This window comes from Ruditapes philippinarum, unplaced genomic scaffold, assembly GCF_026571515.1.
Source record: "Ruditapes philippinarum isolate M1 unplaced genomic scaffold, ASM2657151v2 ctg2847_1_1_1_1, whole genome shotgun sequence".
Taxonomy (NCBI): domain Eukaryota; kingdom Metazoa; phylum Mollusca; class Bivalvia; order Venerida; family Veneridae; genus Ruditapes; species Ruditapes philippinarum.
Genome location: NW_026858899.1, coordinates 205728 through 277816, shown reverse-complemented (window position 1 = coordinate 277816; position 72089 = coordinate 205728). Strand labels below are relative to the sequence as shown.

At 33.3% G+C, this 72089-nt stretch overlaps 3 protein-coding genes across 3 annotated transcripts; 1 reads left to right on the top strand and 2 right to left on the bottom strand.

Annotated features, from left to right (window-relative positions):
• Positions 1-24808: 24808 nt before the first annotated feature.
• LOC132754621 (uncharacterized) lies at positions 24809-30832 on the bottom strand. Its single transcript, XM_060745282.1, has 4 exons — positions 30619-30832; positions 28740-28872; positions 27430-27514; positions 24809-26985 (listed from the first exon to the last, which is right to left on the bottom strand). The coding sequence occupies exons 2-4, from the start codon at positions 28848-28850 to the stop codon at positions 25217-25219; spliced, it is 1965 nt and encodes a 654-aa protein (XP_060601265.1). The 5' UTR covers positions 28851-28872; positions 30619-30832; the 3' UTR covers positions 24809-25216.
• A 3764-nt stretch (positions 30833-34596) lies between these two features.
• On the top strand, positions 34597-35549 carry LOC132754619 (protein GVQW3-like). Its single transcript, XM_060745281.1, has 2 exons — positions 34597-35130; positions 35445-35549. The coding sequence occupies exons 1-2, from the start codon at positions 34597-34599 to the stop codon at positions 35547-35549; spliced, it is 639 nt and encodes a 212-aa protein (XP_060601264.1).
• A 4457-nt stretch (positions 35550-40006) lies between these two features.
• LOC132754617 (uncharacterized) lies at positions 40007-62585 on the bottom strand. Its single transcript, XM_060745279.1, has 4 exons — positions 62141-62585; positions 60363-60425; positions 59210-59326; positions 40007-49851 (listed from the first exon to the last, which is right to left on the bottom strand). Exons 1-4 carry the CDS (start codon positions 62537-62539, stop codon positions 47272-47274), a joined length of 3159 nt encoding a protein of 1052 aa, XP_060601262.1. The 5' UTR covers positions 62540-62585; the 3' UTR covers positions 40007-47271.
• Positions 62586-72089: the final 9504 nt, after the last annotated feature.

The following is a 72089-nucleotide window of genomic DNA, read 5'->3' as shown; positions in this document are numbered from 1 at the left end:
TTCAATGTCAACATTGGCATTCAGTTAGTAAAGGTATTGGAAATAAAGTTCGACCTCCGTTCACTTTCCTCCCAGCTCTCGAAATACGGCTTCAATACCAAAAAATCGGTAAATTATTTCTACGTGAAAATGTCCCTCGAGCCGTCTTAACTTCACAGACAGATTAGAAAGTTCCTGCTTCATACATACATTTCTTGGCGTAACTTAACATTTTCACTTCTTAAGCACGTTAACTGTTTTATTTATATCATCAATTTTGCTGTTAATGTTCGATAAATCAGTCTTCATCCTCTAGATTTTTCATTTCACGTAAAAAAGCCATTACCTCAGAATCATTTGCCTTGTAAGCACGGGCTTACGGTGTTGTACTTTGACGGACGGGGGTGGTGGTGGCGTTTCTGTGGCGGATACTTCGGGCAAAAGATAATTATCCTTTTGTTCTGTGTTTGGGCGGTCCCAGTTCAGCTCAACATCCCCACCCTAGTAAGGTTAGCACAGAGAGAAAGATAAGCAAGTCTCAAACACACACTAACACTTTGCCGACTCACAAACAAAAACACGCAGTTTACATCCTTTCTTAATCGGCATAAAAAACAATCCAATTCGAATGCGGTAAAGTCCTATATCAATTCCCATTTTGAAAATATAAGAGCAGAAAAATACACGTGCGCCATGTTCTAAGGGAGACAACTACTTCCACCAGTCCATCAGACATCAGTCATGTAACGAGATTTTAAAGTATATTTGCTTTAAGGGACACCAATACAACTGCTTTTTCTGTATGTATTTTTAAATACACATTATTTTACTAAACTATATGTTTATTTGTAACTTTTTCAAACAAAGGTATTAATTATTTTAAATACATATCAAATACAACTACCATTTTTTATTAATGACTATCAAATAACAATGATATATTTCAATTTGCAATTGAAACTTCTTCTCAGGTATAAATACGTGTCATAAAACAATTGACCACTAGAGTGTTAACAAGGTTTTTCCATATTTTAACAATGTGACCTTTTTTTACCCAAGGTGATCCGTATTCAAACTTGATTTAGAAATCATCAACACAAACTTTCAGACAAATTTCCTGGACATTTTGATAAAAATGTAGCCAAAAGAGAGTTAACAACATTGTTTTAAAACTTACCTAGTTTTTCATCCTTGATGAGTCCAATGTTCGACATAATCTGAGCAATTAATTAAACAAGTATCCTGACCAAGTTTCAGGACAATTAAGTTTAAAACGTAACCACTAGACTGTTAATAAAATGTTGTCATATTTGGACGGCGTAGCCTAGTTTTAAACCACAGATAACCCATATTCAAACTTGACCTAGAAATCATTTAAACAAACTTTCTGACTAATTTAAAGGATATGTGTATCAAAACTGTAGCCGGTAGAGTGTTAACAATATTTTTCTATTTTTCGATCATGTGACCTAATTTATCATCCGAGATGACCCATGTTCGAAAACATCTGGACAATTACCTAGACAAGCATCCTGATAAAGTTTGATGATGATTGAGGCAAAAATGTGACCGCTAGAGTGTGAACTAACAAATTTGGACGGACATTCAACGATCCTAAAAGCTCACCCTGAGCTAGCTAAAAATCAAACATTACATTCATTGACATATTTAATTTTCATACCCCATCAATATACTGTAGGAGCATCTGTCAGAAAAAATGTCGTTTTCTAATTAGAACAAAAACTTTTAAAAACTAAGTTTATGTTACACAAAATCTTTTTTTTTCTAAAATGTCGAGAATAATATCGGAACTTACCAGGTACCCTAAGTTTACGATGTTCAATAAGTGTCTAATATATCATGTGGTTATTGGTGTGTTCAATTTATATATTAAGTTTTATATTTTTTATATATTTTTGTATATAAATCAAGTAATTATAATAAATAATAATTGCCTCCGACTGAGTAGATGTTGATGTTAAAAATTGAATTCATTTATCGAAACACGAGTGAGACAGATTGAACTGACGTATGTAGAATAAAAGCAAAAAATGATGCCTACGGAAAAAATGTTTATTTCATTGGTTACATTTCATTAAATATACTTTTTTCTGTATGTGACTTTGTGTAAATGATCACTAGACACAGTTAGCATTTTTACTAGACACCTTAACATGTCAAACAATTAATCATCAATGCAGTGAATGAAAAAGATTTGCATTTCGTAAAGGAATAGAAACGTATATATTGTCTGTCTTATATAAATACTTAATAATAGGTTTCTTGAATAGAATAATTACTGGAAAACAAAACAATTGCATACATATTATATCAGTATATTTACAACTTAAATTAAAATTTAAAATGGCTAAATAAGATAAAATCAACTTTAGTTGAATCAGAACGTAATGACTTTTGGATACATCAAAACCAGATTGAATCTAAAAATATCAAAACTATCATAAAACAAACTCTTCTAGACCAAAACATCCAAAATTGGCATGCATCTCTAAATAACTCTAGCAAAGGTAAGAACTATTCACTAATTAAAACCAATATAAATTTGGACAACCACCTTCTTAAACTTTACAAACAAGACTTCGTTACCTTAATAATATTTAGGACAGGCAACCATCATTTCCCTATAGAAACTGGAAGTAGGAATGGAATAGATTTACCAGACAGAAAGTGCTTGCACTGTGACCTAAATAACATAGGCGATGAATATCATTAATTGTTAAAATGCCCGTTCCTTGAGCAAAACAGGAAAAACTTAATCAAACAGTATTACTATAGAAGACCAAACATGCTAAAATTCAAAGAATTATTGACGAATACCTCCATAAATATGCTTAAAAGAACATGTTAATTAATAAGAATACTTTTAAATGAAATTTAGTAAATTAAAATTACATATAAAAATAATAAATATATAAACAAATAAATAAGTAGATATAAAAAAAGTAAAATATTTAAATAAATAAAAAATAACTTAGATACTGAGTACATTCCTAGTACAGTATGCCAATGTCTAATTTCTTATTTGTCTTAAGTTTGAATTAAGTCTAGGACTGACTTGACCGCAAGCTTATTTAAAGTGCAATTATAAATAGATTTATTAAAATCGTTTAAAGACATACATGTATAATATCTTAATCTTCATTATTGACAATATGTTATAATAGTGATTGCTTTAAAATATATGTATAAAGGTAGAACTATCGAGGTCTATCGAGTAATTGCTGGCTGGGGGCAGTAAGGTCAAATCTTACTATTAGGACTAGAGCCCACCTGGTCACATCTTAATTTGGAACATGTCGTTGTGGTCACAATAACTGTTGTTTTGTCCTTGTATGAATTAAACACGTAGTCTACATAAAAAATCTAAAATTTCAACAAAGTTCTATGATTTGACCTTGAGGGCCAAGATCATTTAAAGTTCAAATTCAAGATCAGTTCAACCATCAATGAAAACAAGGAATATTCTTGAAACTTGACCTTCAAGTGCATTTATGTATGAACTTCAATGTCTGTCTGGATATTACCTTGAGTTTATTATCTAACTACTGTCTTAATCAGAGTAATAATCGTAGTCTGAATCGTAGAAACATATGACACAACGATCGTCATCTGTCGATGAGCTGTCATCAAATTTCTGATAGTATGTATGACTACTTGATGTCATCTTGCAATGTGGGCAGTCGACGTGACAACGGAGTATTGATTTTGGCAGAGATATTTCAAAACAACACCTTTTTTTGATAGTGTCGCTTGAACGTAGCGCTGCTTCTTTCGGCAAAGGCAACTGCTTCCATGCTATAGATTCTTCAGTCTTCCGAGAGACCAATGATTGGAATGGAGTACATTCGAATATAAAATTTTCTCTAAAGTCTCTTTGATAATATCGATACATCATCTGCCTGCATATGAAATACTTAATTTCTATAAAATTATTTTGTTCGAATGGAATTTCTTCTACCTGATATGCGTGGAAATGAAACGCGCCCTTCATTCGTATATAGGTAATGCATCTCTTGTTATCGTAGATAACAAATCCACCTTTGATATGAGCAATTTCATCGCTGTTGTCGGTCGCTTGATTTTTCTTTTCTAAATGCCCATCAGTAAGATCATACAGTGCCACGCATTGTCGTGACTGAAAGATGATCGCAATAGCTTTGTCACCGAAGGCGAATTTATGTATTTTATCGTCTTTGAAAGTCAATAGTGGTGACATTTCCACATTGCTATCATAAATATGACCAATATACAGTGTTGAAGCAAACGATACATATCTATTTCCTAACTTTGATATGAGCTTACGATACTGCTTTTGTGCCAGTTCGCCGCTTTGGTACCTTTGGTCTATATATTGTTTTCTGTTGATTAGTTTTTTAACCGAAACAACACACACGTTTCCATCAATTTTAAAATTATCAAACTCAATTTTAAAACCCTCTGTCGTTCCCGTACAATGAAATTGTTTACATGCATCAATCGATAAATCAAGCATAACAAAATTCAAACCTTGATAGGAAATGCCTTCTGAACAGACTATTGAGTCGGTTGCGTTATCGTTCGAACATGTTCCAGACAGTTCATAAGTGCAATCGGGAAATTTTTCTTTCAACGAATTGGATTCAACTCGAAACCACTGATCTCTTTCAAAATCTAAACACCAAAATACATACCGAGGCTCGTAGTTAACTTCTTTCATAATGAGAACTCGATGATGATCATTCGATCTAGCAGACGCCATATGTTCTGATTGTATATGATGAGCAACATCTGGATTATTTGAGCAAGCCTGCAAACATTGATTGGAAATTGAATGGAAATCTATCTTCTTTAGTAATTCCTTCATGTAAATATTCCGAGTATTTGGATTTGCTGCCGACCATTTTAATATGAACAGAAGTTTATCGTCCATTGGTACGTACGATAACCGTTTATCTGAGAACAGCAAATATATTGAGTCTTTTGTAAGATTAAGCATTTGTGGGAGCATAAACATTTCTGGCAAATGCTCCTCAATGTATTTTGTACATTCTGGAATTTCAAAGTCGTAAATGCTAGACAGCTGTAAGAATTTCATGCAGTTTTCTCGTGTAATGGGAAATGATTTCAACCAGGCTATACATGCCGACTTTAAGTTTGGTATGAGAAAAAACTCGGCCATGTGTAGGATATTTTCTATATTTTCATCATTCAATTTTGGGTCCTTACCATACAGGAACATGATAGTTGTCTCAAGTGTACCAGGGGTACCTACTGATATTTCAATTTCACCTGAAACAAAAATTAAAAAAAAACTGTTACAAAAGTTAATAGAATATGAGTGGTAGCTCACTTCTACAACAAAGTGCTCTGAAAAATCACAATTTAACTGATTAAATATTATGTATTTTTTCTACTTAATGAAAAAGTAAGTTATTTTTCTAATGTAATTTTAACTCCTATTCATTTCAATTCTATCATTTGTTCTGTTTCAGTTTAGCTTCATAACAAAATGACTACCTGTCTGTCTTTCCAGAAAATTGGCGTTGAGAGCATGTTCGAAGAAAGGACTGATTACGAGAACACACCGATGGAACTTCTTCTTCTGTATCAATATCAAATGAAACAATTGGAATAGGATAAAGTAAAATGACATTTTGAATAAATGTTTGGCTCAAGGTCTTATCCCTGATTTTGTTTATTTCTTTTAGCAAGTTATAAATGTTAATACTTATTAAGAATATAATTCAAACAAACAATGTCAAAAATCAAAAGTACATTATTTTGCCAAAAATAATAGCGATAATTTAATGATTTTAGTAGGTGCGATATACATTTTACGTATTTCATTATTGAAACACGTAACATATTTCAAGACATGTACTTATTTATGATTTTAAAACAACGATAGCTAGAATTTGTCCATAGCACACAAGTGCTCTACTCACAACTTTCTGCGTATTTACAGGGCAATATAGCAAAGGACAGAGAAAATGAAATTCTACATGATCTCCTTCCCTTTGTGTTTGTGGCATCGATTTTTTCTAACGTTGACCCAACTGTAGATGCAAAACTACACCTGCTGACCAACAGTCCCGTCAACTTTCTTTACTTAATTTTGAATTTTTAATTTTGAAGTGTTGGGTTTCCTTTAGAAATTCTGTTTTTCTGTATTTTACATCAACTATTTTTGAGGTATGCATGACACAATGAAAATTGCAAAAAAACGAATTTATCCACATGCTAAACACAAGATGCACAACTAATTGTAAACAATCATATTACTAATATTTCCAATCGTAAAGTCCAAATTAATGAAAGAAAAACTCAAACTTTCAATTATGTATTGGATTCCTAAATTACATAAAAAACCTTACAAAGCCAGATTCTTTGCTAGTTCTAAATCTTGCACTACAAGTAAACTTCCTATTGTATTGACGTCTTGTTTGACTGCCATTAAAACACATGTAATTAGATATTGTGATAAAGTCTATGAAAACACAGGCAAACATCTCTTTTGGTCAATTAAAGATTCTGGTGAAATCTTGGATAAATTCAAAATTAAGAACTGTCAAGCTTCAACTGTCAGTACATACGATTTTTCTACTCTTAATACAAGTTTGCCACACAAATTAATCAATGATAAATTCAGAAAACTTTTGCACGTGAAAAAGCTACCTTGCTAGCATGTAATTCTAACAAAGCTTTTTTTACTAACGGTATTGTTAAACATTACACTATGTGGACATCATTTTTGGATCTTCATATTACTATCAACAACAATTCTATTCACACGAAAATCTATGATAAAAAAGATGACTTTGACTTTTGTATAGTTATTTATCCACATTTAAATAGAGACGTACCCCATGCAACATCTTACGGGGTTTATGTATCTCAGTTAATTATATTCGCTAGAGCTTGTAGCAACGAAAAGGATTTCAACAAGCTTCTAAAACAGGGCTACCGCTATCATAAATTACGGAAATATTTTACTAAATTTTACAATCGTAACTTTGATTTAATTTCTAAATTCAATAGTGATTTAAAAACTCTTCTGCGACAAGGGATTCGCCAGCATAAATTTATGGCGATGTGATTTACAAACTTCGTAAGATTTTGGGTCTTGGTAATTTTTCTGCTGTTTTTACTAAAATCATTAAACGTTTTATTAAAAGAGGTTATGACCCTTCTATTTTAAGACAAACTGCATGTTTCGTGTTCAACCCTTTTACAGTTGGACACTATGCTTTCCTCTTTTGATTACATCTGACGGACCAAGTGGGAGTCTCTATGATGAATAGTTCGTAAAGCCCTTTGGGACTGAATTGTCTTAATGTTCGTCTTCTGCCTTGCGTCGTCGGGCCCTTGTAGGTGATTTCCTTGTTGTTCTGTCTTCCTTTAGGACATTGAGTACTTTTGTTATGGTCATTGGGTTTACTTTTATATGTTTCTACATGATCATTTTAGTGTTTTACTTATTTAACCTTTTGTAACCATGACAACTGTTAGAATTTCACTTGGCGGGGTTTATTTTATTTACACTGTATCTTTTATAGGAACATGGTGGGGCTAAGAGCGAGGCTTGTTGCACCATTTACCGGTTTAGAACCCCCAGCAGTCATTAAAATGCTGCTGACCGTTCCAAGGCGCCGCCCCTCTGTGTTCCTCAGATGCATGTCTATGTTGTTTCATACTGTTTTAGTGACACTTTTGCTTGTTTCCCTAGTTGTTTCCTCGTATACGGTAAGTATCTTCCCGATTACTTCTAGTTTTTATTTCTTTGATTGCCCCCCCCCCTACCCCCGGTCTCCTGTCCCCTTCCCCTTTGTGGGCCTATTATTTTTTGCTTTGAATTCCTTATCAGTTACACATTATTTTTAACTCACTTGTCACAAAGTGACAGGGTGAGCTTTTGTGATCGCTTTTTGTCCGGCGTCCGTCCGTCGTCCGTCCGTCGTCCGTCCGTAAACTTTTACTTTAAATGACATCTCCTCATAAACCACTAAGCCAATATCATCCAAACTTCACAAGAATGTTCCTTTGGTGGTCACCTTTAAAAATTGTTCAAAGAATTTAATTCCATGCAGAATGAAAAAAACTTTAAATATCTTCTTTTAAAAAAACATAAGAGCTAGAGCTTAGATATTTGGCATGAAACATCTTCTAGTGAGTGTCTACCAAGTTTATACAAATAAAAGCCCTGGGGTCAAAATTGGCCCCGCCCCGGGGGGTCATTGATTTTCTCTATATGCATATAGTAAAAACTTAAAAAATCTTCTTTTAAAGAACCAAAAAAGCTAGAGCTAAGATATATAGCATGAAACATGTTCTAATTGGTGTCTACCAAGTTTGTTCAAATAAAAGCCATGTGGTTAAAATTGGCCCCGCCCCGGGGGTCATTGATTTTTCCTAAATGCATATAGTAAAAATTTAAAAAAACTTCTTTTAAAGAACTCAAAGAGCTATGGCTAAGATATTGATCATCAAACATGTTCTAATAGGTGTCTACCAAGTTTGTTCAAATAAAAGCCCTGGGGTCAAAATTGGCCCCGCCCCAGGGGGTCATTGATTTTCCCTATATGCATATAGTAAAAACTTAAAAAATCTTCTTTTAAAGAACCAAAAGAGTTAGTGCTAAGATATTTAGCATGAAACATGTTCTAATAAGTGTCTACCAAGTTTGTTCAAATAAAAGTCCTGGGGTCAAAATTGGCCCCGCCCCGGGGGTCATTGATTTTCCCTATATGCATATAGTAAAAACTTAGAACACTTCTTTTAAAGAACTCAAAGAGCTATGGCTAAGATATTGAGCATCAAACATGTTCTAATAGGTGTCTACCAAGTTTGTTCAAATAAAAGTCCTTGGGTCAAAATTGGCACCGCCCCGGGGGTCATTGATTTTCCTTATACAGCATGTTTATAGCAACAACTTAAAAAATCTTCTTTGATAAACTCAAATAGCTAGAGCTAAGATATTAAGCATGAAAAATCTTTTAGTGTGTGTCTACAAAGTTTGTTCAAATAAAAGCCCTGGGGTCAAAACTGGCCCGGCCCCAGGGGTGTCATTGTTTTTTACTATATGTGTATAGTAAAAACTTAAAAAATCTTCTTTTAAAAAGCCCAATGAGCTAGAGCTTAGATGTTTAGCATGAAACATCTTCTTATGGGTGTCAACCAAGTTTGTGCAAATAAAAGCCCTTGGGTTAAATTGGCCCTGCAACGTTGGGGGGTGGGTGGAGGTTGGGGCCTATATACAGGTGAGCGACCTCATGGCCCTCTTGTTCATTTAATTATCAACCGGTCCGTGCTCTGTCATTGTCCTGTCCTGTTTTTGTTCGGGGTCCGTCTGGGCTCCTTGCCACTGGTTCTTGTTGCTGGGTCATATGGGGGTTGCGTTCATTGAACGCCGCCTTTCCTTGTTGATCTCGTTTATCATATTTCCACATGCTGATCTATATTCCTTTAAAATTAGTTGATTGTAGCACAAGCACGTTAAATATTTGTATTAAATATACAAGAAACCCAATAGGTGCGCAACTACAAATGCTAGCAATTGTTTTTACAATAGTTCATAACCCTCAATACGAGAAACTTGCAATTTTTACACTATCAATGGAAAATACACTAACGTAACTGAATTAATCAAACAACAGGCGCACAACTTCAGACGCTGACCAACATTACAGTAATTTTTCATGACTCTAGGTCACATTTTGAGCTACGTTCGACAAGTTGAAAATTACAATATTTTATAAAATCCAACCTCGGTGTCGGCACTGCTCAAGTAGTTCAGTGTACTTGGCCTTCTTCCTCTCATAGGCTTCTTCACATCTCGTCTCCCAAGGTACTGTCAACTCGATGACAACGAGCTTCATCCATGTCTCGGACCACAGTACAATGTCTTGTCTCAAGTTGGTCTGGACGATACCCGGGAACACAAGCTTCTTTCCTAGATCGACTGACATATTCCATCCTGTGGCACTGTCAAGGATCGATTTCTTCTGTGAAGCTTCTGCCTTCGCAGTTTCACCCGGTCTCACAAAGTTGATGTGGCCTGCCTGTGAGTGACTTCTGCGTGGCTTCTTCTTCTCCCCTTCCAGCCAATCGGCAAGCTCTCTGAGGACGTTGTCGTGTCGCCAGCGATATCTGCCCTGCGTCAGTGCTGTGGAGCAGGAAAATAAAACATGTTCAAGAGTGCCTGGTTTCTTGCACAGACTGCATGTTGGGTTTGTGATAAGTCCCCATCGGCAGAGGTTAGCTGGAGATGGCAGGAGGTCATGAACTGACCTGAGGAGGAAGGATAGACGAAGTGGTTCATACTTCCAGATGTCTTCCCAGGTCAGCTTCCTTTCCATGGTTTCCCACGTTGTCCATGCACCCTGCGCACCCATTTCTACCGCTCTGGCCTGTCTCTTGTTCTCCTCTTCCTTCCGTACTTCTGACTGTATCAGGGCTCGCCTCTCAGTCTGGTTGGCTTGGCTCCATAGGAGTGTTTTGTTTGCACCAATACCTTGTCGTTCGACAGCCGTTACACCGACGATGTCCTTGTGCATGAGAGCTCTCCGCCTGGCTGACAGTCTCTGTCGCTGACCACTTTCTTCCAGTACGGGTAACGATCCCTGCTTCCCGGATCTGCTCATCTGGGGAGTCTCTTAGGTAAAGCACCAGTCTTGTCTTCGCCGTCTTGAATTCTTCTACCAGTGAAGATAGTGAGAGTTGCAGTTTGTTGGTTTTCCCATACAGTCCAACACTGGAGAAACTGGGTGGGATTCCAAGCCATTTGCAATGATGTCGGCTGGTGATTCTCTCTAAGGCTTCTATTGTTGAGCTGGGTACCTCGTACAGCATCATTGGCCAGATCAGCCTTGGTAGTAAGGCATGCTGGTACAGCCAGGCCTTGGACTTCCCAGGTAGGTTGCTCCGGTCTTTCTTCTTCAGCCCGTCTTCTACCTGGTTCTGTAGCTTCTTGACATTGTCCTTGTCTATTAGGCTGGCATCAAATCACTTCCAAAGGCACTTGATTGGGTTCTTCGTGATGGATGGGATCTCCTCGTTCTGTACTCGGAGCACGAATCTGTCTGTCGTCTTGCCTTTCTTGATAATGAGGGACCTGGACTTTACGGCCTTGAATTTCATTCGGGCCCATGACGCGACGTCTGTCAGTGCTGTCAACATCCATCTAGCCTGGACGTGTGTTGGTGTCGTCAACGTGAGGTCATCCATGTAACATCGGCTTGATAGGAGGTAGATACCTGACTCTGTCTTTGGTCAGCGGGTCTCTCTAATGGCAGCATTGATGAGCAGATTCATCCCCATGACGAAGAGTACCACAAAAACAGTACATCCGGTGACTATACCTTTCTCCAACTTCTGCCACTTCGTCAGCTGGTCGCCAACAGAAAACCGAAGCTTGAAGCCGTAAAGGTAGCTGGGGATGATTTTCTGGACATGGTTGTCGACGTGGTTGTGCTGGAGGGCTGTGTAGATCAGCTGATGTGGAATAGATCCGTATGCGTTGGCAAGATCGAGCCAAACTACTGTCAAGTCTTTCTTCCCCGTCTTCGCCTCTTGGATTAGTTGGGTGATGGCACTGGTGTGCTCTACACAACCGGAGAAACCAGGTACTCCACCCTTCTGGACTGAAGTGTCGATGTACGCGTTGGTCGTCAGGAAAGAGGTAAGTCTTCTGGCCAGGATAGCGAAGAATATCTTCCCCTCGACATTTAGTAGCGAGATGGTCCGGAACTGATTGACTGTCTTGGAGTTCCTTTCCTTGGGCGTGAATATTCCCTCTGCTTCCTTCAAGGCTTCTGGTACTTCCCCTTTCCTCCAAACCACCTTGAGGAGTCTCCATAGCCTCTTCAGTAGGAGTGGGCACATCTTGTACACTTTGTACGGGATGGCGTTAGGACCAGGAGGAGAGGTAAAAGACGTCGTCAAGAAGGCTCGATGGGGCTCTACTCCTGGTCCTAACGCCATCCCGTACAAAGTGTACAAGATGTGCCCACTCCTACTGAAGAGGCTATGGAGACTCCTCAAGGTGGTTTGGAGGAAAGGGGAAGTACCAGAAGCCTTGAAGGAAGCAGAGGGAATATTCACGCCCAAGGAAAGGAACTCCAAGACAGTCAATCAGTTCCGGACCATCTCTAGAGGTAAGGCAGGATTTATCCGGTCACAGTCCCCTAGGGCGTCTTCTCTGTTGACATCTGAATGCGTATCATGCAGGTACTTCTCAACCTCTTCAAGTGGCGTCTCTAATGTTCTTGAACGCTCTTTGTCAAGCAGAGTCTTCGCAAATTTGTATGGGTTGGCTGTGAACGCAGCTCTCTTTCTTGTTCGCTCCCTCGCTTTTCTCCTCGTGTTCTCAGTTCGCCGCAGAGACTTCAACTGTGTGCGCAGTGTGTCAAGTAGTTGGGACAGGCCATGGCGCTGCACTGGTGAGCTGTCTCGGTACTGCTTCTTCAGCTGTCTGATTTCTTTCCTCAGGTTCTCTATGCGGTGTTGCCTCCGGTTCGGCTTTGGAGCCTCCTTGCGTTTCTTGGTTTCTTCAATCCCAAACCTCTCCTTTGCAACAGAGTATACAAGGGTGGAAAGGGTGTGTAACTTCCGGTGTACTGGACCTTGCATGGATGATTTGAGGATGATGTCTAGGTTCATCGTCAAACAGTTTCCATGGTGCCTTCTCAGATGCCTTGGGCCACTTGATCTTGGGTGTTCTTGTGGTAGGCATTGAGCGTGGTCGGTCAGGGACGGCCTCTTGCTCCTGTGGTTGGCTGCTAGTGTCCTGTAAGTAATTCAGTAGCTCTAGGAGGGGTCGTCTTCATCCATCATTGGATCCCGGGTGGCATCGTGCGCTGTATCTTGAGCGGAGAGTTCATCAGTACTGTGGGTAGTCTCCTGACTGGAGTACTCCCGCGTCTCACTAGCCATACTGGCTCACGAAGAATGCACGTCGGGATGCTACCCCTAGTGCCCCGGTTCCAGTCTGTTCCTGGGGTCAACTGTCTCTCCAGTGTCACCAATCTATTCCTGGTTGCCATCCAGTCTTTCCTAGAAGTCACTGGTAAACCAGATGATCAATGTGGATAATACAGTCTTAAACGCACCTTTTTGAGGTCTGGTTCTCGACTGCGGATCTTCCCTCATCGTCACCTTGGTGCCCGCCAGATGTTTCGGCCCTTATCCAAGTACATCTGTAATGGCGGGTGGGCCCACCGTCTTACGGTGTGGAGGTTGATCGCATCCAGCTTGTCTCCTCGCGTCGTAGCCACAGCCAGCTAGACGCCCGCTCTGCAGCCTGGCTCAGCTTCTGGATTGCCCGGCGCCTGTCTCTGCCAGTGGTGCCAACAGCTGTCATCAATCTACATACAGATTGCGCACAGAACCCTCTAGCGCCTACTTCGATGGGGAATAGCCAAGTCCGCCAACCTGAGTTTATTGAGAATGAAGGTTTATGTATTTCCTACATTTTATTGAAATGAACAAATGGTTATGAGATATTATACATTATAAAGCAAAGTTGGTGTTGTTTAGTATCAAGTATCAAGCATTATTAAATAAAAGTTGATATTGTAAGCCTAGTGAGAGGATGTATTTTTTTTTATGTCAATATGTATTATGTTAGTTTGACCACAGGTGTTAGTGGCATTGATTTGACCTAAAATGTGTTTGACCTTGTTATTTATACAATAAAATATCGATATATTAAAAAAAAATTTTTTTTTTCACTGTTATATTATTATAGACAAGGTTTGCAACATTCAGGTACGAAAATTATGGGTACGCCGGTTATCTGTGTTAAAAATTTTCACCGGGCGGTAATATCGTCGGATTTATATATAACATTGAAGAAAAATTTTTTTTTTTAATATATCATTATTTTATTGTATTAATAACAAGGTCAAACACATTTTAGGTCAATTCAATGCCACTAGCACCTGTGAGTTTGACATTATTAATCCTTGACTTCATATTTCATATCTAGATGTAAAATATAATGCTATATATATATGTGTGTGTGTGTGTGTGCGTGCGTGCGTGCGTGTGTGTGTGCGTGTGTGTGTGTGTGTGTGTTCGTGTGTGTATGGGCCGGAGGCCTGATTATGCAAATATATTAACTTGTAAACTCGGAAGCATAAATCACAACAAAATTACATGGAAGTTACAGACTCTTTTGGATTGAGTCTGTAAATGACAAACAATTCTGAAAAATTTCATGACTCTTGGTAACAAAATACTTTATTAACTATGTGCGACACCAGTCAAAAATTTGTAATGTTTACTAAGTCAGGAGCAATAACCTCACAAATACTGAATAAATACATAAGCAAACTCCCCTGTGAAGTTTTACGATTCTTTTGCAAATGCTTTTCAGCAACGCATGACACAATGAAACTGCCGATTTTTACTAAACAATGAGCAATTACTCTAAAATAACTTACTTAATCCACTTGCGAATCACTTTGTGCACAAACTGCTAGGGGTAACTTACACTTACAAGTACCGTTCAGAAAAGGCTCCAATAAAACCGAGCCTGCAACTTTTACAATTTTGTTGCTTTAGGTACTCAGTTTTCCCCTATTCACATGCTGATCAACTTTCCTGTACATTTTATTGATTCTGACTAAAGCTCTTTTAGAGCCACACGCGACACAACATAAGAACGCTTTAAACAAACGAACGGACAGACGGACAGGGGCAAATCTAAATTCATCCCCGCTTTAATGGGGGTACAAAAAATACATTGTATATTAAGATATAAATTATTTTTTACTGCTCATCTACCTTTTCCATTACCTATCGGTACACTTGAATACATATTAATCTTTAATGATAATCGACAAGCTGTTGCTTATACAACTTGGTTAGTTTACGTAAGGAAACAGTCCTCAGATTAACATTTTCAAATAGTGTTAAGAAATTTGACCATATTTTTGTAATAATACCAAGAAATAAAAGATATTATCGTAAGCCTTAAATGTGAATGATATGCTTCGTTTATTATCATAAAATGATCAATTGTGAATTGCTTCTTTCTTAATTTATTTCTTTTCTTTCTTTCTTCCTTTCTTTCTTTCTTTCTTTCTTTCTTCTTTCTTTCTTTCTATCTTTTTTATGAGTCTGTGTTGTTTATGTATTACATATCAAAGTATTTGTTTCAACAACGTACCAAAGCATAACATTTAGACCGAGAGATGTTAGCGAGTATATGTCCGAAGATAAATATTAATAATCAAGCATAACTGTGTTTAAGTATTTTAAAAGCGTCTTCACCAAGGAAATCAGCTTATTTTCATAAAAGCTGAAGGTGCACAACTGGTCATGCTGATCAATATTCCTATAAAGTTTGATGACTCAAGCACTTTTAGAGCTTCATGTGACACGACATGAGAACGCTTACCCACACGTACCCACGAATGGATAGACAAGGGCAAATCTAAATTACCCTTTAGAACGAAAACGTATATTTTGTCTCATTAATCAAATATGTTTATAAAAAATAAACACTTGTAATACTACAGTAAATGTCAGTTATATTTGATACAATATGAAGTGACTTTATTTGAAAAGTGACCAATGATACATTGAAGTCGATTAAATTCGATTTAAAATAATGATGATGTTAAGATCTTACCCATAATCCCATTTTCAAGGTTATATCACACAGGTTCGACTGATCCTTTACCTGTCTAACGAGAAACTTCCGGTTTGATTCAGGTCTAGTTTTTTTGGCATTGTATTCCATGATTATTTGACTGAAATGAATTCAAAACATAAATGGAGGTGGACGGGAAGGTACGTAGTAACGTGGGTGGGTCGATGAACGGACGTTCAGAGAGACGGACATACAGATAGATAGATTTGCAGTCGATTCTTATATTCTTTTATAAATAATTTTCTGCGATATCTATCTCAAAATATATTTTTATTAAAAAGTTTGATTAATTTCTTGCTTTCGTTTTCTGGGGATATTTTCATTTTAATTTTTTTTTTATTCATTGACATTTTTATTGTTATACATTTGTATTTCAGTATTTGTTGTGAAAATGATAAATAAAAAATATACAATACCTTGATAGTCACCTATACGAATTGTGTATTCACTTTAAAATACGAAATCAAAACTATACCAACTTTTTGAAAATTGAACATACGTAATTTCGAATAATAATTAATCTTAAGTAACTGTTCACGTAATTATTGAAGCGATTAAACATATTTAGTATTGAAATACTATGTTTGCTTCATGCTTTATTAATGAAAAGAAGGTTAACCTGATCACATTACAAATTACAAAATACTATATTATCTAAGGTTTAGTTAATTTAAATAACTTTAAATCTATTCTTCTTCATAACCTGTATTTTACAGGTCTGTGGTCAATAATAGGATTTTTTTCTGTTTTAAATAGACCTCGATACGAAGATTTTGATGGAAAAAAAACACATGATTATGAAAGTCGTTTTTTGCGATCGGTAATTTCCGCCGCAATTTTAACTTTTGACAAAGGAATATCCTTACTTAATTTTGTTATCATTCATGTCAGTTATACTTGCGTATAAATATTTTCCGCTAATACATCAAAATATATAAAAATATCTAATGCCTTTGTGTCATTTAGCGTAATGTACAAGTTTTTGTTGTAAACGAATATTATATAAAAATATCAAGATTTTTTTAAAATATTTAAGTGCTCTAGCTTAACGCGGCAATAAACGCCGCCGATTTTTAAACACAAATATCCATTCAATTGGTTTATACATAATTTATCTTAGTTCGACTGCGTAGGAAGCTATTAGCTTATAGACACACTTTCGAATCCGTTCCTGGAATCAGCCAGTACTGAGCAATGCGTGTAAAGTTTCTTGCTCAACAACGGCTGGCCCCTGATAGGATATGAATCTATGCTAGTTGCGAATTAGACGTACAATTATTCAACTGGACTGTGAACAAACAAAACAGAGTGAAATAAATCAGACAAAGCACATCTTAAAAGATCTAATTTCTGTTACAAACTATGCATTTTACGGCGTATACACATGTACAATATGCTTACTTACTTTATTCTATCATGGTTTTATTTTCCACACATTCAAGTGGTGTCGACATACTTTTAGGGGGCAATCAGACCTGCCAGTCATTTATGTTGTAATCCAAGTTGTTTCCCGACGGATAATTCCTTCTTTCATTGGTAATAAAAAAAAAAATTAGAACTGCACTGATCACACCCGCCCAACTTTAATGCATAATGACTGTCATACGGAATATGAAATTTAAGGTAATCATCCAATCAAATATGTATTCTAATATTCATCCATTAATGTTACCGATATCCAATGTCTGCTACAATTCAAGGCCTGATATGATGATAACTAGGAGTACGAGGACTTACATACCTTTTCGAGATTATGACTAAAAAGGGATCATTGACACTTCTAAAAAAGTGATATGTTGGATAAATCAAAGGAAGCGGTTATTATTTTAAAGTGTATATTCATGTGAGAGTAAAATGATATTTTTATGTTGGATATAATCATATAAGTAGTGTTTATTTTTCATTAAATTAACTCACCTTATAAGTTAAACACCAGACAACGGCCATGATCGTCGAGTTCATGGTAAAAATGATTTTGTTGGTGGCTGTTGTCAAATCGACCGCCATCATCATTTTTTTTTTTACAATATGCGTAAATTCAAATTATTTTACGAGAAACACAGCTTAATATCGTTATCATGAACTATCAACAATTAAAATAGGGATATATGTGTATATATATAGGGATGTACGTCACTTCCCGTTTGAGGTTGCACCTGCATAACGGTTAGCATCTGTGTGATAATGTACTTTTTAAGGGTAATACTTAAGCGATTACGGTTAATTAAATGCTTAAATTGTGAAAAAATAAAATAACTTAAGTTTGTTTTACAAGATCAAATATAAAAATTAGTACGAAAATATGACGACTACTCACCTTAAAAGTATTGAATACGCGCACGTTCGACAATATATATTAACGGTAAGTATACATAGTTTGTAATTGCCCCTGCTTAGTTTTTACTTGCTTTTTTACATGAAATGGTAAAACTTTTGTTTGTTTGTTTGTTTGTTTGTTTCATTTTCTGCCTTTTTCTAACAGTATTTCAGTCATATAGGCGGGTAGTTTCCTAACCATCGTTCCTGGAGAGTTACACCAATACTACTCTACCTTCCTCCGCGCTAAACTACCAAAGCATCTCCCGGGGATCGAACCCACGCCAGAGAGGTAACTAGATTAGAAGTCATCGCGACCACGGAGGTTGTGCCAGAAAATTTTATAACGAATTAAATAGTTTCTTAAAAATTCACAATCCAGTTGAGCATATTTTAATGTATCCTACTAGTGTTGTCTTTCTAGAGAAGCAAAATAACAGCTGATATAATAATATCTATAAGAGATCTGAAAGTAATATAGCATTATCTAAACTCTTAGACCTTCGTTCGTGTGTTTTTATGTACGGTTAATTTTCAAAGTCCAATAATTTCCATTTGATCGTGTCGTTTTACATACTAGGATTTGGCATACATTTAAATATTTTAAGTAAAACGTATGCTGTCCCTTTCGTTATGAAAAGACCAAAGCTACATTTAAAAGTCGAATTAAGGTTAACTTAAAACAGACAATAAAAAGATCATGATATAATTTAAATTTTAACAAAAATGTAACAAACAATATTAGGCATGAATTATTCCGATGTTGGTGTAAATGGACAGAATTGCAGGTATATTTTATATGAAAAACAGAAAACAGTAAATCATACAATGTTAGCATGCAGAGCTTATTGGATTGTCTCCATATCATAAACATAGATTGTATTATTGTTTTCAAGTTTGAGAAGAAATATGGAGAAATAAAGAAATTTTTATCAAAAAGTTAAAAAAAATGATAAAATTTTAAAAAAACCTTTTTGTTTTTTTTGTAAACCCGATTAAGAAAATTTTTCGCCAACCCCGTGAATTCTTTAGTAATTTATGTTTTATGATATGTACAACGAGGGTAGATGACCCAGCCTTTTTTAAAATGGAGTCCCCTGATCACGAACAAAAGGTACATTTTTTATAAAAAATGTTCCATTTTTTGAACAAAATTAAAACTTTTTGTTGTGCTAGTTCACCCAAATTTTTATCAAATTGAAAAACATCAAAAAACAAATCCATACAGCTTTTACATTTCGTATTGCATGATTAAAAGTTTACCCAATTTAGTTCTTAACAAAATGTGGCAAATGCTTTTTTTATTTTTCCTAAATTTAAATTTCAGTAGAAATATTTTTTAAAATATTAAAATTTTCTCAGCAATTGAAAAAGGGTTTTTTTTGTAGAAGAAAACAAATTGAAAACATATCTTTTTTTATGAACAGAACATTTTATTGATATCATATCAATAAAATCAATTTTTATCTTCAATCTAAACATCTGTTTCTCTGTTGTTTGTGTTTTATATATTTTTAATGTGAGCTCTGTTGCTTCTCATCTTCTGGCATACTTTGCATTTCCCACGAGGACTTTTACTTACATTAAATTATTATCAACTTGTTGTCTAAAATGACAGCTTACGATAGAATATGTACAAACATTTAATAGATTTAAACAAAATTGCATTTAAGTATGTTCACGGTGATAGGGCATTTACCACAACTTTTCCACGTAACGTCAAAATATCATCCTATATTTCCGGACAAAATATAAATGGCGGGATAACAAAAATGCAGGTAATAGCTTACAAAATATTTTACTGCTGGACATTGCAAAATTATTCCAATTGTTTAAGTATTCACAAAAATACATACATGTACTTCGAAGAAATAGTGTTTGCAAAAGATCGTGTCTACCCCAACATGAATGAACTTGACAAGCCTTTGATACAGTCTGGAGAAATGGTCTTTGGCAAAAACTCTTTAATTTTAAAATAACAGGAAAATGTTTAAATCTCATTAAAAACATGTACGATAACATTAAATCGTGTGTCAGAATTAACTTTGAAGTTTCAAATTGTGTCCCTAGTAACATAGACGTACGTCAAGGAAAGAACTTGTCCACTCTACTTTTTTCAATGTTTTTGAATGACCTTAGCGATTAGTTTGCAAATAGTAATGACACTATAGTCCGAGCACGATAAACAGAACTTTCCTCATGTCTAAAAATAGAAGCATAGTCCATGAAAAGATAAACATAGGTAAACTTATGGTGATTAACCAAAGTATTTCCATTAAAGATATAGAGATAGTATTTGAAGACAATATAACTTCAACTGACTCTAAAGCGTAGTAAGTTGAGCCACCTCTGCAAAAGAAATTACTTGTGGGTTCGAAACCTCGTGGAACTTTTTCCTTTTTTTATTCTATATTCACTGTAAAACACATAAATATCAGTTTGACAATGTACACATATGAATATATAACTGAAATAACACAAAGACAAAATGACGCAGCTTTAAACAGGTCAAAGCAAGGAACGAGAATATCCCGGGTAAAAATATTTTACATATACATGTATATAACTGAACAAAAGTTTCGTTAAATATATTATCTCTGTTTCAATACTATCCCGACAACATGTTGAAACATTTTGAGCCTCGACAAATTATAGAAAACGTTTTTGATTTTTTTCGGCGAGAGTGGTCACAGCTCAAAGGATATGTTGGTCGGAGGAACTTGAACTTTCGGTTATCAGATGTACAAGACATTGTTACCGAAGCTGAAACATCCATAACATCTGAGCATTGGGTCGAGTGCTGTAGCTATGTTGAAAAGATAGAAGAATTGAAAGCATCCAAGACGAATAAGACCCTGTTGTCATTTCATTTTCCGACGATAGCAGCAGCAGTGATAACAGTGACGATGAAACCGACACAGCCTCAGAAACCGGTGAAACAACAGATATGACAGATACAATTTGAAATGTTGTATTTATTGTATCTATTACATATCTTGAAATACATTTTTATGGAAAAAAATAGAAAATTGAAGACACTTCGCTTGAAAGTAGAATAATCATAAAAAAACGAAAAATATATATATGAATCAAATTTAAATAATCACATTCATATTACTATTCATAAATGGTGAGAAAAAAACAACACAAAGCTAGATAAAAAATGTGTATCTGTAAGAGATTGTCAATCTTGTGACATAAAACATTTTGTGATTCTAGTGCTCTACCGATTGAGCTATTACGGCAACTTCTTCTATCTATAACTTTTATCAATATATTGGTTAATCAGTCTGGAGTGCTACCTTTCATTTACCCTTTTAGCTTCAAAATAGACTGTTCCATACTATTAATAAACATGACGAAAGTTCTGTTTATCGTGCTGGGATTATATGGGAATCACGGTACAAAATGACAAAAACACAGACGAAATTCGTGATTTTTTAAAGATATTTATATTACTTTATGCTGATGACACTGTCATTTTATCTGAATCGGTCGGACATTTTCAAAAATCATTACATTTGTATGAAGATTATTGTAAAACATGGAAACTCACTGTAAATACATCGAAATCTAAAATCGTCGTATTTTCTAAAGGACGACAACAAAACTATTATTTTTTTCGTAAACATCGAAAGATTAGAGGTAGTTACGGATGACAAGTATCTAGGAGTTTTATTTTGTAAAAGTGGATCATATATACTAAAACTAAAAAGCACATAGCATTTTAAGCTACTAGAGCAATTTATAGTTTAATAACAAAAACTCAAATCAACTTAGTTTACCAATTGATATCCAAATAGATTTTTTAATAAAACAATAAAACCTATTCTTTTTTATGGGGCGGACATATGGGGAAATGGTAATAGAGAAGTGATTGAACGAGTCCAATTAAAATTTTTATTTATATTTTAAATATGAAACGGTCCACCACAAATTATATGGTGTACGGAGAAACAGGCTGCCTGCCGCTATCTATTGGTATAAATAAAAGAATAATCATGTTTTGGGCTAGATTAAAAAAAACACGATGTAAATAATCATCAAAAGAAATTGCCGTCTCTATTATACAATATTACATATAATCTTCCATTAAACTTAAGTGAATGTAATTTGAGAAAGAAATTTCCTTGGATTGCTAACTTAAGACAATTTTTTATAAATTGCGGTTTATGTAATATATGGGATACACAAAATTTCGGAAACGAGAAGTGGTTGAAATTAGCAATTAGACAGAAACAAAAAGATATTTTCTAATTGATTGGTAGTCCGTTATTGAAAACTCTAGCAAAACTTCATTCTACAGAATATTCAAAAAAGAATTTAAATTCGAAAAATACCTTTTATCAACTCCTAAACATTTTCTTCGTTGCATGAAAAAATTTCGTAAACATAACCATAGATTACCAATAGAAACCGGAAATTGGACCCGAATACCAATCAACCAAAGAACATGTACCTTTTGTAACAATAAAATAGGCGATGAATTTCATTACTTATTCAAGAACGTTTTTGCTAAAAGATGAAAGAAAGACATTTTTGAAACCCTATTATTACAGACGCACAAATACATTTAAGCTAGAACAACTAATTAACGCAGAAAACGAGAGCGAATATTTGAAATTATGTAAATTTGTTAAAACAATAATTTTAAGATATTAAATAAATTAGTATTAACCTCTTATGTGAGTACTTACATTCCAAGAATTACTTAAATTCCAAGACTATTACACAAATATTTCACAGATTAATCTTTTATTACCCATAGTAAAGTGATTGTTTGTTATATTTTTGTCTAAATAGTATGACACTTTTTTCATTTAGCTTTTAAGTACGAGTCTAGAAATGTCATTGTAAAGGTTTAAAATATTATGTCGTACATAATTGTACATCACTTGTCAGTTGTTTATATTATTTTTTCTTTTTCTTTTTTTTTTTGTAAGTATTCTCATCGTTTGTCAATAAATAAAAAGAAAGGTAATATATAACGAAATTATACCCTTAGAGAGTGTCTAAATTACGTGAGTCTCCACGGTTTTTTGTGGTAACATATGTACTAAGAAATTTAACAATTTGTGGTTTTGATTCATTCTTCTTGAACTGCAGTTCAGCAAATGATACGAACACATACTTTTTTTACGAATTATTTTACCACTCAAATTATATATACATTGTACTTATGCTTAAAGAGCCTCTACTATTACTAACCACATTTATTCATGTTAACATGAAATATGTGTAATAAAGGAATTTTGACTTGACTTTGACTTTGACTTCAATCTTTTCGATCAATCAATAATTGTTTTAAATTTTGTGAAGAACAATAAATCGGCACGTATTAATCGGCGCGTTATGAAAGCAAGGTAAGTGTCTAAATTCTGTCCCGTATAAATAAGACTGCTATTTACTGCGTTATAGCTAAATTTACCTTAAGAATATTTTAAACCTTATGTAGAACTATCAATAAATAAAACAGTATTTAATAAAAGTTAAGTTTCAATATAAGTATGTGTTTATGGGACTAAGAGGCTACGATCATTTATCAAACAATTGAATAAACAAAAAGAAAGTGTAACGTTTCGATTTGACAATTTACAAGGTCTGGTTCAATGATTATTTCTTCAAACCCAGTTACACGTATATCAGGTAATATTAAGTTACCGTAAGTTAATGTCAAGAGAGTATATTATCATATTATTGGGTAAAGTTAGGAATTAAGTTAGATTTTCTACATCAATGTTTATCGAAAATGGGAATCGATATGTTTTCGGTTAAGTAAATTAATTTCGTTAATTGACAGAGTAGAATTATTTTGAATCAATATAGATCACCTTTAAAATAAGTCTAAAACGACAAATTTGAAAATAAGTACTAATTACTGAAGAAATGCACGGAAGTGTATAATTTGCCTGATTTACTATATTTCAAGATTCAAATTGTTCAGATTGTTATAAAACTATAAAAACTGCTTCAATACTTATCAAACGTGGCACAAATGTTGACTGGACCATTGCATTTGCAACAACATGCTCAGGCTTAAATTTTCTGTTACCATGGCAACGAGGGGACATCTCAAAATTGCCAAAAATCACTATTTTGCGTTGATTTTTTACATCAAAATTGATTTCAAAGTGCTGCAACTTCTCAATGGATTGAGATAGAGTCAAATGCTTTTCAGCGTTGGTAACAAGTTACCTTATAATTGATCTGGGGTCATTTTAGCCTCTCACACGTCCAAAATTGTCTTGGCGATTAGGGAGACTGCCGCCCCCTTCAAACCCCCCAAACAGAAGTTAGCACATCCCCCTTCTGGCAACCCCCCTGATGTATCTTTTGGATGGGGGCCGCGCCGAAAAGTGGTCACTTTTTTTACAACATTTCTCAAACAAAAACAAGTGTTGGGGGCAAAATAAGGCATTTTTTCACCATTTGAGACAACAAGTAAGGGGGGATGAAAAAGGCGTTAAAAGGCGTGTATATCGTAAGATAAACAGCCTATCTATAGTCCAACTTTTACTGTAACATCCCACTGGTTCGATTGCTCGTTCTTCTGCTGGATGAGAAACTTAGTATTGCATAGCAAATTGAGTGTAACATATTTATAATAAAATAATATCATGTGAAAATTCCTAAATTATGTAAGACATCACAAGATATAAGGAAATTATGTTGTAGTATTTTTCTGAGGCTTAGTATTTTGTTACGAGCAACGGTGGAAAATTGATATCTCGCTACTTCGGTCTCGCGTGATATCAATTTTCCAACGTTGCGAGTAAAAAAATCATACTACTATTATGCTAGTGACAAATACGGTACCATATATGGAAGTGCCAGACTATTTTTGACGTTAGTTCCGATCTTAGCTGTATATAACACGTCATAAATTTCAATGAACAAATATCTTACTGAAGTAAACAGTTTTCAATATGAAAGAATATGGCATATATGCAAGAATAAATATCTGAAATATGTTTGCGGTTCAGATAGAAATATCCGTCCCTAGAGATTTATCAAATCCAAAGTCGCAATATTTATACCGGAATAAATACCAACAGAGCGTTGCTTTACACCTTGGTAAATAAAAACAAAATAAGTGGATATAAATTGCAACAATGATGTTTATGTTAATTTAAGTATATACGTTTTCGATTCAGTCAGAATACATCTGTAAGTTGTACAACGTGAATCTTATTTGCCAATACGTCAAAGATATTTACAACAGTTAACCGACTCTCTCAGACTGCGCGAATGTTTTTCTTTTAAAATTTAATCATATGAACAAAAGTCCGCATTATAGTTCATTAGATTGTCCAATGGATCGTCATCAGGCCAATGGGCATCGATGAAGTTAATTAACCCATAAACTATAGAATACGGATATTTGTCTGTTCTAGTACTTGGTTCGCAGTGAGGACAACTTATGTCACAACGAAGCATAGATTTTGGAAGAAACATTGAAAAACATTCGCTCGAAAAAATGTTTTCAAAATAATATGCTTTTGGGGGCAATGGTAACTGTTTCCATGATAAAGATTCCTTAAGTTTTCGTCGTAGCACTGCATGGCATGGAACAGTTTCCAAAACACCAGGGCCCTCGTGGTAGCTTTTGCGATGGTAACGGTACCACATCTGGCCTTTAAAACAGTAAACTATATGTTTAAATTCAGTATTTTCAAATGGAATTTCACAAACTTCATATTTATTTGAATGATATGGGCCATTTGCTCTCGTCAAGCTGATGCATCTCGTATTATCATGAATCAAAAATCCATTTTCAAATTGAACAAGGTGGTCTTCATGGCTAGTTGATTGTTCTATTTTCAATAAACTACACTCACCAAGATCGTCAATTGCGACATATTTCTGTGACTTGAACATTATAGCTATTGCAGTTTCACTTATAAGTAATCGGTGTATTTCATCGTCTTTGAAAGAGAGACTCGGTGACATTTCCACATTTCCATCGGCAATGTATCCAATGTACAAGGTTGACGTTCTAATATGAATTGTTCTTTCACGAAGTGTTTTTTGAATTGCCATAAGCCTGTCTGTCGATGACCGTCTCGTCATAACATTATTTGGAAGTCCTTGTGTTCGTAAGTAATTGATTACAGAATTATTCTTAGATTTCTTGTGTATTGTATTTTGTTCGTTTAAGGACGCAACACATAAATCTCCGCAAATTTTAAAATTGTCGTTACGTGTAATTCTGAAACTTTCGTCTTTTCCCTTTATATTCACTTTTGTGCATTTATCTATTTGTAAATTAAGCATTAAGATTCTTGATAGCTGAAAGTCTCCATCCGAGAACAATACTACTGGTCCGGAAGCGGTCGAACATGTTCCGGAAATGTTTTTATAAAGGTCAGACCTTTCTTTTATGAATGATTCAGAATTAAAGCGGAACCATTGCTCTCTTTCCAAATCTAAACACCAGAACGTATTACATGTTTTAAAACTCATGTCATATCCTTTCATAAAAAGGACCTGTTGATTTTCTACGACGGGAGAATTACGATCTATTTGTATAAAATCAGCATATTTATGTGTAAGGTTTTGCATAAGCGAGTTGCTGACTTCGTTAAAATTAATGGTCGTCAATAATTCCGTCAAATGTACCTTTCTTGAATTAACAGCTTCTGACCATTTGAATAAAAACAGTAGTTTGTTGTCCATTGGTACGTATGATAGCCGTTTATCGGAAAACAGCATTTGTACCGATTCTTGTGTAAGATTTATCATAAGAGGATGATCAAGCATTTCTGGCAAGTTCTCTTCGATAAAATCTACACATCTTTCGATTTCAAAATCGTTAATACTGGATATTTGGAGGAATTCCAAGCAGTTGTCCTCTGTTATCACCGTTGAATTGAGCCAGATTATACAAGCAGCCTTTAGATTTGGAATTAGAAGGAACTCAGCCATCTCTAGAACATTCTCGATATTTTCTTGACTTAATTTCGGTTTCTTTCCATAAAGGTACATTATAGCTGTTTGAAGCGAATCAGGTGTACCAATTGTCATTTTAATTTCTCCTTAAATTAAAAGTATGACATAATTACTGTATTCAATTCTTTATATTATTCCAAATGCAAAAAGCCCTACATTGCCAACTTTTAAAATACACATTTACCAAACATTGAGGTCGAGATGAACATCTGAAAACTTTCTCATGTAAACTTTTATAGAACAATGCGGTTATTAGCTTCTTAAGCTATATGTTCATTATAAAAACTAACAGTAGACTTTGCGTATTTATCCGTTCTTACAATTTTATAATAACAAAAATGTGCTAAAATGGTAAAATATTGAAACAGTTGCTTCTGAGAAATATGAATCAAAGTCTCGAATGCCTAGTCAATTCAAATCAACAAGCATGCATTTGATTGTCATTGATAATTATAGTATCACCATTTTACTATTGACACTACGTTATTGTCATAGGCTTCAAATAAATCAGTTGTGTAAAAGATACCTACCTCTTTGCTTTTCTAGGAAGTTGTCATTTAGAATATGGTCGAAGAATGGACTTATCACAAGAACACATCGATGGAATTTCTTTTCCTGTTGAAATATGGATAATTGAATGAATTTCCTGTTCATTACTAAAATACTAAAAAGTACTGAATCTAAACTGAAATTGTACAGACTTTCAGGAAAGGTTACATAATAAATATTTTAAGTAATTATTTATAATTTGTTTATGTATATCAATCCAACCATATTAAAGCACATCTTATGTATATTTCTACATGTGTTAACGATTTGAATTTTATTTGCAGTGCAAAATGTTATTAATGTAAATAAAGATAAGCTTATTTATTTATTAAAAAAAACAACAAAACAAAATCAACAACACAAAAATGGCATTCTGTGTAAATGCCTAACGTATTTTGTAGATTATATTAAAGATGTTATAATTGCGAGAGTTCAGCAGAAAAATACAATTCAGAATATGGCAATAGAGAATATATGAATGAGTAGGTTTATTACTTATTTTATTGACAAAGTTGATTAAAATAATGTTATGAAAACCTCTAAAGTTATAGTAGTGATTCTCTACGAATAAATATCCTTTTTTTATATATACTTATATAACAGTTTTCAGTAAAAAGTCATTTTTTATTGGCGCAACAAAAGTATTATGACAACATGAGCGTCCTTTAAATAACGCTTGGTTATTACGCAAATGACGTCTTTCACTTGTGTACTTCGTTTTAATTATAAATGGCTTTAGTTTATGTGATAACTTTAATTATTTGAATGACGTAATCTGGACTGTATTTTTTATTTTGTGTTTATTTAATTCATTTATTTATCGTTTAATGATAATTTTTTGTTAATGTGGTTGTTTATTGCTCAATTTCTTGAAACGTATTGGTACAGCGATATTCTTTCTTAGAATGAAAGGAAAAATAGAATGGAACTGACAGATCAAGTTTAATAGTTTTAATTACGTCACTTGATGAAATAGTCATGCATACAGAACAAATAAAACATAGCTGTATGTACATAGTCAATGTCTGTCATCATTAAAATAACTGCATATGATCTAATTGTAAACAAGATATTACGGACACCAATGTACACATTCTAAAGGGAATTCTTGACATTTTGCATGTTTCTTTTGTTTAATCAATATGAAGTACTTCATCAAACAGCCATTCTTATTGAGTTATAAATAAACTGTATCAGCTGTTAATATCTATGTAATGTCTTACTTGCGTGACCGTGACCGTCTTTTATACAAATAATATTCAATCACTTATCAATCATTTTAACATCATACCCAATATCCCATTTTGACCGTAACGTCACACAAGCTAGACTGCTCTTCTACTTGTTGAACAAGGTAGTTTAAGGCATATTCTGGTTTCCAGTCACTCATGTTGCACTCCATGTTTTATTATATATCAGTTCAACTGAAAGTTAAAACAATGTATCATTAAAGCTGCATTAAATAAATATGTTAAAATATTTTTGCCGTAGGCCTAAAAACCAAGCATTCTACAGTTTCATTAACCTTTTTAACTGTATCGTTGTAAATCTCATCAAATATTGTTCATAAATCAGGATTTTAAATGGAAAACCCCACGGTATAACACTAAAGTTCGTATACGAATTTTAACGTGCAAATGAAGACTATAATCAGCTCGTGTATGCGCTACATCACGGAGTTATAGTTGCTATCCGGAACACAGCAAATATAAGATTTTCTTGTGCAAACACACTTTTACCGTTTAAGCTTCTCGGTGCACTAGGCCTGTGGTTCAGAAAAAATAATCATCTCATAAAAAAGATTAAATTTGTATGAAAATATCCGTTACAATGCGGAAATATACCGTTAAATTAGAACTGCTACTTATTGTCATGTTTGTTGATTTAATATTGATGTACGGATGATCTGAAGGCGGAGTTTCTCATGCAAACAGAAATTGTACTTCCGAATTCGCCACAATGAGGTTGCACATTTATATGCTCATTAAACTCATTTTGGTTGCCTGGACACCAAAATAAGATCTGAAGTCGATATGAAACCCAATTTATTAATGAAATGTCGCTATTTCGATTATTATGAAATTTATTTAATGTAACTTTAATAAACAATGTCGAACAAACAGAAAATTATTTTTGTCGAACAAAGAGAAAATCATTTTAAAGGCTTTCTTATAATAAGTGTAGGCAGAAAATGATATAATATGCAGCTTTCAGGCAGTTCAAAACGTTAAGGAAATCATTGTTTTCTTAGTACATGATACTTTTTGTATTTTTTGATCGCAGATCAGGAAATACAATGCTGACATTCAGTATCTTGCACAGAATTCTCAAAACAGATTAAAACAAACGATGTAAAAGAAATAAATATTCTAATTTGGTTAAAAGTATCTAACAAATTACAACGCATTCAAAGTTTGAAAGTAGCGTTGGCTTATAGAATTGTCAATAATGCACAATCACAAATTACGCGGATGAATATCATTTTAATCAATAAAATTGCTATTTTAGAGATGTCAATTACCGAATACTTCAGAGCATAAATAATACACAAATAAATCTGACTGTCGAGTAGTGGAATATATACATGTCGGACTGTTTTGGCGAGAAGATTTTCGCTAAATTATTTATATTAGGTTAAACAACAGGTATATCGTGAACAAAATACCTCGACATTTATAATGATTACAAACCCGAAATGGAAATTCCAAATTCAGAATTATTTGATTTTATTCAGGCTTTCCTCGTATAACTTCCCCGTAGTGCAGGGGAAGCGCTGTCGTGAGAGGTCTGGGGTTAAATTCCCATTCGAGGCAACAATTTTTTATATTTTTATTATAAGTGTCTTTTTAAGGAAGTAGCCACGATATGCAAGGAAAAAGTGTGGCTGTCATAAAAAAATGAACATCAATGATTTTTTGATACAACTCTAGTCATGCAAAAATCAATATGTATCAAACATAAACTGTTAAAGTAAAAAATCTAAACGCAGTCGCTGCATCTAGTGCTCTGTAAGATGAATTATAGTACATAAAATATACTTATACAGTATAATACATACATTACATATACAGTACGAGATCAGAAAAGACCACAGAGCTTGCAGTCCTTTAATTATACAATAATATAAAAAAAGGTGAAAATAAGCTGCTTAAGAAATTAAATAATCCTACCTCGATCTGCTCCTGTGCAAATTATGTTTATGATATAAAGAAAAAATTAATCCATCCGACTTTCACCGTAACTGTTATCAGAATGACGGTTTATTTTGGAGACAAGTAACCGCACGACATATTTCAAATACTAGTACATTGTACTTTATTATTATCTTAAGATACTCGAAGTCCAACTTGTATAAACCTGTGGACAGACATGATTTTATCTCAGTCACCGCCTTTATTCACAAAAAGTTGTTGTTGTTATAGATCATGTAGTTGTTGTCGGTGTTGTAATAGATCATGTAGTTGTTGTTGTTGTTGGTTTCGATGCTTGAACAGCACAAAACAAAAAGTGTTCTTGGATCGATACACTGCCGCATTGCCGTTACCTGTTCATCTGTACAAACTGTCAATTTTAAACATGTTCAATCAATTTACAGCTTATCATTGGTTATGACTATTTGAAGTACCATTAATAAATGTTCAAGCGTTCTTCTCGTTTAACGACACGATAACAGGATAACCGCACATTTACATCCTTATTATATTTTTGAACAAAATTGTCTAAGTTTAAATTTTACTGCTGAAATATTTTTTGCATAATGTAAAATAAATGCATTATCTAGGGCTATTACACAATAAGAGGTCACAATAAAAAGGGCCATTGTCCAAAGCGCCTTGGTGCCGTTTAATCAACGCCCTGAAAGGCAAAGACATGACGTCACGAAACTAGCTAAAACTTTATTTTTTATTCTTCTAAAACTAACAACTACTTCCCGCTATTTCAGTTTAAATAAATATAAATTGCCCTTCACCAATGCCAAGGCCGTTATCAGCGAATTTATTTTTCAAAACCAATGATTTTGTAGATATTAAACTTTAAACACAGTAAAATTACTTGAAGGATTTTACGTGAAAATCAAGTTTGGTACAACAACATGCACTATATGCATGCACACATGACTGTGAATCAGAAAAGCCTTTTAAGGTTTAACCTTAGTCCAAGGAAAATTTGACGTTCATAAAAATATCAATATGGTGATAAGCTTAACTGATGTCAAATTTATGAGAAAAATAATCTTTTTCACATTACTTCGAAGCATTTTTATTATCCTCAAAGGAAAATTTTTCTTTCAAAAGATATTAATTTACTAAACTTTAACTAAATATATACCCTTTTTTTCTTGCTTATTGATAGAACCAGAAAGCAGTTTTACTATGTGAGACATAAAAGGAGTTTAAATAACACATTTGTTTTGAACAAGTTCTTCAACAACAGAATCTATAAATCCAAAGTTTTCTAAAGCTGATCGATTATGTTAAAACGACCTTTCAGGCATATAAAGAAATGAAATTTTATAACCATTTTCAATTATGTCAATTACATAAGAAATAAAAAATGTCATTCAATTAAGAATAATACCGCTTTACACGACTTTTAACAAAGGTACTGTTATCTGCTGGTAAAGATAAAGATTTTTGATATTCGAAGCATATTGAATAAATACTTATCATTTATATGTTCGTTTATCTGCGGAGCTGTCTAAACTTGAACTTCTTCTGATGCTATCCATTGTTAAGCGCTTATTTGAATTTGACCTGAATCTATCATTCATATGTATTGACGGTAAAACAGCCCTCTCGGGAACTATCAGCTACTTTAATTAGCATTTCTATTTTGACATTGGTAATCACACTGAACAGTATTTCAAAAATTTCGGTATATATCAATAGCATATATCGTCATCAGCCACTTCATAACTGCGAAGAATATCAAGATCAAACTTATACTGAATGCGATAAGCTTCTTTCTTGACCTTGAATAAAGAAGTATCATGTATTTTTAAATTAAAGTTCTTTGTAAAGTCCTTCATCTGAGTGTTTAGATAATTTCTTAATTAAGAAATATTTTCAATTGCTGAAGCTCCGGGTACTTACCTCCAGGTTCTAAAAGGCTAGCTCTATTTCCTGTCTCCACCAAATTGTCCAGATAATGTGAACGCCAAACATGGCCGCTAGAACCATCTTTCATGACTTAACTGACCAATTTAGTTTTCTTCCTGTATCTGACTTCAAATGACTATAACACGTTCATACAGGGTATATATATAAACCGCTACCCGTTATAATTACCATATTTGGTAAAATCTCATGCAAAACGTGATTTCAATTATAATTTACATTCATAAACCATACTTGCACTGTAGACAGACGGTATTGTTAGCTTTTTCTAAATACAGTTTTCTGCTTTTTATAAACTTATTATCATTCTAGTATTTGTAGGTCAATTTCTCATTTGCAGGTCAATGTTAATATTCAAATATTTTGTTTTCAAGAAGATTTTGGGAAACATACATGCTTTTAATTTGGTTTTGACTGTTTTAAATTTCTTATTTTATATCAGACATCTAAAGTGGGTTAACTGCTGCCTTAGACACATGATAATACTATAATCCTTTTTATACTTTGTTTGTTGAACATTGACTCATTTTTCAGCTGCGTCTGAGGGCGTACGACCGGGTTAATCAACGGTCTTGTGATAACCGCCGATTAGGTCGAAAGTATCGGTCGCTAGATCAGATCTCACTTACGTCTTTGTTGATGACATGAAACCCATAAAATGCAGAAAAATAGAAACTCTAAAGAACGCGCAATAACGACAAAAAATTAAGTTGTTGCACGCTCGGTTTGAGTGAGCTGCTCAAAAATGCCGCTTCTTTCACTATCGGTGCCGCCGACTTCAAATTTAACAAATTAAAAAAAGCTGCTATGTTTTTCGAATAAGAGTTAATTCCCTTTGTCGTTATAGTCAACGTTTTACAATTACAGCGTGGCAGCTATTGAAAAAAAAACTGCATGAGTATATAAATATATGAGCCGTGTCACGACAAAACCAGCATAGTGGGTTTGCAACTAGCTTGGATTCAGACCAGCCTGCGCATCCGCGCAGTCTGATCAGGATCCATGCTGTTCGCTATCAGTTTCTCTACTAGTAATAGGGTTTTAAGCGAACAACATGGATCCTGATTAGACTGCGCGGATGCGCAGGCTGGTCTGGATCCATGCTGGTCGCAAACCCAATATGTTGGTTTTGTCATGACACGGCTCATATATTTTGATAAACACAAATCCGTTGACAAACAAATAGGTTCAAAACCTATTAGTTTAAATGAGTTAGTCTTATTCTTTTTATTTTTACATTATAGCAATCTGGAGCTAGATAATAATTTTGTTTTTGATGATAATGTGAGATTATTTTACGATGATTTGGCCGTCATCGGCCAGACAAATGTGTCGAACGCCTGTTCTTAAGTTAAGCAATTTTATGAATGTATTAAGTACACTATTTGTATTGTAAGTATTTTGCTTTTAAGAAACTGTAAGTACAAAATGTATATCTATTAACGATGTTTCGAATTTCGTTACAATTTATCAACAATGATCATTCTTTAATTGAGTTTAATTGTTGGACATAACTTTTCAATCATAATTTTATCGAAGTAGATTTTAGTTCCTATGGATGGCAGATAAATACTTTCGTAATTCTTTATTCAAAGGAAACACAATGTGTTTTTTGTTTACATCTGAAGACACGTTGTACGAGGTACAGTCAAAGAGTTCCCTGACTGGTCTGTTTAAAAAGATTATTGACGTCCGATTGTCATGAAATTTACTATGAAGGTATTTTTAACTAATTTAAGTAGCAACATGTATGAAAAAATCAATTTAGTAAATATTTGGAAATTATTTTTCACATGAAACTCGCCCGCAACCCGTGTACGGAGCATTTCAGAATTAATTTGATTTTTCTGGAAGTGAATAATACTCTTTCATGATTGTCTCAAAATACTGGCACCAGAGCGTCGTGACTTCTGTACGTGACGTCAGCTGTACGTTACTAGTAAACAACTGCACAAATTCAGCGTGATCGGATGACGTTTCGCCATTTTGTGCACGATTATTCAAGCCACGTGAAAATTTCTATACGAAAAAATGTCAACCTCAGAAAAACGTACGGAGCAGCGGGTAGTAATACAATTATGTGCGATGTCTGGAATGACTCCGACTGATACCTGGAAGTTTTTGAATCAGAAGGAGGGTGTTCATAATTGTTCTAGGACACTTGTGTTTGACTGGCACAAGAGTTTTAGGGAAGGTCAGACGGAAATTACCGATAGTGCACGAAGCGGAAGACCGGGTAACGATCAGCGCTCAATCCGAGATGTGATCGACGTCATCGCCAAACATCGGAGAAAGTCGATTGATGATATCGCAGACACCTTCGGGCTTTGGCTTTGTCATGGAACTGTACATATTATAGTGACGAAGGATTTAAACATGAATAAGGTATGCGCCCGCTGGGTACCTAGGTTACTTACAGATGAAAACAAAGCAACCCGTGTAGACGCTTCCCGAGAATTTTTACGGCGATATGATAGAGACGGCGAACGATTCCTAAGGCCCATTATCACTACGGATGAGACGTGGACGAACTTTTACGACCCGGAGAGTAAACAAGAGTCGATGGTGTGGAAGCGACCTTCATCACCCCCCCTCCCCCACAAGGCAAAAACCTGCAAGTCGGTATATTTTCTTCATGGATAGCCAGGGTATGCTGTTGCAACATGCGGTGCCAAGATCGGCGACAATCAACAAAGAGTACTATCAAAAGGTAAGTAATTAATTATGTCGCATGAAATGTTCTTACTAAATTTCTTTGTTTATTTATATGTAAGGTGAAAAGAATATAAAATATAACAAAAAGTGAAAGAAACTATTATTTTTTATAATTTGCCGTATTTGTGGTAGTTTCAAATAAAATAAATTTTTGTTATTAACAGGTTGTGCGGAGGGATCTAACGAACGCTATCAGGAAAAAGCGAGCTGGGTGCGACATCGAAAATTTAATTTTTCATCAAGATAACAGGTTGTGCGGAGGGATCTAACGAACGCTATCAAGAAAAAGCGAGCTGGGTGCGACATCGAAAATTTAATTTTCCAGCACACCGCGCAAACAAGACACTCCTTACTATTGACTTCTTAGGATATGAGCGGCTACGTCATCCCCCTTATAGCCCCGATGTCGTCCCCTTAGACTTTTGTGTTTTCCCTAGACTGAAAGCAGATTTGAGGGGTCGGAGGTTTGATACAGAAAATGAGATCAAATATGATGTGAGGTCCGCAATAAGAAGTTACACTCCAGAGTGGTATGCAGACATTTTCCGGAAGTGGATACAGCGGCACAGGAAGTGTATTGAACACAATTAAGACTATTTTGAAATAGCATGAACGTGACGGTAAGTTGTTTCTGGAATATGAACGTCACCTGAACGTCGTTAGCGTCGTCGACGTCGCCGAAGTGCTCCGTACGTGACATAGTGTGTAGTTTTAACGGGGTGTTAAATATGTTTATCACACACCCGTGCCGATTTTGCAACTCCGTAAATATGGTATTGCACGGCCGTGCATTTATTTTGAAGTGACGTCATTAGCGTTATACAAACATAGTGTAAAAAGCGATAAAATTTTAATGTTAGCGTTATACTTTAGGCGCGTCAATGAAAAATGACTCTTATTTCACTTAAAACGGTCTTTATTTTGGGTATGTGATAAATAGATAATTAAATTCGTGTAAGTTTAATACTGAATTCATTGCACTCGTTGAATAAAATAATATTATGCTCGCCAGAGGCTCGCATAATAGAATTTTATTCAACTCGTGCAATAAATTCAGTATGGAACTTACACTCATTCAATATCCTCTATGTAACATTTATGAAAATCATTGACTCTTATATATTCATGCAGCGATTTTTCTAAATTTTAATGTGATATATGTTATTATAAAAACATACACAAAATAACAAAGTTATCGTAAGAGTCCGGGAACATTTTGACTATACCTCGTAGAACTACTTCCAGTCTGAGATTATTGTGAATTATCGTTGACAGGTTCCGATTGAGTTGGTATCCGCGGAACGGTATTCCAAGGTTAAAGTGTTAACCCACACGTGACATACTTTTATCACGTGTGACTATATTTCAGTAGAATGAATTGCAAATGCAGAATTTTCAGAGTTTTTTAACTGTGTACTATTGTATAGTTTAGACTGTATATTTAAAAGTTATATAATATCCAAATTTGTCGAGATTCCACTACAAGTACTTTTATTATTTTCGATATTTACAAAATCTAATAAAGCATAGAGTTATATAATGTTATAAATATTTTCGGCAAAATTATGTCGGCAAAAGAAAAATATGAGGTTCATTAAAGTTCTAAGTAAATAATGTGGGGGTACCACTTCAAATATCTCTAATAGACATACAGTGAAGAAACTAAATAACGTGACACGTTCTTCAATACTTGCCTCAGTATGAGTAGTATATTTTGTATCCGGTCATCTTGTTATACAGGACCACTTCAGTACGTTATTTTTCTATATGAACAAACTTCATTCTGTGATAAAAACGTCGTTGTTATGTGAACAGACCTGCGGATTTACAGTATTCATATCATCGGAAAGCATTTTTTCAACTTATTGAGAAGTCTTATTTAGTCATCAACACCATTATAATGCGTTCAGGTTTTATTCAATCGGAATTTCTATATGAAGCTACGTGATTTTGTTTTGGGTCTGCTATAATTATAATCAATTAGCTCAAAGTTTTTTTCAAGCGAATGTGAAATATATGACTATCTAAATTGTGGATATCTTGGACATCAATTTTATAGACAAATGCATTTTTCTGGTCTTCATCGTGAAATGATTTAAAATTTACTATTTTATATGATAAGATTGCATATTTTATCCAGAAAAGGTGCAAATAACCAAGATAATGTTAAATAAATTAAAATAATAATCGCGTTGGTTTTGATTACATTACGATAAAATGTTTTTCTCATATACGGACTTCATTTCTGTCTATGCATATAAACAATGAAATGACTGCTTAGGATAAACTGGTCAGAAGATGCATTGGTATGTTTCACATATAAAAAAAATGTCTACGGAACAAACTTCCACTGATGTAAATAAAATATTTGGACGCCAGGAACCGAGTGGTTTATGTCGTTGACTTCAAACCACTTGTCCTTCACTGCAGTGGGTTCGAATCAGAGATCTTGGAATCTGCTATCCAGCTATTCTACAAAAACGCCGGTAAATCTACACAGGTGCCAATTCGTGCCTTAATTATTACACGGAAGGGCACCAGAGCTTTTCCTCCTCAAGTTAAGTCGAAAAAGTATCCTATACAGTGTTGTTATATTGCGTATGCAGATCATGAAAATTCCATGTTTCTGCCATGTTCCGTATCTTGGCTTTGATAATAAATAATTGATTTCCGAACCACAAGTACAGTATGTCCGGCTCAAATATAATTTATTGCTTTACTGTTACTAGACACAAAAATGTCACTGTGTATGATTGGTGACAACATTACCTCTTGAATTTTCTAAAACTAATTAAATAAGACGAACACATTTAAAACTTTGATCTAAACCTGTTTGGAAAGACAGAACATAAACAAAGGATGTCATCATGACAGTAGCATCTAGTAACTCGAATTCCGTTTGTCTTGAACTACAATACCCTTTCCTTTGAAATTTGAAATACCAAGAGTCAACATTATTATATTATCTTTATTATCATTATGGTCGTTTTTTTATGTCGATCGTTTATCTGGTTGGTGTGATGCTGGATGAACGACGATTTTACAACGATAGTGAGCACAATCAAAGTAAATTATTTAAGTTATGGCCTGAATAAAAATTATGCACATATAGAAACAAAGGGTAATAATTTCAAAAAAATAAGTGAAGAGTTATCCTATTTCTATCCACGTATAAACATTCATGTTTGTATTTCAAACTCCTTTCAAGCTATGTTCTTGGCAAACATTTTGTTATATTGTTCTGGCCCTTCGGGATCATTGGAACCATCAGTATTAAGTGTTGACAATTGATTACCGCTCAAGCCCGTGATAGGGGGGGGGGGGCGTGAGGGATGTTACACTTATTCATTATCACTTATGTACAGACTCAATCAAACCGAGTCTGAAATTTTCATGAAATTTTGTTGTAATTTATGCTCTTAAGGGATCATTTTGTTTCCAGATTTTTAGCATGTAAGATAGCAAGGAGCAATTTCTCAAAAGCAGAGTTATATTTTTTTGTCAATGTATTTCTTAATAATATCTGTCAACCATAGAACTTTTAAGTTGAATTCTCAAATACGTTTCGAGACATGTTCTGGACAAAAATAAGCCAAATCACACATATCTTTTATAATAATATAAAACAAGCAATTATCATAGTATTGCTAGCAATATATACGGGATTAGTCCTAAGAACTTCAAACTAGGTATGATGATTGTTCATGACCGGTACATGACCCCTAATGATTTTGGGGCCAAAGGTCAAGGACACACTGACCTTGTAGATAAAAACGGTTTTCGATCAATAACTTAATAGGGTTTACGCCTAGGAACTTCAATATTGGTATGATGATAGCTTATGACCAGTTGATGACCGCTATTGATTTTCGGGTCAAGGGGTCACATTGACCTTGATTGTTTGGTAAACGTGTCAACGGTTTAGGTCACATTAAACTTGTAGGTAACTTAAGAACGCTTACGCCTAGGAACTTCAATATTGGTATAATGATTGTTCATGACCAGTTGATAACTTCTATTGATTTTCGGGCCAAGGGGTCAAAGGTCCAGGTCATATTGATCTTGTTTAATTTGTCTTTATCATAACAATGTGTTAAATTGTCCTGCATTATAAGCGAATTATGTTTATTCAACAGATAATCAAAAGGTCTATTTTTTCTCATGATAAATATGTATAACTAATGTTTCAATTCTCAGTATTTTAATTTTTTGTTGGATAAATTCTTAAAATGTTATCTCAGTTTTTAGGAATGAACAAACAAGCGGACTAAAAGTCACTCATAGGATTAACATTTAAACATCCATGATGGTTGTTACAAGAATATTACACTTTTATAAAGGAAATTCTTAAATTTAAAGAGGAGATAAATCTTAAAATAAAGATGCTAGACTCCGGGTACATGACGTGATACCATTTATCCATATACCAAGTTTCATAAAAATGTTTTTGGTACTTTTTTGCTATATCACGGGATTCAGTTTTTGGACGGACAGACAGTCAAACGGAGTGGAAATCTAAAACGGATAAACCAGTAGGGGACTAAAATTTTAATATCTAGTATCTTTGTTCATGTTGTTATGACTATATTAGGATACCTGACGCGAATATTAACTCGAATGAAGTATTCATTTACACGAATGTGATATTGGATGTAAGTTATAACCATGAAAGCTTAATAGTTTCACGCCGAATTGTCACTGGAGAAAAGGAGAAAGTATACAAATTAAATGTAGATTCATATCTAGGTATATAGCTTTATTATTTTATTGACACAGCAAAGAGTAAAACATACAATTTCACAAAGCAAATATATTACGAATTGCAAAAAAGTACGTTGATATTAAATATGGAAAATATATGTAATACATATATGGTAGTTTATTACAAATCAGAAATTTACATCATTGCTTTTAATTTGTTTTTTTTTTGTGTGTGGGAAATGGAGGTTTTAACCATATCAGCATTGCATGTAAAGGTCAGATAGTGCCTTTCTATTCTTACTAGCCTTCTCATACAAAATAACTTTAACCACACAACCATGGAAGCCCTAAAAGCAACTAGTTCTAGCAAAATAATATACACACTGTTAAGATTCTGGTGTAAACAAGTACAATATTTCAGTCTTATAAATTATATAATGTAAAGCAAAATGTTATCAGGAAGGCCATACCAAACATGGTACGTATATAAAATTTTGACACATAACATATTTAATATTTTCTCCTTCATTCTTAGGACAAAACATTTGTAAATATATTATTTCTTCATCAATTGTAATATAAATAGAGCATACTAGCGGATACATGTTACATACTGACAGGTGGTTATGATGCTTTTGTCTTGTATAAAAAAAACAATTTTATATTTTCTTCTTTTTTAAATACTAGGAAATACTCTGCACCTGACAAAAACCATTAAAACCTAAGAGTAGAACAGTCAAATAACGTCACAGAATACGAGGTATGAACATCCTGTGTTCTTTTATTTCCATCAATACAATAAAGCTATAGTTTATTTTCATTAATAAAATTACAAGCATTTTATAAATAACAATTATTGTATAACTGTAAAAGTTTTAAAGTACAATAGGCATACAAGAGAAAAATGGTATAAGAATGTTTGTAACAAGCACAAAATTAAAAAGCGGTTACAAATCATTTTTTCTGCAAAAATATGTGAGTATAATAAATTGGATTTAAATATGTCCTTTATTTAGAACACAAACTTAAACGTAATCTAAGCAAGAGCTCACATGAAGCGGAGCAACATATGCCCGATTGCAAATCTTTAAAAAGAAATTCACAGACAAAATGTACATTTAAAATAGATTTAGATGTTATTTTTCAAAAAGCACAACTAATGATTTTCAAAACAAATGTGAAAGACAAAATATACAGGTACGAGCATCTTAGCAATAGAAGGTAAATGCACTTACTTGTGTGCGTAATTTATTTAAAAAGGGATACAATTTCATATATGTCAATAATGCATTGATTGCTTTAAAAGGGGTATAGCATTTTCATTGATAAGTTGATTGAATCAAATATATCAACCTTAACCTGTTTTTATATAACATATATGCCAAATATAAACACAATCATTGAACACCTTGCGGAATCAAAATCTTTACAGAACACTTGCCTTTAAAAGGGGCATAACTCTATCATAAATAAACTGATTGTTGCGGGAAACAAATACTTGTATGTCAAGAAATTGATCAAACAGAAACCAAGTTTGTGATAAAAATATCTTATAATAAAGGGGCACTTACTATTGATTTGATTGCAGTGGAAATAGAACATGCTATGTTGTTGATATAACATAGTTATATTCCAATTAAAAACACAATCATTATAATCTTTCAAACGTTATACCGTGGAAACCAATATTGTCTACGGTCAGACGGACGGACAGATAGTCGGAGGGACAATCACATACCAAAATACGTCCAAACAGTGTACGAGCGTATGTATAAAACATTTAATGTTTCTGTTTTGTCCAAAAACTATCTTAATTAAAATTTATCTTCGAAAAAAGATGATATATATATGAATTATCACAACGGGTTGTGATAACTAGCTGTCACAAGTTGAAAGTTTTTTTTAAAGAGTCACAAGGCCTTCAACAAAATTTCAAACATTACAATTTCCTAGACAGTATTTCAAAAGTCACAACTTAACGTTAAATATTCTGTTTCTCTTTCCTTTTTATAGGAACAATATGTTTGTATATGATTATAACATTTACAACTCCTTAAACAGTTATTCAAGAGTTACAACTACTTTTAATTTTTAAAAAGCTACATTTACAACGGATACTTCTAAAATATGAATTAGTTAAGGAATGATAACCACTCGTTGTTTAAAGACCGATGACTCTTAAAACATTGTTAATAGTTTAATCACATAGATACTATAAGATTTATATATACCCATTTTAAAATTTTGATGAATGCAAATCCTAACACAATATCTAAGTAATTAGAAATTCCTATATGTTTCTTGATATCATATATTAGTATTTACTAAGATGAAGTCTTGTCATTTGGGGCACTTTAAATTTCCCAAAAGCTCTTATGTTGTGCCTTTCTTCCTTTCTTGTGAAAACGAATACTTCTTTTCATTAACAAAACTGATGGATAGAATATACTTTCATGAGAAATTATTTGGAATAGGGATATAAAACATCTTTTAAAAGCCAGTGATTATATAAATAATAAGCTAATAAAGGCAACGCCAGATCATTTACAGGTAACACACCGTTGTATTAAGGGTCATAAATCAGCAAAAAACTCATACAGCTGGAATCAGAAAGTGTCAATGAGAATTACATCGTTATATCTGTCTCATGTTTTATAATTGTAAATAAAAAAACTGGGTTATATTTTAAATAAAACTGAAACTTTGGTTCTAATCTTGGTTTATACACTATTTATGTTCGGTAAATAACTAACATAATATATCATTCAAAGTACACATAGATATTTACAGAGAGTATCGAAATTATAACAAAACAACAATGTATACAAAAGTTAACTAGCACTGCCATTGTCATGGCAAGAATATCCCCGCATACCACTTGTCAGAATCAACAGTGACCTTTCAGAGCTCAAGGACAACCTGCCTGTCACATCTGAGGTTACTAAGCCAGTGCGTTGCTTCGTTATGTAATCTGCATGCATCAAATGTGAAAATGTCAAAATCAATACACTGCAGACAGGCATTTTAAGCATTTAAGTTTATTATTGTTAAAATTCCGTTGACCTTTATAAACAACCTCGATACCAAATATTAAGACTGTTGACCAAATTTCGGAAACAAAGTGATCCCTCGGAGGCATTAATCCCAACAAAATTACATAAGAATTGCAGACTCGGTTTGATTGAGTCTGTACATGAGAGATAATGAATAAGTGCAACAACCCTCACGCCCCCTAGCACCGGCTTGAGCGGTACTCAATTCTCAACACTTAATGGTGCCGGCATCAATGATCCCGAAGGACCAGAAAATATAACAACACTGAAGTGAAGTACGGGGCAACATTTTACAGCTGCTACACAGCACTTGACACCAGCTGTTGTGAAGTATAAGATTCCAGAAACAAAGTGATCCCTCGGAGGCATTAATCCAAATAAAATTACATAAGAATTGCAGACTCGGTTGGATTGAGTCTGTACATGAGAGATAATTAATAAGTGCAACATCCCTCACGCCCCCTAGCACCGGCTTGAGCGGTACTCAATTCTCAAAATTCTGGAAAAAAAAGTGATCCCTCGGAAGCATTAATCACAACAAAATAACATAAGAATTAATGGTGCTGGCATCAATGATCCCGAAGGACCAGAAAATATAACAACACTGAAGTGAAGTACGGGGCAACTTTTTACAGCTGCCACACAGCACTTGACACCTGCTGTTGTGAAGTATAAAATTCCGGAAACAAAGCATTCTTAAGCAATTGATCGGAAAAGCTTTTTTGTCCAGGCCTCTGTGACGTTGAACTTTGACCCAGTGACCTAATGTTCATGATCAACCTTCATACCAAATATGCAGACTGTGGGTCAAAAGTTTCTTGAGTTTTTAGGCGGACACACCTTTTGAAGTCAAGGTCCCTATGACCTTGACCTTTGATCTAGTGACCACAAGATCAATAGGGTCATATACTTATCATGACTACCCTTCATGTCAAATATGAAGACTGTGGATCAAAGGACTCTTAAAGTGGACAAGTTTTTTAAGACGAGCCCTTTAACCTGGACATTGGACCCAGTGACCCAACAATCAATAGGGGTCATCTATTAATAATAGCTAACCTCCATGACAAATATAAAGACTGTGGGTAAAAGGAATCTTAAGTTATTGGGTGGACTAGCTTTTTAAGTCAAGACCCATGTGACCTTGACCTTTGATCCAGTGACCACAAAATCAATAGATGTCATCTTCTAATCATGAATATACTTCATGCCAAATATGAAGACAGTGGGTCAAAGGAATTTTAAGTTATTGGACGGACAAGCTTTTTTAAGTCCAGGCCCCTGTGACCTAGACCTTTGACCTTGTGACCTCAAAATCAGTAAGAATTATCTACTGATCATGGTCAATCCAAATTCGAAATATGAAGACTGTGGGTAAAAAGAATCTCAAGTTATTAGGCGGACAATCTTTTTTAAGTCAAGGCCCCTCTGACCTTGAATTTGGACCTTGTAACCTCAAAATCAATAGGAATCATCTGCTAATTATGACCAATCTAAATACCAAATATGAAGATTGTGATTCAAAGGAATCTTACAAGGACAAGCTGATTCCAGTATACCCCCTTACAACTTCGTTGTGCGGGGGTTTAATAAGTGTACATTACAGGTTATCTATCAGGATAATGTAGAAACTTTATGATAAGCCTCGCTTCTGACTTTCGTGCTAAGCAGCTATAATGATGTAAAAATCAATTTTAAATATAATTTTTGGAAAACGACGTAAAATAAATAAACAAGAGCCGGTTGAACGGGGTGATGCTCCCCGAATAGGTTTTGGACACAGATAAGTATACTTCTTGTAATTTCAGAATTATGTTACTAAAATATGCTTGATAACGAGATGCTTGATGATGACGTAATGTATGAAGCATGGAAATATTAATAAAAATAATTAAAAGCCCCCAAACTGAAATAAGTAGAACATTTGATGTTGTTTTCTAGTATGTAAGATCAAATTATATTTCACCCATGGATACAAGCTCTTAAACTTTTATTCGTAGCTAGACTGTGAAATACACATGAAATATATTACAATCTTACAAACAGAAAAAACAATAACAACACATAACCTAATTATTATAACAATTTATCAACTAATCCTCAATAAATCTTTAAATATGAAAATCAAACAAAGAAAATGATTTCATATATAGAATTATCCTAAACGTGTTCTTATGGAGAAATTCTTACAACATCAATGAAGCATTTTGAAATAGTGTCATAAATGAATATAACCAAAAACAAGGCAGTATATATGTATACTGTAACGAAAAAATATATAGGATGTATGACAAACCCTTATCAGTTAAAACATAGACTAAACAATATCATCAGTATAAATATAAAATTACCATCAAGCTTCAAGTATACTACAGCGTACAAAAACAACAACTAATACTTTCTACAATACAATAAGAGTCACCATACGTTTCCAAAGACAGTCAATCATCCACTTCATAACATTATCGGCAACTATCATACATATGGAATCAATGACAACAATTAGGAGTTCATTTGCAAATATCATACAAATATTCCATTTAACAAATGTACAAGCCACCGAGTTTTCTATTCACTTTTCGGTAAATACATACTAATCAAAATTATCAGAAAATACATAACACTCAGTACGACGCATGAACATAAACATTCATTCTGAGTGATGTATCATTGTTTAATGACCATAATGAATTTTTGTTGAAATTTCCTTGAGGATAAATGGTTTTCGCGTTAATATACATTGTGCTAACTGGAATAAACATATTAGTTACATACACTCCAGTTATCGCACTATCTACCAAAGATTGACAATTACATTTTTCCGGGGGTTACCTTTCGTGACGGCAGGGAAAGGGATAACGATAGAGAAGTCATATCTAGATGCTCATAGATTGTTGACAATTATATTGGGTTAAAATTTGGTACGACCAGGGAAAATGTAATGTTCTGCAATAAAAAAGCATTTCGAAACACTTGGCAAACGCCTCCACGTACAAATGAGATAGCGTCGTGTTTTATTCTCTTTCTATCACTCACCTATCATCAAATAGCAGGAATTAATCATTGAGAATACCTACTGTATGTGATATTAATTTATGCATTTGCTTCAAAGTAATATAGCAAGAGAATTTTGACAAGGTAACAATTTGAACATTTTATTTGTGAACATGAAATTATCCACTAACTGCTTAGTGTTATTATCAAATATGATACAAATAACATTAATTGATACAAAAAGACATCAATAAATTTAGTGTTAAACATTTCAGGTTGTCAAGCAATACATCTTCGATACAAAACAAAACTAGTACATACGCGTAAATATCCGAAATCATATAATACTACATGTATAATAAGAAACTTACACTGGCAGACGGCACAGGCTGTAATATCTATCCCAAGAGTAATTGTTTAAGGGTGAAAACAGTTTACCGTGAGCTAGATTTTCTCGTCCTCGTCAATAGCCGGTTTTAGGTTCTTATTCGTGCATATTACAAAGAAAGAAATTAAGAAAGAAATTAAGAAAACTTATGTTTCCTTGTGGACCTTTTCCTTACAGAAGCGTACGAATTTACAACTCCAGTTAGAGCGGCAAATAGCGTCATTCTAAGAACACAATGCATTCACAAAAGACGCAGGGGAATGACATGTCTTACACGAAGTGAAAAACAAATGTTTCTAGCGACGGTGTTACCAATGGAAATTCCTGTCTGATATGCAAGAAACTCCTACTGAAATATTAATTATACATTGAATTGGTGTAGGTTCGATTCTGAATTGATTGATCGATTCGAATTAAGTCATATTATGCGAACCTCTGCCTCGTTAAAATAAATATATTTTTATCATGCTTCGTGAAATATATTCCATACTTTACTCAAAAGTCAATTTTTTATTTTTAACGTTTAATTAAAGTTATTCGTGTTCCGGTATCAAATCATTTTCCGGTATCAAAGATTAAACATCTCCTTATAGATTTATTTAGTCAGACATATGTATATATGTAACAAACCACAAGAACGTTGCAAGAGCTAAAAACAATGCTGATTGTGTGGTAAAATCTTTTCCTGAAATATACAAATATAACAGCCTATAGACTGCAAAATCACGAGATACGCATGTGTAAATGTCCACATATCTTCCGTAATCATTGTATACAAATGTTAAGACAACTAGCATTTTACCGTCTCCGAATGTTCAGTATTTTCTTTTTCATACACTTATTCTAGGGATGAGGCTAATTGCCTTCTATGATATTTTTTATCATGTCCCAGTCTACATTTATGGCTTGATTGCCTTCTATGCAGGTAATCAATTGTAACAATGTGGCATCGTCTTGTTTAATCTGTTCCCACTTGCAGAGCATCTTGTAAATGCATGTTGCAACTTCGCAACGATAGTCCATTTCTAGATGATCTAGGTCAACGGGTCGCACACCAAGAGCTATTCCAAGAAGTCTCCAATTATGTCCAATGCACCCTGCAAACATTCCAAGTTCCATTTTGGTTACTCGTCGGTTTGTAATTGCGTACAGATCTGTAGTTTTGCCGGGCAGGAACCATTCATCAATCGCTGATTTGCAATCAATTGCATGGGCTTTGAGATCTGGACAGGGAGCTCTTTCTTTGGTCCTCAATTCATCAATATCGTACGTATTCTCACTTTCATTTCCGTCATGTGAACTATCACAACAGGCCAGGTAATGTGTATAAGGGCTGCTATTGTACATGGAACGCTTACGTTTGTGAAAATCATGTTTAATAAGGCTTTCGACGTATCTTCTGAAATAATCAGACACTTTACTACCCACTTTGATACCTGGACATTGATTTATAACAGTAAGCTGAATGCCCTTTCCAGGCTTCAATTCCACCTTCCCAACATGTTCCAAATCTAATCTAAAATAGCCAACGTTTTGAAATACAAATACTCGTTTATTCAACACAAATGGAGACCATTTTCCTAAAATACCTGCAGTTATTCTTTCATACAGACTTGTCAACAAAGCAGTATTTTCTATCCGTAAACCGAGTGATACAAGTGTTGTACACTTACCATCTGTGAACATTTTTAATTCCTGTTGATCACAAGAGTGTTTCAAAAGGCTCGGTATCATGTATTTCTCTTGGTAGTCCATGTTTCCTTCTTCATCCATAATATTAAGTTTAGATAATATCATGTGTCTCTGTAGGAACATCAATAAAACCTCTTTGTTTTTGGCGAAATCTTTTTCCACTTTCTTCCACATAGCATCTAGAAGCTCATTTTCTAGAATTGCAGTTTCATTCATACGATTCCATAGAGGATGCAATTTTGCATCTTTTATACATGATCTCGATCCAATAACGCATCTGAATGCGTTAACTAAATACTGTGGGTTTACAACAATGTAGCCTTCAAGGTTTTCTTCGTCAAAGAAGATAAGAGAGCCCTTTAGGTGGAGATATTTCAAAAATGTTTTCAATTCTTCTTCTTCAACAAGATTTTCATTTTTAAAATTCAGATCCTTGACTTCGTCAAATGTTATGATGTTTTTACTTTTTTCTGCCAACAGTGCTATCTCGAGCGGTATCCATTTCAATGGAACTTGGTTCCTCTCTGCATGATTCCTTCCTAGTTCAAAAATCTTACCCTTCAATTTTCTGACTTCATCATCTGACATATTTATGTTAGAAACGGCATATTGTTCCGGCAACAGGTGACTTCTTGCTAAATCATTCACAAACAAATCCAAAACTTCATCAAATTTCTTTTCTGAATCACCCTCAAATTTGTCTTTAAATGTACCTACTAATATTACGTTTGGTTTGGCCCTGTCCTGTTTTTGTTTCGGGTCCTTCTGGGCTCTTTCGCGCTGATCCTTGTTGCTTGGTCGTATGGGGGTTGCATTTATTGAACGCTGCATTTCCTTTTTGATCTTGTTTGTCGTATTTGAAACATTTTCCGAAGTCACACCATTTTCTTCTGAACCTGTATGTGTATGAATGGAATTAAGCCAGAACTTTAGACAGTCCCCCATTGACCACTTTCTGTCGGGAAATTCCGTATCTATGACAGCTTCATTTAGATCTTTCGCCAAACTGAACACTAAAAGATAAATAGCGTCCCTTGAATGAAATATTTGGTGTGTAGCGTAATAAATGAACTGTCCACCAAAATCCCAAATATTTGCGGTTAATGTTTCATCCAAAGGCATATCCATTTTGTCTCTTAATTGACTTGAATATTTTCTTATAAAACTTGCTTGAATGTGTGCTTCAGTGCATGTATTTTCACCAGTTGCGAAGCTTGATTTAGAGGCTTCAGATTCGGTACTAGGAGAACTATTAGAAGCTTCAGATTCGGTACTAGGAGGATCATTAGAAGCTTCAGATTTTGTACTTAGAGGATCATCTGCGATTGACTTTTTACTTGAAAACACGCCCGTTACTGGTTCTTCTGTGTAACCTTCAGAGGGCATGCCCTTTCGTCGTTTTTTACTTTCTGTACGATCAGATTTATCAGTTTTATTTTCAATGGTTTTCATGCGAATAGTCCCTTCAACTAAGTTTTCTAGACAGTCGTTTTCATCGAATTCCGTTAGCGAGCTTACCCATTCTTTATCTTTAATTTTACATTTCCGCACATGAACATCAATGCCATCTGTGCTTTCAACGCCTTCTAAAGACTGATTCAAAAGCCTTCTCGTCAGACTAGTTTTGCCTTGTCCATAGTTACCAACGACATTAATTCTTACAAATCTGTCTTTCCCGGACCCTTTCTTCAAAGCCTCATTGTAAATGTAAGCCTCATTTGGATCAAGCAGAAATAATCTGTCCTACAATAGAAAACAATGTCATAAAAATCACAAGAGTGAATGTCTAGCTGGGACAACGTTCGCTTTTTCTAATTTCTGACGTCGTCAAACAACCAGAGGAAGAAAATTGTTGTCAAGCGTTTCCTACATACATTATTTTTCATATTTGACCTTGATGGTTAAGGTCACATTTGACTCAACCATCGGACAAGTTTTATGAAAAATAATGCATTATTTAACATATGTGTTTTGACATAATATTTCTTTGTTGTGTGTCAAAGGTCAAATCAAAGTCAATTTGGATTAAATTTCATTAATGTATTGTCCCAAGTATTATTTTGCACATGTTTAAAGAAAATACATTTATTCATAAGTTATAGCCAATTACAGCATAGGAAGAGGCTCTTAATCACTCACATGAAAGGATGGTTTAAATAAATACGATTTCATTATATAGGCACCTGTAATGAAATCTTTTCTATTTTAAGCTCTAGTTGCCATTTTATTCAGCACACCAGTACACATTTAACAACTGAAGTAAAATACCGCCCATTCATCATTTTCATGGAGTTTTATCAAAAAATAATTAGCAGTTGAGGACAAAATGCCAAATAACATGTCATGTCACACTCTTTTTTCTAATACCGGCAGCATATTGTTCAACATATGGGAAACATTTGAGCAATTTCTATGAAGTCCCATCTAAGGGTAATTTCTGTATAATTATAGTTTCATCAAAATCTACCAAACAGTGAGAAAAAAGTTGTCGTTTAAAAGATTTTGAATTCAATTCTGGCAGCCGACCAGTGAAGCGTTATTTCCATGCGTGTGAAAATAACGCGACGGTTTTGAGATCGGATGTTCAAACCATGCCACATTGTTGTTTGCATTTAAAATACATAATGTACCATTATATAAGTCAACAAGTAGTAATAATATACGTATTAAATTGATAAAGATAAAATGTACCAAGACTCATTTTTGAATGGTATTTCCCAGACTTTGAACTCACTTGATAGTTCCTTCATTTATTGAGGTATTAAGGGAGGACTTAACTTGAAGAAATTGTGTGTTTAAGTGATAAATTAAAAAAAGGTTTTATAACTCATGTTCACATGGCTGCGTATAAGGATGCGGTTTCTATATTTAAATCATCTTGTTTTTCAGAAGATAAAGCGATTCTGTTTAGTACAAATAAAAACAGTCAGTGTAAAAAATGAAAAAATGCTTTAAATAATTCTTGTTGTCGAAAAATGAACAATTTAAGGAGGAAGGAAAATAAGAGGAAAGATATTTTAAAGAAACTGTAAAGATGAGAATTAATAGATATACACGATTTAGCATCTTTATGAAAAAAGGCCAACCCAATTAAAAATAATAAGGAAATTAAAATGTTTCATAAAGTTGTGATCAGAACAATCAAAAGCTTCATTAAAATCAGAAAAGAAAAAAGCCTTTTTAATTTGAATTACTGATAATTTATATTCAATAGTTTCTTGTAAAATTATATCATCCTCCAAATCAATTATGGTTGAAAGTTTGTTCTCTAGTACTCTTAGACTAGTACTCTATTTTTGAAGTTCCGTTAGATTTACGTTTTAAGTGTAATTTAGAAAATTAAGAAGAAATTGTTTTAAATCATTCCTAAATATTTTGTCAACAGTTATACCGTCATAACCAAAATCAATGACCCCCGGGCAGGGGCCAATTTTGACCAGAAGTACTTGGAAGACACCCGTAAGAAGGTGTTTAATGCAAAATATCTAAACTAGCTGGGTCTTGTTAAAAGAAGATCTGTTTGTTCTTACCATATATATGTAAGGTAAATCAATGACCACTGGGACGGGGCCAATTTGGACCCCAGAGCTTTATTTTGATTAAACTTTGTAGACACTTGCTAGGAAATGATTCATGTCAAATATCTAAGCTCTAGCTATTTGGTTGTTTTAAAAAAGATTTTGCTATGCTAGTTTCTTTACTTTATATACATATAAGGGATATCAATGACTCCCTGGGACGAGGCTATTTTGACCCCAGGGCTTTTATTTGGTCAAACTTTATAGACACTTACAAGAAAATGGTTTATGCAAAATATCTAAGCTCTAGCTTTTTACTTTATATACGAGATATAAAATTAATTTCCCCGAGGGGCGGGGAAGATTTTAACCCCAAGACTTGTATTTGAACAAATTCAGTAGACCCCCACTAGAAGATGTTTCATGCTTAAAAACCTCGTTTTTTATGGTTTTAAAAGACTACACTTTAAAAAATCAATCCCCCTGGTGCTGGGGCCAATTTTGACCCCAGTGCTTTTGTTTAAAAAAAAAACCTTGCTAGATACGTACTAGAAAATGTTTCATGCCAAATATAAGTATATAGCTCTAGCTATTTGTGTTTTTACGGTCGTTTTCTTTCGGTTGCTATGGCAACCAGAGTTCTGCATGGAATTAAATTCTTTTAAAAAATTTACAGGTCGCCACCAAATAAATATTCCTGTTAAGTATAATAGATGAAATTGGCGTAGTGGTTTATGAGAAAATGACGTTTATAGTTAAAGTTTACAAACGGACAGACGGACAACGGACAGACGGACACTGAAATAATTATGATCAAAAAAGCCCACCTTGTCACTTTATGTAGTAAGCACAAATATAACAAAATCATATTCACAACTCATTATAATTCGACACGACACGTGCGTCATTATCAATGGTCTAAGGGAAATAAAAATCCGAATTGAAGGTTTAAAATTCAAATCATGATAACTCCCTCGATGCTTATCTATCAAGCAAAATAGTCACATACCTACGATATTTCGTTTTGACAATCGTATTTTTTTATTTTGTTTTAACCCGCAATGCAGGATTGTATCATTGTGAAAACGCGATGGTACTATGACACGATGATAAAAACACGCTGGTACGATGGTGAAAACACGATAGAACAATTGTGTAATCGCGATGGTACGACGACACGATGATGAACACACGCTGGTACGATGGTGAAAACACGATAGTACGATGGTGTAATCGCGATGGTACGATGACACGATAATGTCAACACGATGGTACGATAGTGATAACAATTGCGATGTCATGATGGTACGATTGTTAAATTGCGATGTTTTTCGCCATAGTGCAATCGCTATATCGCGCCATTGTGTTTTTACCATTGTACCAACGCGTCATTACCATCGTTCTGTCGCCTTTTCTCCATCGTACCATCGCATTTGCACCATCGTGCCATTATATTTTCACCATCATGCCGTCGTATCATCGCGTTTCAGAAATATGTCAGATTCTGATACGGCATAGTAAATAAATAAATAATTATAAAACATGATATCACTACATGTCAATTTGTGTCATTATCCTGTATATAGATCAAAGCATATTTAATAAATGTTTTTGTTTGCATTTCTATTTGTGCTGTATAGAAGTTATTAACCGGAAATTTTATATGTATAGTGCACAAGAATGACAACCTTTTTTTTTTGAGTGATTGCCTCTTGTTATTTATCATGCTTTAAATACTAATTACTCAAAAAATATTTGAGACATCGCTTTGAAAAACTTCAGGACCCGGTTGTTCAAAACATTGGTTAGTGATAACCAACGGATAAAATCATTATCCATTGGCTGAATTCTGTTGTTCAGAAGTTATCTAACGGATAAAATGCGTTATCCAATGTTCAACTTTAACCAGTTGTACGACAACCGGATTATGCCCGGTCGTCGGCTTAATTCTACAACCCCGTAACTCGATTTTGGGCAAAATTGAGATGTTTATATCATTTTTATCGTCTCAGTGAGCTCTTCACAGTCAACATTCTTATGTAATTGTAGAACTAAAATAAATATGTTTATTTCCAATTTGTTTCCTAAAGCATCTCATTTTCCATTTTTTACACTTTTTGAAAGGGTACTCATTGGCTATATAGCTGAATCCGTTTTGCAATTGCATTTGGATCATCCCTGAAGTTATAGTTATTAGGTATTCTTGAATGGAAGACAAAATGCAACAGATGTATAATATTTTACACAGTAGGAGAATTTAATGATATTTTACTTGAATATTTGCTATGTTTCTAGCCGAATATTACTACACTTAGTCAATATTGCTTCAAATGAATACTTAGAACCCCGTATGTCGCTTTAATGATAAAGAAATGACCTGAATATTTTGCTAACAACACAGTATCTCCTGAATTAGGTTTTATAATTTACAATATGTATGTGTTTTCTTATTTATTTTGAGAAATTGAAATTAAATATTTGCGATATATATCAGCTTTAAAATTGTATGCATAGTAATAAAGTTTAGTATATATGTATATCATACAGATTCCCAAATTCACAGAAAATTTTATCTTTATAGGGTTTATCATCAAAAAGTTATTGCAGTTCAAACTTTCAAATGCGATTTTCTAAAAATGACAAAAAATGACATACTGGTTTGTAGAATTAAACAAACGACTAGTAGTTAGCCATCATCATTAAAACAGCAAAAACTTTAAAACTTGTTTGAAACCAGATCTTTCTTACAAATATATGTTTATTTGTTCTTAACTAAACCATTTCATATGTAATGGAGATGATTCAAATTGAAAAAAAAAATACATTTAGAACCCCTTTTTAATCTCTATTTGTTGTTGTTGTAGTTCAGAAAATTGGGTTAAACAGTCTTTCTTACTTTTTATTAAAGATACAAGTGTCAGTACTCATTTTTTTCTTTTGAACATAATTCATCTAATGGAAGTAATTCAAATTAAAAATTTGTTTTTGATTTTTTTCCTGTGCCTTTAAGGGAGAATAGATCTATCTATACTTTAAGGCCTTTGATATACATTTTTGTTTCATAACAAAAACATGAAAGCACAAAACATGCAAAATTAATTCTTTGGTAGCTTCCTGATTCTAAGAAATTTATTATTCATCAATAAATCGATCAATTTGTTTCCAGAATCACTAACCGGCCCTGTTGCATTGTGGTACTTAACCGGTGGATAAATTAGCAATCCAGTGGTTAAGTATCCAGAGTAATATCCAACAGTCGAGCAAGAAAAATTTTATCCACTGGGTATTGGCCGCTAGTTTTGGATTTAAACAATGGAGGCATATCCGATAAGAAATGCATTGGTTAATTTTAACCAATGTTTTGAACAATCCGGGCCAGGTGGAAAGATCTCAAAGATACGCAAAAGAAGACGTGCACGGTAAAATAAAAAGAACGCATATATTAATAAAAAATATACCATTACGGTTGACCACCGAGAGTCGGTGACACGATGATAAAATCGCAATGGTACGATGGTGAAAACACGATGGAACGATGGTAAAAACGCAATGGAACGATGGTAAAGACGCGATGATACGTTGGTGAAGACGCGATGTAACCATGATGAAAACTGTATTAAACATCGTGCTTTACCATCGTACCATCGTGTTTTCACCATCATACCATCGTCGTGTGTTCATCATTTTCACCATCGTACCACCGTGCCTCGCGGGTAAGGACGAAATAAAAAATTACGATTGTCCAAACGGAACACCGTTTATACCTGTTTTTTTTTTAATCTTGTTTAAAGAACAAATACATCCTTATTTTCTGTGAAAGGAAGTTTTCACAAACTAGACATTATTTTGTTAAAATAACAACACCCTAAAATGTTGAAATGACACGAACTTTGTTTTAATAGACGTGCGCGGTGTATCGTCTATATTTACAAATAGTACAACTAGTACAAATAGTTTACAAAAAGTTTATATACTTTAGCAAAAAAAAAAGTTTTATAAGATGGTGTAGTCAAACTTTACTACTGAATTTTTGCTAAGCACCATATGCTTGTATGTGATAATTTTTAGGATGATTATATTAACGCCGTGCAAAGATTTTAAATGTTGATATACTGTTATCAATTCAACTGAAGGACGGATTTAACCCTTAAATGAGTTTTACACTGATTTTGTGCTAGAGAAGAGGATGATCGGCATAACCTCCTCTTTGAAGGTTCCAGAACATACAGCGTGTTTTCCAAATTCGTTGTATTGTTTTGTTGTTGTTGTTCTTGTTGTTGTTTTAACAGTTTTAGACTTAATACCGTGTACGTGACCCTTGACTATTATGACAGCTTGGCAGCACCTTCTCATATTCCTTATTCGGTTTCTGCTCGGTATGACTGCCAATTCTTGGACTAACATAGCCCAAAACTCCTGGATAGTTCTTGGGTGCAGCTGACGAGCTAAACTTCTAACCTGAAGCTCATTCCGCATGTGTTCTCTTGGATTTAAGTCAGATGAGCGAGCTGACCAGTCCATGCGATCAATAGACTCCCTCTCTATGTAGACCTGGACCATCTTGGCCGTATGGCGGCGAGCAACCAGATCGCTTCGTCCATTCCAGCTAATGCCCACCCACACCATAACTGACCCACCTCCACAACGGTCATGCTCAGCAATATTTGCAGCCTGAACCCGTCATCTCGTCTTCTCCAGACTAGCACATCTATCTGTAAAATCAAGGCAGAACCTGGACTCACCAGTTAACAGAATGTATCTCATATGTTGTACGGTCCACCGTGGCTCAATGGTCCTTTCCTAACGGGTCTAGCGATGTCAGAGCGTCAAAAGGATACGTATGCATAGTCTTCTCGACCGCAAATTATCTTAATACAGCCTTCTACGTACATGGGAATGGATTTAGAAGAAATTGAATTGAATGCATCCATTTACAAAGAAGTATTTTGAAGTACAGCCAACATTACATCATCCAAAGTAAATTTTGAAGTCATATTCTACATTCTGGCATAAAACCTGCATACGCAGGCATAAATTCACGGAGAGTAAAGCATGCATTATCGATACAAATTTCGCGCTTATGCTCCGTTGTTGCACGCCTTTTAAAACACATGACTTGGGGTACCTTGTATGAATAGTTTAGTTTCGACGACGGTCCCGAAAGGACAAACATCATGTGCAGTAGTGTGTAAAAATATAGGACTATTCTCTACTTAAGGGGAGCAAATGTAAAAGCTCCTTCACAAGTAAGTACATTATATTGTTGGCTTACCTGGCTTGAGTACAGATAATCAGTTTAAACAATCTTTAAAAAGAAAATTTAAGATGTAAGGTATGAATCATTTCCACAAATAAATACCAAGTTAAGAAAATATTATTTAAATTCAATCATTTGACCGTCAAGGTCATTTAACTGCAACATCATATCTTAATTATTCAAAATGTCCGTTTAGTGTCAAGAGTTGCTTTGTAAACCTAAGATTCAAATCCTAAAATAAATAACAAAATTATGACAAATTAACCATTATTTAATAATTCTACTTTGATGGGCAATGTCATTTAAAGCTAAAGGTCAAAGTCAGTTCAACCTTTAAATCTCTTGTCAAAAGTATTGTTTTGTCTACGTATGAACATAATCTATTGATTGATTACCAGGATACAGTCAAATATAGCAAAAATCAGTGAAACTTTAATCACTTGACTTCCAAGGTAAGGTCATACATGAGTCAATGTCAATTTGAAATTTATATACATTAATGAAGGTACTGACATGGTGTAGCGGTTGAAGGGAATCCTCGTTTGGTAGAACGATTTCGTAAAGTTACTTTATTTTGGGTCCGTTGTTGAAATTTTCTTAATGCACATTTTTTAATATTTATGTCAGATCAGAACCTACGACACAAAGAGTAGCTCGGCGAAACCTTCATAAAATTTCGACCAAAAAATGGTTAAAATATAAACAATTCTGGAGGGTCAAATTTTATTTCGAAATCATTTTTAAAAAGCTTTGATTTAAACATGAATAATTTAAATATCGAAAACATGGTCCTGCTTTCTCTTTTAGTGTTATAGCCTCTATAAAGAGGCCCATGATGGCACTGGATTCTTACCTGTAATACATTGTTATAAAAGTTCACACTTCTTTGATGCTTAAGTCAGAAATGGCCACAGCAACGTGACTTAAGCGAATGTTCTTTTGATATTACAAAATGTCGAGGTAAAACTTCAAAACTGCAAAAGACAATTATTTACAATTTTTTTCAGAAATAAACTTAAAAACATATGTTGAGATATTTGTAAAATAAAACCAAAACAAACCTTGTTGTTTTGTATATTTTTTTTTTCATTAACGTATTACTGCATGACCTTGTTGTTTTGTAGATTTTTTTTTCATTAACCTATTACTGCATGAGCATTTTGTAAAAAATGGCTGTTTTCATTGAAAAGTCTCTCGTCACAAGTTCCAATTGCTATAAAACAATGAAAACTGCTTCAACACAAATCAAACTTGGCGACCATTGACTTTGTAATAACGTATTCAGACCTAAATTTCCTGTTACCATGACAACAAGGGGACATATCAAAATAACCGAAAATCACTATTTTGCATTGATTGTTTCCAACAAAATTGATTTTAAAGTGCTGCAACTTCTCAATGGATTGAGATAGAGTCAAAGGCTTTTCAGCGTTGGTTACATGTTACCTTATGATCGATCTGGGGTCATTTTTAGTCTCTCACAAGTCCAAAAGTTTCTTGGCAATGAGGGGGACTGTCGCCCCCTTCACCCCCCCCCCCAAACAGAAGGGGCACATCCCCTTTCTGGCAACCCCCTGATGTAATTTTTAGATAGGGGGCGCTGAAAAAGTGGTCTCAATCGCATAACGGCGAGCAGCATTCAAGTAACTATGCCGAAACACGGCGTATAGACATCGCCACTAAATCTTGGTTGTCGCCATTTCTAAGAAACGGACAGTTGTCAATGTAAACAAATATATGTCATTCAGTTTACGTTACCCCCACCGATTAAGTAAGAAAACAAGATAACACAAAATTAATATGAGAAAATGTTGTTTTATTGATGTTTACATTGATAAATGCTCGTTATATTTCTTTGTGAGAATATTGTTAAGTGTCAGATTTTTTTTATAAACTTGTGTGCTTGAAAGAAAACGATTCTGATGTCAGTGATCTTTTTTACCGTCAATCTGAAATAATTCTAGGACTATTCGAGGGCCATGTTTTGTCTTTGGTAGAGTAATTTAATGTTTTTTCTTGAGTTAATAAATCGTTTATTTCGCGTTACAAAGTATGCAGAGTCCCTCGGAAACGTAGGAGCCCTCGCCCAACCGGACTCGGACACCAACCGTTTCTCGGGACTCTGCAGACGTTATAATACGGCAAAACATGCGTTAACCCTATAGAAAGTATTTTTTATGTATTCTCAGTTGAATGCAAATATGGATGCCTCCACATAATAAATTCATGAGTGCGCATTGTGTAAACAAAGAGTGACACAACAACGTTCACTTTTATAATCATAAGAAAGTCAAGACATTCAATAAATTAGGTAAAATATACTTACCGAAAATGTTTGACGAAGTCGCCTTTGCTTGAAACCTTTATTAGACCTATTTCGAATGTCTGTAATCTTATGTTTGAAGTTTGCGATTGGATATACTTCGTTAATCCTTAGAAGAATCTACAAGTAAATGTGGTAGTCCTTGTTTTAATTAAGATCAAATAGCGTTTGTCAATATCGTTAATTTATTTTTAATATCTATAACACAAGAACACTTTAAGCAGTATGCCAACAGATTCATGCTAATTTCCATGAAAATGTTGAAAATGTACTTAAAAGCATTATATTGTGAAGTAACCAAAGGGAGCAATTTACAAATTATCAATGGCACATACAATCCACGTAAATTACCATAAGAATATGTCAAAATAGCTACTAAATAAATACCAATAAATAGTCTTTAATCGCACATAATATTTACTTGAATCTTTTAACCTTTTCAAACCTCGTAGTTTACTTTTCCCAAGTTTGATTTTATTGACAGATTTAGCTGATCGGGAAGCATGCAGGCCTTAATTTATGCTTCTTTTTTGGGGGAATAAGTTATAATGGGAAATGCTTTCGACGGGAATACTCATTTGATAGAAGTATGCAGCAAATATTAAAACGTTATTTTCAATGGCTGAGATTTATACAACATCATACTATACGTCTTCACAAGTGTACTAATGACATATTAAAGGAAAACATGAATTCTTTCAAAAACTGACTGATAAATGAATTATTTACACAAGTGTACTAATAACATATTAAAAGGAAAACATTAATTCATTCAAAAACAGACTGATAAATGAATAATTAACACAAATGTACTAATAACATAAGATAAACACATTAATTATTTCACAAATTGACTGATAAATGAATTATATACATAAACAGATCCTCGACCTCTATTTCCAAATTTCACATGAGTTTAACTTAACTAGCCAATTTTTCTGAAATGTTTTGTCCACTTTCAATTTTATTGTTTGGTTAACAAACATTATAAAACCTTTAGAAAACCTTAAGCAAAGAAATGCAGAAAAACCTTACTCCATACTGTTATGAAAACTTTTTATTTCATTTGTTTTTTTTTCTTTCAGCGTTGGTAGAAAAGGTATGAGAAATGCATGGTAAAATAGATCTAAAATGATTGAGGTAATTAAACTTTTACCGCTTCGGTTTCTTCCCATATCCTTGTAAATTCATTTTGTTCGATGCTTGATTGATGCCAAATCTGGGGAAAAATTGATTTAAATAATTACTATTGAATATATTTTTAGTGTTCAACAGTTCATAACAATATGTAAAACAGTTTTAAAATATCGCGTACGAATTCCCGGGATTTCGAAAAAGAATTGTTTTGTCCTAATTGGATAACTGACACTTATAAAATTTAAACTTCTCTTACATCACAAAAGCTTATACGAATATATCCAAAATTTCATACGATGTACTGATATGTCATTACTACGGAGCCCCTAAGGTGACATTTTCCACACTTTTTCCCGGAACTTAATTCGTTGTTACGGAATAATAATTCATAATTACGAAATATTTATTTGTAGTTACGAAATATTAATTCGTATTTAGGAAATATTATTTCCTAAATACGAAATATTAATTCGTATTTAGGAAATATTATTTCGTAAATACGAAAAATTAATTCGCTTTAACGAAATATTAATTTGTTTTGTACGAAATATTAATTCGTTTTTACGAAATATTATTTCGTAATAACGAAATATTATTTCGTAATTAGGAAATATTTATTCGTAAAAACCAAATGATATTTCGTAATTACGAAATAATAATTACGAAATATAAAACGAAATGTTATTTCGTAGTTACGAAAAAATAATTCATAAAAACGAATTAAATTTTTATCTAGGGTTTTGGTAATATTTAAAAAAAGAAGGCCATGAAACTAAGTTCATGACTAAATATAAGGCATGTAAATGCAATATAAATAGTGATATTTTTTCTCCCCAAGTTTTATAACTTAATACCTTTGTATATAAATTAAAATAATCGCCTGTCATCATAAAGCATTGCTCTACAGCACTAGGAAAATTTTGTTAAAATGAGGGCCCTGTGCTTTAAATCCAAACACGGACAATTTTTCTGTTTCGTTTCGTCGATATTATTGAGTTTTGAAATACAATATTATGTTTTTATGATCGCACGGTGCCCATACATAAATTGCAAGGAAATAAACTTTTTAAATTAATAAGATTTGTGAAAATCTGGAGACCCCCTTTTAGTTTTACTAATGTATATGATAAAAGATAGTTAATATAGAATGTTACTTTTTTAAAGAAATATGTCAGAAAATATTTATTGCCTCACAAATGAAAACATTGCTGACAAGAACATGAATTTGACAATGGGGGTAAAGAGAATATTTTGGTCTCACTCAAAAACTCTATTCACTTAGATATAATAACTTGAGTACCATTCGGCTTTAATTGCAAGGTTGATGCAGGCTTGTAATTGACCCTTTTGAGAGATTAGTAAGTTTTTTGTCAAGCTCACAATGACCTAAAATAAGATTTTGTAAAACGCATTAATATTTCGTAAAAACGATAAAATATTTCGTATAAACAAATTATTATTTCGTAAAAACGAATTTGTATTTCGAAATTACGAATTATTATTTCGCAATTACGAATTGATATTTCGTAAAAACGAATTATTATTTGCTCAAAACGAATAAATATTTCGTAAAAACGAATTAATATTTCGTAAAAACGAATTAATATTTCGTAAAAGAGAATTAAATGCCGGGAAAAAATGTCTCGAAAATGTCACCTTAGGGGCTCCGTACATTACAACATTTAATTATGAGATATAGTGTAAAACGTGAGTAGACTTCTGGTAAAATGTTGCACAGTTTTACATGATATTTGAAAATAAACAAAAAAAAAAAAAAAAACAACTTTAAAAACTTACTTCATTCCAAAAATCCTGCAGTCTACAAATATCTCCCTTGAAGGTCGTATAACTTTGTTTTCGGAAAATGTTCCTTAACCTTTTTATTATATTTCTAGGCTGGAAACATGTTAGGTGTGTAATGAGACAAATGATAAGCGTGATGTCCAAATCAGAAGTGGATACATTGCCACTCAACAAATTATATTGGCTCTCTGTTATTACTTTTTGACGATATAAATTATAGATATCATTATTTTCTCCAGCCAATGTAGAGGATTCAGCTGCAAGAGTCTGATCGACATAATTTGCTAAAGCCGTATGCACGCATTCAAGGAAAAGTGTTTGTAGACAAAATAAGAGATCATTATCGTCTGATGCCTCTGGCGGAGATGATGTACCAGGTACAAGAGCAGCCATGACCGGACAATATAATAAATTAACTCTTCTCTATAATGGTGTCAGACCTGTAAATAAGATGCACTATTGATATTAAAACATGATTAAATTGTTTGTTTAACGGCTGAGTAGGACCTTAGTATTATAAATAAGATCTTTATATGGTATATTGTCTCTGACGTCTATAAAGGCCTTTCAAACTTTTTCGATAGAATCCTTATTTTCAATAACTTTAATATTTCTATCATGACATATACTAATTTAAGAGCCCCTCTGCAAATCAGACAAAGATTGCTTCCCATTATTGGTATATCCATATAGAGTAAGATCGTTGTAAGATCATTGTTTAATACTATTTCATTTTTCGTTTTGCGTTTTAGTATAGTGCTCAGTGTTTATACAAAGAAGGTTAATCATTTAAGGTAATCATTAAGTCAAATTTAAGTATTGAAAAAACCCTGTTTCACTTGCTTGATTTGATAATATCAAATGTGACGTCATTTGTGACGGTTTTTTGTGGACTTGATATGAATGTTTATACATGCTTTTCGGTAGTTTATAGAAATATATTAGTGAAAAAAAGGAACTGATAATTCACTTTTTAAAACAGTGAAATTATCAATTTCATAATTTTCACTGTTTTGAATTTAAACCCATTACATTATTCCAGTGAAATACCAGCGTGCACATTACTGGAAACCAACTTACTGACGTGACGTCATATATGGAGCGCTTTTAATTTAGCATAAGGTTCAAACGGTTTTTTAAAAATTGCATATAATAGAAAGAAACTTTTTGTTTAGTTTAGTGTAAAATTGAAATATATTTCACCTCGTGAACACCAAAAGTTCATATTTATCTACCTTCTGGTGCTCACTCGGTAAAAAATATTCCACTATCTTGCACTGAACTAAATAAATATCCTCTATATATTCTGGCCTGGAGCCATAAACTCATTGGTAGCTAGACTTGTAATCATGGGTTCTTTCCTTTTTGATTTAATTAGTAATATTCACTGGGAAATATAATCAAATATTCAGGGCCGATTATCAAGTGTATTCTTCAAATGTTTATACACTTGATGAAAGGTGCTTTAGGTATTTCTTTTTATAAATAATTTAATTTATTTGTCGTTATAATATTTGACGAAAGCTAAGACACAGAATCGTTCCCCTTGATCGGTACAATGAACGTCATTATCAAATTACTAGCAGTTTTCTCTGAATAATATGGCATTTTAAATGTTGCAATATTCAATAAATGAGATTGTTATTCTATATTCAATATTTATATTGTTATATTCTATACCATAACATTTATCCAATATTGCTGAATATTTTTTCATCATAAAAATATTTGTGTGCGATAATTTTCTATATGTACAATGTATGTTCTATATTTGAAAATATTGTATAATTAAAAATATTTATTGTATAGATCTACAGAAAAGTATTTATTCCATAATTTGACTTATGGGATAGAACACTTAGTATATTAGTATATGCTGATCCACTACTCTATACAAGTCTATCATACTGTATTGTAATATGATTGTATTGTATGATACAATTATTGTCTATTATGAGGGTTTACTTAACATAACTCTTTTTTCAATAGAGTACAACACTTCTCTTACTTTGACATCAGAGAAACGTGTTTTTAGTTTATTTAAAACGATATTATTATTTATGGACATAGATGTCTCTCAATTGTAACTCCTTTGGTAGAATAGTTTACGTTAAACCTGGAACTTAATTTAACAACAAACATATAAAAAAAATCCGTAAAGATTAACAGAACATACTAATTGATATGAAAAACGATCTCAGTGTTGAATGTCACTGTGTTATATTACAATACTGAGAACACCAATTCAGTACATGGTCGCTTAGTGTTAAATAAATAATAAAAAAAAATCATGTGCAGAAAAAGAGATCGATGACGCCTAAGTGTTTTGGCTTGAAATGTTTATCATATTCTAACATCATGCCACTCTTCAAGAATACATGTCGAACGTCTTTAATATAGCCTTTTTGTCTTTATAATACTGCACAATTGTTTCGTCGTGCAGTATTATATTATTACCCTTCCAGATTATTTTCCACCTTTTTGATTGGATATTGATCCGTCGAAAAAAATTGATATTACCGAGCCAGACGGGTAATATACACACTAAATATACCCGTTGGGTACCCCACGTTGTAAACAACATGCGTTGTGGCGATGCGCGTACGGTTCGATTTTACGCGGTATGAATTCCGATATACAAGCACTTTTAAAATGTCAAATAAAAATTATTTGCCAAAAGAATGTAATGATAAATATTCTCATCAGTATTGAAAACAAAAATGGCCTTGCCAATACTTGATATTAATTACAAAAAAGTTTCTTTAACAGACTACTCATTTTCTCTTGTTTACATTCGTTAGGTACGAAAGCAAATACGTCATGTATTTATGTGACGTCATGTTGTGGTGAAGAGGTACCCCAAAGGGAATCTTATTTCGACGTTTCAATTGAAACAGCAATGCTTTATTTTAAAATCATACTCGGCATGGGAAGGGTAATAAAATTGTTATTTTGGTTTTGGAGTGATATATGTGGATATATTACCTGCCAAGATAAAATATCACCCTCGCCTAACGGCTCGGGTGATATAAAATCTTGCCAGGTAATATATCCACATATATCACTCGAAAACAAAAATAACATATAATATCAGTTATAAAGATTTTTGACAGGTTATATGGCCGTTTGTTGCCGTTAAGCTAAGGTTTTGTTCCAATCGTTTATATACGACCATATAACCCGTAAAAAGCTTCAAAACAAATCTATAATACAGCAAGCATCTTTTTTAAATAGAAAAAAAATGATTTCTTCACAAATTGACAGCATCCGTGTATATAAAGCTATATAACCTTTGTGATTTTTCAATGAACAACGACGTTACAAACGTGCAGTATTATGAAGTTTGTTTCTTGCATATCAGACAGCATTATATACTACGGAATTCCATAAACGACAGCCTACTGCTCACTGCCTACTGCTAACTGGACAGCCTGCTGCTCACTGCCTACTGCTAACTGCTTATTGACAGTCTAAGTCTATGTATGGATCAAATTGAAGTATTCCAAATGTTCGAATTCATTGCAATGACTTGTGTACGTCCCAACATTGCACAATGCTTTGATTATGGTTATGAAATGGTTCCACGTGCCTCTTGCACAAGTGATTGATAAATTGTCATTTTAGGGTAAATCAACTAATAAAATTATTCACAAAGAATATGTGTTCAACAATCAACATGGACGGGCTTGAGCCCACTATTCCTCGGTTGAGAGGCGGAGATCTGGACCATTATGTCAACACTCCCTTATTTTATTTAGAATATCATAGTTTATTAAACTTTCATATGGCAATGTAATACATTTCTAGAAGAATGTCTGTAATATACTGGTGCAATCATAATCAATAATGTTTGAGTTCATTTACAAGATCATTTTGGTTCAGTTTTCATTGGCTGTAAGTAATAGCTTATAAATTTGTAATTCCTTATTAGATGTTATGTAATGTATTTTTGTTAAGTTGATTGCACTCTTGATAGTTTATGTTGCAAAGAAATGTGCTTTGAAGATTAATTATAGAATCAATTTTACTCTAGTACAGAGGATGATAAATCTGACAGAAACATTTTAATAGAGGAGCAGCCTATACATACATCGACATCACAGACAAGTAACAGAACCAATATAAACCTGTATGAAAATATTGAAATTACAATGGAAGAGGAAAAGGGCTACATAAATGTATTGGCTCTAATGGACGAGTTAAACTCGGCTTCCTTCTGAAAGCATAAACAAAGACAAACTTGGCTGTATTTAAATTGTTTCAAAAACGTTCAATATTTCAATAACATAAAGAGTGCAAACATGAAGTGATAAATTACAGTTTAGATTAGCTTATTTTACTTTTATGAAAAGCCATCGTCATTCTGTTGTTTAAACTCAATTGTGTTATTGAAAAACTCTGAGAAATAAAAGATTCTTAACTATTTAAATTTACTTAAAAAATTCTGTAAACAAAATGATCATGTTAATGTTACTATATATTTTTGACGTGTTTGTTTAAAATCCATCTTTTATATAATTTTTATAATTATCTTGTTAACAAACACACTTAAAAGTGAACCTTTAGGTTATTTTATTTTTCTATTTCTTTTTGCAATTACCGCAAGTAAAAACAATGAGCAAATCTGCTTTCAGAATCATCCAGTGAAAGTCATAACTATTTCTTTCTGGTTCTAGAGGTTTGACAACTAAAGTAAACAGCTCTAAGACATGATGATAGTGTAGAGCTTCTATGATATGATATAAAGCATTTTTACGTTACCTTTCTTACAAGGTGTATATCACTTTATATTGCAGAGTATATTTACATTAATATAATTCATAACAATTATATAATTCATAACAGAACTTTTAATTATAATTCTGATTTTATATTAATTGCTTTCCCCGAAACTTTACAAATATTTTATATAGATTTTTATTTTTTACAGACGTGTCATAATTTTTATTTTAAATAACTGTGTATACAAGAAAATATTAGCTTACTGGTCTCATTATTGGGACTAAACATACTTTTTATGTGGTGCTATAATCAATAAGTGTATTTTGATTTTCGTTTTAATTGTAAATAAACAAGTTCTTTAAAAATATCATAATTTTCTTGTCATTTTGTTTATGTTTATCTCCACGGAAAACAAAATTATGACAAAATGAATTGAAAATGGTTATATATAATTATGTTCACCATAAAGCAAAGTTTGTTTGTTGAATGTCGTAAAATGACCAAGTTGGAAAAAAGAGCATTATTCAACATTGTCCACATTTAAATAGTGTCTTAGTCCATCAATTTTAAATGCATAGGATCACGAAAAGTATGTGTTAGGAAGATGAAGATTACATTATATTATTAGTTCCATAAGAAATACATCTGAAGCTCCAATATCTGGCAAATTAACTGAATATATTTCTTCAAAACAACTTTACAAGTTAACCTCAACACTCGTCTCTAAGACAATGAAATAAAAAGACGACCGTCCAGCAATATATTGATTAGTCTGTTTTCTATCCTGTGGTTTTAATGCCTTTATCATTAGTTATAAAAAATCAGAATGTAAATACTGCAAAAACTAAGAAATTACATGCGGAAGGCATTACATTGACTCAAATTTAGGATGCCACATAAATAAATACTAACATCACTTTGTATTAATAATGCCAAAGTAACTCAAAGATATTTCAATGATTTAATTATGCATCGGCTTTCCAATTATAACACAATAATTGACATGCTAGTCATCATGCTTCTGTTGAATAATTTTTTAACATCTACTAAAGTAACATTTTCTTGAGATAATCTAAGGCTTTGTAGAATTAAGGTATAAATGTACGGTCTACAATCACCAGAACAAGTATTAACTTTTTTAGATAGAACTAAACGGTTCCATGTATGATTTGGACCATGGAGTGTGTATACTCTCCCATTAACAGAATAAACTACTGGTAATCCGAGACGTGACTGGTATAAATAATTTTGTCTGAAAATTTATATATCTATGTATCTAGATTATTTTTGAACAACACATTATAGTATTATTTTCAAAATGCGAACATAAAACTGACCGTTGTAATTTAAATGTAAAAACAACGACGTTCATGACATTACAAGGCCTCCGTTTAAAAATATCATTAAGCTCTTTAGTTATAGGGTAGTGTCAATATCATTTAATGAACAAATATTATAATATACATGTTATATGGTAGATGTATCTAAATGACCGTCTTTTACAAGCTTGAATAGGGATATACATGTATAAATAATTAAGCAAGCAGTTATATTTGGTAGCTCAAAATCACCGAACAAGATTTAATGACAGAAAAAAACTTGTAATATTTGGTTTGATAACATTTTTATAAAGTTTACAGGTCTATGATTTGGAAAAGTTCCAGATGCCTGCAAAGATAAATACTTATTTTTAAAACGAGAATTATACATGTACATGTATAAATGTAACGAGTTCCAATGTTTCAGTCAAAGTCTTCATAAATGAAACAGAGTAATTCCTTGACCAATACTGTTTCAAACGGTCTCATTGTAACATATAAACACATTGGAAAAAGGACATAAAAAGCCAACATTTACTTTCAGACAATTTTAAAATCGGGTATTTGACAGGTGTAACAGTTGACATTTATCAATTAAAAGTAAGCATTAAACAGTCGCTGTAAGCATTAAGCAGTTAAAATTAAGCAGTTGACAGTAGGAAGTTGACAGTAGGCAGTTGGCAGTAGGCAGTTGATAGTAAACAGTAGACTGTCATTTATGGAATTCCGTAATATACCGTATACAGCTAGAAAAACCTGTCTAACACCCCCATGTAAGACAAGTTGCTCGCTTTAAATGACGTCATTGCCGCGCGCCATTTATGAATGAATTTTGTTCTCAAGAAGACGTCATTATACCATTATGAATGAAGATGTAATTTCTTACACTTCTATAAGAAAAAAATGCGTTATGAGAATACCAGTTTTCGTGATTTCTGTTCTGAAAATAATTGATATATAATATGCAAGAAAAAGAATCAAACACCGTTTCGGTACAGCTGGGTATATCTTGCTCTCTGGTAACTGTTTAGCGGAGCCTATATTTTCTTAATCATCGTACAGCAATTTATTGAGCAAGAAACCCATGTTCCGTTTGGACAATTGTGATTTTTTCATTTTGTCCTTACCCGCAATGCACAATGGCACGATGGTTAAAACGCGATGGAACGATGACACGATGATGAAAACACGATGATACGAATGTAAAACACCATGGTGCGATGGTGAAACCGTGACGTTATATCACGATTTCAATTTCATGAATACACGAATTCACCATTTCACTAATTCTTTTAGTTGAAATCGTTAATTCATGTAGTTGAAATCGAAAAATAATGATGTTGAAATCGTGAATTAATGAAGATGAGATCGGGAATTCTTGAAGTTGTTTAAAGTGTCAAAGTTAATATATAAGTTAACAATGGAGGCAATTAATTTTCAATGTTTGCATGTAATGCATGAGTCAAGTCAATTGATTTATTCAGAAAATAAAGGCCGGTCCAAAATACATATCACACAAATAGTAATATTTAACATTTTAAATTGTCGCAAATCATGACAAAATCTTATTTCATTTAATTATCAACTGTGATATAGAGATTATGAGGTGGTTAACATAAGCAAAAATTTTCTATATTAACAAAATATCATTTGCGGAAAGTTATTCATAAAAGTTATCTATTTCAGTTCCGGAATTATATTAATTTAGTAAATATGTATTCCTAATTTCTAAATATTTTCTACAATGAAAAAATGCATGATATTAACATTAAATGTGAAAAGTTTTATACAAAAGTTCCAAAACCGTTCTTATAAAGATATATTGAAATGCCTACCGATCTCAATATAAAGTTAACTTTGTGATTTAAACACCGAAATTTTGCAAAAGCCTTTTATGTTTTGCAAGGATTTCTATCAAAAAATAACTTTCTAGATTGATCAACTTTTAGAATAACTATAATGGTGACATCTACTTGCATTATTTATGATATGATGCCAATTCTGAGTACCACAATCTATTAAGCGTAATCCAAAAGTGTTTACAAAAATATTCTCCTTTTTCTTGAGAAATAAAAGTATAAACAAATCCATAAATGTACAGAAGTATTCATATTTTGCTAGCCTAACAAGTTCTACCAGCTACATCTAGTGATTTTAACATTAAATATCATTGTTTTGGGGAACAAAACCGTGGCATAACTAATAGTTTACAAAAAAATGTCGGATATGATAAGAAATACAAAGTGGAAGACTATCACATTGTTCTTGTATTTGTACTTTTTTGAACATTTTATAGACCCTTACAGAACATAATTATTATGAACAAATTCTATAGTTAGAAAAGTCTCATATCTCAAAATCTTTGTTCCATAGCATAAATCCGTTTGAATATTTATCAAAAATGTTTAAAGTGTTCATGTATGGGACAATTGCCAAACGGTTTTTGATAATCTTTGATGGCAAATAGTGCTCTTTTGGTTTGTGTAGCCAATTTATCATGATCTACATTCCATTATAGTTGTGAAATAAATAACAAAACCCATATGTTTATAAACATGAATTGATGCAACTGCCCATTATTAAGACAATAGAGAACATGTAAAAGAACAGTACCAAGATCTGATTATTCTCTCGCATAATGGAGATTTCGGGATTTTCTCTTGAAATGTTTCCCACACATTCTTCAAGCAATGATACAATTACAGCTTAAAGTTTAATGTTTTTTGCGTGTTTTTTTTCTCAACCATTAAGTTGCTATATCATAATTTATCGATCTCATTATATTTGTGAACAAAATGCTAACATCTTCATCATTAATCTAGACGGACAGTCACACCCTTGGTGATATAAAGATAAACGAATGTTATTATCATATTAACAGAAATCAAAAGACTGAATATTGCAAAATAGTTTTATACATATATACTTTCTTGAACAATGTTCATAAACTGGTCTTATGCTTTAAAATTTAAATTGATTTCTTTCTTAAAGAGGTAAGAAGAAGTTAACATTTTTAACTTCTTCTTACCTATTATAGTAGTCTTAAACTTAATGTATCGGATTATCATAATGTTTTGTTTCTACATACACATCGTTCAATAAAACATATCTCAACCAGCACTATACATAATACTTTTAACATTATTTATTTTTGGTCATACTGTTCAGGTTTCATGTTATACCAGTTATATAACTACTTATTTAGAAAAATGTCCATTTTTTATATCATGTTTAATACTCATTGCTTTTGTGTTGATAACTATATCTTATTATCCTACTTTCGTTTTAAATGCCTGCCCTGCCAAACAGAAGTATTGAGAAGTAAGCACTGACATCGAAGATCGAAGATCGAAATTCAGTTTTAGTGAATATCGAGCTAGCTTTAAACTTCGAGCTAGCTCGAAAACAAAATAAAAAATTTTCAAAACCCGAGTTTCGAGATGAAGTTGAATTCCGAGCCAACTCGAAAATCGAAATACAAAGTTCCCAAAACCCGAATTTCGAGCTGAAGTTGAATTTCGAACCAGCTCGAAGATCAAAATAAAAAAAAAAATTAAAACCCTAATTTCAGGCCTTAGTTGAATTTTGAGCTGGCTCGAAAATCGAAATACGAGGTTCCCAAAACCCGAATTTCGAGCTGAAGTTGAATTTCGAGCCAGCTCGAAGATCAAAATTGAAAAAAAAAAATAAAACCCGAATTTTGAGCTTGAGTTGAATTTTGAGCCAGCTCGAAGATCGAAATTCAAAAAAATTAAAAACCAGAATTTCGAGCTGGAGTTGAATTCGAGCCAGCTCAAAAATCGAAATAAAAAATTTCCAAAACCCGAATTTCGAGCTTTTGTTGAATTTCGAGCAAGTTCGAAAATCAAAATTGAAATTTTTCAAAAACCGAATTTTGGGAT

What these genes read in the sequence shown, in the direction of transcription:
- LOC132754621 (XM_060745282.1), bottom strand. Translation starts at nt 28,850, where the DNA reads ATGGAGTGCAACATGAGTGACTGGAAACCAGAATATGCCTTAAACTAC. An exon ending in CGGTCAAAATGGGATATTGG is followed by an intron (nt 27,515 to 28,739) that starts GTATGATGTTAA and finishes ATATTTCAACAG; the next exon opens with GAAAAGAAATTCCATCGATG. An exon ending in CTTCCTAGAAAAGCAAAGAG is followed by an intron (nt 26,986 to 27,429) that starts GTAGGTATCTTT and finishes TTTTAATTTAAG; the next exon opens with GAGAAATTAAAATGACAATT.
- LOC132754619 (XM_060745281.1), top strand. Translation starts at nt 34,597, where the DNA reads ATGTCAACCTCAGAAAAACGTACGGAGCAGCGGGTAGTAATACAATTA. An exon ending in AGAGTAAACAAGAGTCGATG is followed by an intron (nt 35,131 to 35,444) that starts GTGTGGAAGCGA and finishes TGTTATTAACAG; the next exon opens with GTTGTGCGGAGGGATCTAAC.
- LOC132754617 (XM_060745279.1), bottom strand. Translation starts at nt 62,539, where the DNA reads ATGGCTGCTCTTGTACCTGGTACATCATCTCCGCCAGAGGCATCAGAC. An exon ending in TGCAGGATTTTTGGAATGAA is followed by an intron (nt 60,426 to 62,140) that starts GTAAGTTTTTAA and finishes ATTTTTCCCCAG; the next exon opens with ATTTGGCATCAATCAAGCAT. An exon ending in GACTTCGTCAAACATTTTCG is followed by an intron (nt 49,852 to 59,209) that starts GTAAGTATATTT and finishes TTTCTATTGTAG; the next exon opens with GACAGATTATTTCTGCTTGA.